The 72089-nt window shown below is 33.5% G+C and overlaps 1 protein-coding gene across 1 annotated transcript; it reads right to left on the reverse strand.

The window, feature by feature from the left end:
• Positions 1-5935: 5935 nt before the first annotated feature.
• Positions 5936-27133, reverse strand: LOC125347860 (guanine nucleotide-binding protein G(I)/G(S)/G(O) subunit gamma-10-like). Its single transcript, XM_048340804.1, has 3 exons — positions 26914-27133; positions 20818-20822; positions 5936-5944 (listed from the first exon to the last, which is right to left on the reverse strand). Exons 1-3 carry the CDS (start codon positions 27104-27106, stop codon positions 5936-5938), a joined length of 207 nt encoding a protein of 68 aa, XP_048196761.1. The 5' UTR covers positions 27107-27133.
• Positions 27134-72089: the final 44956 nt, after the last annotated feature.

Genomic DNA, 72089 nt, shown 5'->3' on the forward strand with positions numbered 1-72089 from the left:
TATACTTTTCTCCAATTAATGACAACAACAACAACAAAAAAAAGCTGGACTTGTTATTTGGTGCCAGAAATGTTGAGCCTCAAGTGGTAGATTGGTCATCTTGAGTCATAAGCAAAAACTCCAGGCTCTGTTTTCCAGCCTCAGGACACACACACACACACACACACACACACACACACACACACACACACACACACACACTTTCCATACCTCTGTGCCATATGCAAAAATATGCCAATTATCTCCTTCACCTCCACATACATAAGAATTTTTAAGTTGGATATTTCCCAAAGTTATGTGACTACTAAAATAAAAGCAAATAAGTACCAACTTATTTTGATTTCTATTCCAGTGACCTGTTACCTGTGCTATAAGGAAATACAGCTGATGAAAAATTCATTTCTTTACAACAGCTCAGCAGTAGAGAAGAAAGAAGCTTAAGTGCACCTGGAATTTGAATGTTAAGGGGCACTATCATAGTGGAAGGAAAACTACTTCCCAGGTATTCATTCTAGTGAGTATTGCTCTTGATTTCAGCTACTATATAATCATGTCTTTTCAAGGAAATGTGCAAAAGAAAAGCATTAAGACTCAAAAAACCAAACAATGAGGCTGAGGGAGTCTGTGGTTCACATAAAACAGTTCATGTAGAGGATGAGATTTTGGTACCCAGAGGCAAGGTCACATCTAGTGTAGTTCACTTAGCTGAAGAAGTTCCCAGCTTGCAGCTTGTGCATCATGACTGTCTCTCTGTCGGATCCTCATTGGACCCCAACATTCCTGCTGATAGACTTGTCTGGGAGATGACCTCTGGTCATTATGGTATGTTGTTTTCAGAGCAGATAACAGTGTGTGCTCATTTTAGGTTTTCAGTTATAGGGATGCATTAGATGAAAATGCTCATGGACTAGCTCCTAATCAAAGCTCACAAACACTCTCATGTGGCCTGCTGTTTGGTACAATGTACAGATTTTAGAATACCTAGGGCAGTTGAATAAAGAATCATGGCAATATGAAAGGCATCCAGAGCCATTTTCTTCTCATTTTTTATGTGCTAAGTTTAAAATACGAGGAGAAAATGTAGGACATACATATACATGTATAAATAAAACACCAAGCAAGGGCTGGTTTGCAGATATATGTTGCTTATGTTGAAAAGGACTTGTAACTATGTTTTACCAATTTTATGAACGTTGTAAAAACATATGCATATTGTCGGGACCTGGACGATCCCTTTCTCCCCGATCTCTCGGAGAAAATGCTTGAACCCCAAAATCTATGAAAGAGCACTCGGCCTTGCCTTCCGCCAGCAGAAGGCCAAGGCGTACTCTCGTGGACTTACACTAAGTTGAGGAAAGGTTGCTGAAGCCTCCCCTCCCCCCAGTCCCCTCACATTTTACCAGGGGGGGGGGTGAAGAGACTCCAGGGAAATGCCGCGATGGTGGGATGCATCTCAGCCCCCAGAGGGCGGGCCAGAGAAATTTATTATGATGACAAAGGCGGAAGGGGAAGGACTTGGGGTGACTGACTGATTGGCTGACTGTGCTGCCACTCAAGTGATATCCTGGAACTTCCTTTGTGGGCTGGACAACCCTATCAGGGTGGCATGCATGTGTTCGCCTCCCGAGGGTCGGGGGGCTTCTTTTCCAGTTGAGGCCGAAAGGTGGGAGGGGCTCCCTCCCACACTGTCCCAGGGCTGTGGGAAGGGCAGTGTCTCGCTCTTGGCGCCCTTCCTCTACCAAGGCTAAAACAGTCCCCAACACATATAACAAAATATAACAAAATACAGCACATATAACAAAATTTAATATAAAATCATTAATTTAAACAAACTAACTTTAGTTTATTTTGATAATTGGGTTATGTACAGATTTTTTTGTGAAATAATACTATATAAATCAATTCAGATTTATGCAACAGACAGACAGTGAGATAAGTAGTTAGGGTTATAGATATAGATATGAATACCTGTATCTATCCCAATATGCTTATAAACACACACACACACACACACACACACACACACACAAACACACACATATAGGCAGTACTTGGACCTGACCTGATCTAAGGGCTTTCATTTGTTTAACAGACACTCTACCACTGGAGTCATGCTTGCAGACCGCCCCACCCCCCTTTTTTTTTTTTTTTTTAAATCATTTAAGATAAAGTTTCATGTTTGTGCCTAGGAAGGCATAGACCATGACCTTTTTATATATGCTTCTGTATATCTAGAATGACAGGTACAGATGAGATGTTTAAAAAAAAATTGCCCTCTTTGTTTCAAATTTTGACATTTCCATCTCCGCATCTTTAGCAGCTGGGACTATAGGCATAGAGCACTACTCATAGCCACATTTAAATACTCTCAACAAACTCAATTTAATCTAAGACTTAAGACTTAAGTAAACTTTTAAAAAAATTGTAATCACATTGTCAACATGTATTTGTATAAAGGTATTACCATTCAACAAATCAGTTTATAAATGCAATGCATTTTGACCAATGTCACCCATTTTTACCAGAGAATTTTTTTATTATATCTATATGTTTAAGGAAAAATACAACATCTAAAATATCATCAAAATGTGAATTTCATTCACATTACAGGGTACTTTTCAAGCATAACACTAAGATCAAATTTATGTATTTTGTAATTTTGTTCAAACCAAGATATAAATGTTACAAAATATGAGTCATTTTCAAAATGTACCAATATATAATATCAAATAGAGGACAATTTCAGATTACTTTGAAAGAAGAGAGTTAGGCTTATTAACTTAATGAGATCTATTATACTAAGGAAGTGATCTTACTAATATTTATGAAGCTTCGAATACAGAGCATGAAATTTAATGAGATACAGTTCTGACTTCTTTGCTTCTGAGGTATCAAAGGATGAGAGTGGTAACATTTTGGATTGTGATTTCATTTTCTTTAATATTAAATATAAATATTACCATTCTGAGTCTTAATTATTTCTAGCTTAGTTATTATATTCAACTTGCATTTAATGCATCAGTTAAGCCATGTGAAGAGCAGCTTCGGGTTAATAGAGCACAATTTCTGATAATGACTTTTCCTCTCTATATTATACCTATTGCCTGTTATATTTTTTAATTTAACTTTTATTGTAATGGTGATGTACAAAGGAATTGCAGTTATATAAGTAAGGTAATGAGTACATTTCTTTTTGAACAGTTAGGCCCTCCCTTATTTTCTCCCACTCCCCCCCCCCCCCATCCTCCCAACCAACTTGTAAACTTTACTTCCAGTGTAGTATCTAATGAGTTTTACTGCTGAATTGGTTCACCCTTTGTCCCACCATTTCTGTGATTCCCTCTCTCTTCCCCAAATCAGATAAGCTTATATACTAGGCAAAGTGTAGAGGAATCAAAAAGTGACAACAGGGAATAAAAAAACTGCAAAGATTAAGATAAAAATAGGATCACAATGGCTCAATATCTATGCGCCTATGAGAATATAAAATGATACTTATCAAAATACTGCCTGTTCTTATAGTGCAGATAGATTTTGGTAAGCTTTTGTCAGACTATGGATACAAATGTGCTTTGGATGAACTATGAAAATGCAGATGGAAAGGTATCAAGAGAAAATATTTTAGCAATATTCATCAGAATTTCTAATTATTTATCCATATATCAATTCATTTTTTTTTTGTGAGGGCTGTGCCCAGGGCCTTATGCTGATGCTTGCTAAGTTTGAACCCTACCACTAAACAACATCCCAAGCAGAATATTTTATTGTTTTACATTTTTTGAACATGAAAGTATTCAGTCAGCTTTACTTTCCTGGTGACCTTTGCATGATGATATGGAAAACTAATATTTATGGACTCTCAGAGAAGAGGAAAGAAGAAGAAATATCATGGACTTAGATTCATGAAACCTGACTTCCACTTATATTTTCTCAAATTCTTGAGCATATCATTTCTAATCTATCATCAGTTTCATGCTGCTGTCCCATCAAATCTGGCAAAGGAGCTTCTCTTGGACAGACACAATAACTGATGTTTTATAGTTGCAGACTAGGGTGATGTACCCAGAATTTGTTTCACACCTGTAACAATATCACTTATGTTAGAGGCATAAACAGGATGATGGTAGAATGAAGCTAACTTCAGGCCAAAATAGGAGCTTTTCTATGGTAAACAAAGGAAAAAAAGGATCTGGGGTATGACTTACATGTAACTTCACGAAAAAGAAAGTTAAATGTAAAATTGAGCTGAGATTCAAGTGGTAAAATGTTAGCCTTGAGGGCTGGGGATATAGCCTAGTGGCAAGAGTGCCTGCCTCGGATACACGAGGACCTAGGTTCGATTCCCCAGCACCACATATACAGAAAACGGCCAGAAGCGGCGCTGTGGCTCAAGTGGCAGAGTGCTAGCCTTGAGCGGGAAGAAGCCAGGGACAGTGCTCAGGCCCTGAGTTCAAGGCCCAGGACTGGCCAAAAAAAAAAAAAAAACAAAAAAAAAACAACAAAATGTTAGCCTTGAATAAAATTGTTCAGAGACAGTTGCCAGGCCCTAAGTGCAAACTTTGGCACCAGCTAACTAAACAAACAAAGAAAGATATGAATAAATAAGAAATAAATGTTGTATACTAAAATATTTTATATAATTTTATGTTACGTTAAATGTTTATATACTATTATGCAAGTAAATGAGGAATTAAATCATAAATTCATAGTTCATATGTCTAGTATTTCTATAATAGCCTCAAATAAGAAAATGAATATTTTATTTTTTTAAGTTTTTATTATCAAACTGAATTACAGAGAGGTTACAGTTTCATACATTAGGCATTGGATACATTTCTTGTACTGTTTGTTACTTCATCCCTCATTCCCCTTCCCCCTGCCCCTCCCCCTTTCCCTTCCCCCGCATGAGTTGTTCAGTTCATTTACACCAAACAGTTTTGCAAGTATTACTAGAAAATGAATATGTTAATTCTATCTATTGATTCCTTTGTGTTAATGCATTAGTAGCCTTAGAACTTGAGTTCAAGATTTCCCAAAAAGACAGTTCTTTCATGCTTTATTGATTTTCTTTTATTTTCATGTACTTATACCTGAATTTGAAAAGACAAGCCATTACATTTTTTTTTTTCTGGTAGTACCCTAAACCAAGAAATAAATACAGAAAACTAAACAGTTCATGGGAAAGACAATCTCACAATGAGAACTATTTAAGTTTTTTTTTTTTTTTTATGCTCTTTTCTGCCTTTGTAAAGTCAGGATTTTTAAAACAATGTCCAAAAAACTTGCCATTATTTTAGTACTATTTACAAATTAGCTTTACAGTTCCATTGGATATTCATTCTCGAGGGAGCATGGGCAGAGGAATATTGTAGTGTACAACTCCAAAATAATCAGCAAAATGTAGGTCTGGTAATATGCTCAGTAGTAGAGCAGCAACTCAGTAAGCAGGTAGAGCAAGGGTGAGGCCCGAGTTAAAACCCCATCATCATCATCATCATCATCATCATCATGAAATAATAAATGTCTTAAAGAATGGACTATACTTGGGTTCATTTCTACATTAACGGAATTATCATTATGTGTTCAAACTGGAATTTCTTTGTTAATTTACATAATATCTTTGTCTGAAGTTTGGTTAATAAATTATGAATATAAATATTTTCTTCCAAATCTTTGCAAAATAACTTGATTAGTAACAGCTAGCCATTCTATGATTATTCATGTATAATTGGTAGAAATTAGTGGATGAACTTGAACTAGGAAGACAGAAAAAATATAGCATTTCACAGAAATTTTCAAGATGAGGGGAGGCTTTATTTAAATTTCACTCAAACTATGAGAGCCCAAGGCTTAACAACTGATGGATTTATTTGATTTTGCTGACATCATTGTTTGAGTTTTAAACATTGTTATCATTTAAGACTTCTTTATTTCTTTAAAATAGCTATAAAGGACGTTTTCAAAGTAGATATGAATAACTAAATGTCCATATTTGAATATGTGAATTATGGAGTTTCAATGATTTCTCAAATTTTGCCCTAGTTATAGTAATGCCAGCTGACAGAAGAAAAAATGCATTATGTATTTCCATCATTTAGAGTTTTTAGAAGAATATAAATATTCAAAATTTGATTTGTCTTTTCACCATAGTATTTGTCCTTTTACCAGCCAGACCCATTTTCATACATACAATTTTATATTTGCCAGAGGCCTACAGATGTATCCTGTCCATGGAATAAAGACTATTACTCATCATAGGAAACCATTCATTCTACAAAGAAACTTCCAAATCAAGATGTCCCACATTTTATTATTTTTTGAAGTCCACATAAAAGGGGAGTACAATTTATAAATGATACCATATTCTGGTTTATAATGCTGTCATTATTGAGTACTCACCCAAGTAAATTGTCAAATTCCCATGCAGCAATTTACATTGAGCAGAGAGCAATTAGCTGATTTCAAGACTGGAGCCATGTCTCCAAGGCAGTCGGCTAGCCAATCCAAGGGCCTTTTCACACCATTAATACAAATGTTACTTCATTAACACCCTAAAAAGGTGATTGAGGTATTTTTCCCATAGGACTTTCTAATCTTGATGAAAATACAAACCATCATTTTGCTATTCAATCCTCTTGACAAAGTAAGGTGAGAAAAAGCCAATGAACATTAATCTCTTAGACACTTCTCCCTGGGAAATGACAACAAAAAGTCTTACATTAAAATACATGCTGACTTTCACATCCTTAGGGATTTTATTTGATGTAAATAATTTCTTTTTTCTTATTTACTGTCAAAGTGATGTACAGAGAGGTTACAGTTTCATACCTTAGGCCTTGGGTACATTTCTTGAACTATTTGTTACCTTCTCCCCCCCTCCCCCTCCCCCTTTCCCTCAGTTGTTCAGTTGGTTTACACCAAACAGTTTTGCAAGTATTGCTTTTGTAGTCGTTCGTTTTTTTATCCTTTGTCTCTCGATTTTGGTATTCCCTTTCAGTTCCCTAGTTCTAATACCAGTATATACAGTATTCTAGGTACTCAGATGAGATACAGAGATAGTGCAGGTAGAACCACAGGAAGGGGATACACGAGGATCAACAACAATAGAAGCTAAGGTTTCACATGGCATGTTGAAAGTAATCACAACAGTGATGTAACAGTCATTTCCATAACATGGAGTTCATTTCACTTATCATCATCTTATACATTCATAGGGGCATAGATAGCTATTAGGTTCTTGTGATCCTCTGCTATGACTAGCAGAAACTTAAAGCACTACTTAACAACCACAAATTATTTGTGGATGCATAGAAATGAAAATAAAACAGTGTTTATGCAATAAAGCAATACAGAAATAATAAGATTATTATGAGAAGTCAAAAATGGATGGTTTGGAGAGAAAGGTACTGTGTTTTCTATCCAAAATTAAACTACCTTGGCCAAAGAAACCAGTTAAGAAACTTAGAAAAAAATCAATCAGATTTTGGTGCTTTTCATAAATGGTCAATATGACATGCAGCCATAGCAGAGGGTATAATTTTCAATATTCAAAGCAGTGTTTTGTACTTCACTCAGTGTTTTAAATGGACAATTTTGCTTAAAATCATACTTATTATAGAGATTAATAAAACCTAAAATACTTCAAAATTTTCACCTTATGAATCACTTATGCAACAAAATACTTTATTTAACAATTCTTTTCCTTAACTCTTTCATCTAACTAAAAATTTCCTGTTGTGTATATTTATATTGCAAATAAATGTTGAAAACATATAGCTAGGATTAAAACTTTTTTTTTTTTTTTGGCCAGTCCTGGGGCTTGGACTCAGGGCCTGAGCACTGTCCCTGGCTTCTTTTTGCTCAAGGCTAGCACTCTGCCACTTGAGCCACAGTGCGACTTTTGGCCATTTTCTGTATATGTGGTGCTGGGGAATCAAACCCAGGGCCTCATGTATATGAGGCAGGCACTCTTGCCACTAGGCCATATCCCCAGCCCAGGATTAAAACATTTTTATCATTTGATAAAGAAAAAAATCTCTTGACAAGAACCTAATATAATTGAGAAATGGTACTAGTTATCAAAATTGATGAATTTGTACTAAATGTGATACTCTTGTTTATCTTGGAAAAAAAATGAGACTTTTTCTTTTTTTAATTTTTTTTTTTTTAACTCAAGGCTAGCAGTCTGCCACTTGAGCCACAGTGCCACTTCTGGCTGCTTTTTATATGTTTAGTGCTGGGGAATCAAACCCAGGGCTCCATGTATAGGAAGCAAACACTCTTGCCACTAGGCTATATTCCCAGCCCTTAGCCATGATAAATTAAACAGGACTCTAAGCATTCACACAGTAAGATCTAAGGAGGATATTCTTCAGAAAAGATCATTATGACTAAATAGCTATGTGCATGTAATCATGTAAAATGATACTTATTGAAATGAATTCCCAGAAATGAAAACAAGAGGTTTCTTATTTTACTTTCTGTGTTTCTTTCCCCTTTTTTGATTCCCTCTCTTTTTTTTTTTTTTTTTTTTTTTTTTTTGCAATATTTGATTTGCTGTGCCTTTTGTTTTGTATGTAAGTTTATCTGATGTAGGGAAGGGAAGATGAAGCAGGTAAATGGTGGACAAAGTGTGAACCAATTTAACAGTGATAATCACTAGACACTATATTGAAATGAACATTACAAATTGAGGGGGGCAGGATTGGGAGAAAACAAGGGAATGGGTGGCACAGTTCAAAAAGAAATATACTGAATACCTGAGGTTTATAAGTACAACCCTTCTGTATATCACCATTACATAATTTCAAATATGCTTTTCTTTAAAAAATTGACATATTTTACAACTATGAGAAAGGATTAATCAATCTTGTTAATTTTCTAGTTAATATAACACTCCTCTTTCCAAGTGCAAAAATCTACCATTTTCCTTCTGAATTCCTTCCAAGATTGCAAAAATCAATTCTTTACTAAAAGCCTCTAAAACATTCATTACTTAGGTCTCTCCGAATAGAGTGAGACAAACTACAGGTAATGAATAAAAAGAAAATATAGAGTACTTCTTAATGCACTAGAAGGAAAGACTCCTTTATTCCATTTTGTCTATCAGCTTGACTTACTTCTACCTTTTCCTTCAGCTCATTGAGCTAAATTTACTCATAAAACATTTTTTTTTAAAGAAGCCAACAAATGGTCCCCTAGTTTCAAGAAAAGAAGAGCACTACCTTTAGTTTGCTGAAATGGAAAATAATTCCTGTATGTGTCAGGGAATTATAGATTCACCTATCTTTCCTGACAGTGGGAAGCTCATTATAGTCCTCTCTTAACTCCAAAAGCAAGGAAGTTTAGAACACTGAAGAACCATTTCTTAGGCATTGCTTCTCATTTGTTTTAGTGCAGATTAGAGAGAGGCAAATTATAGCACAAAAGCAAGAAATTGGAAAACCATACATTTTAGCCTGAGAGAAAAGAGAGAGAAACAATACAGGAAAAAAATTGAAATGCCCAATAATGTTCAAAAAATAGAGAAAGAAAAGTGCTATTAGGCTTTCTCAGGGAAGGAGATAGGAAATAAATTTAGTAAATTGGCTTTTCAAGGAATAAAGTATGATACTAATCCTGCTAAAAGTCTGGGAGTCATTGAGTATAAAGCTGTTGAGTTACTTAGGATGGATTCCTTAGTGGGCCATTATCATTTTGACCTGAAAAATGCTTAAAACTTACCTTTCGAAATGGACATACATTCACTTTCTCTTGCCATTAGTTCAGAAGACTCTTCAGTATCATAATGTGGTTTACTCTTGCTTACCACAAAGTACAATGTCAAAATAACAGAGGGTCACATAGAAATTACTGAACACCATTAGATCACAATTTTTTGCTTCCTCCATTACTGGGGATGGTACCCAGGACCTCATATATGGAAGGAAAGTGCTCCTCCACTGAACTACAACCTTAGCTGGATATAATTATGACTGAGTACAGTTTGAGAAGACTTGGTCTGTTTCTTTCTTTTTTTTTTTAATGGAGAAAAACATATAAAAATGACAGATTCATCCAGCTCTAGTAGAAACAAAAATATTTGTGTAATGGAGATAGATTGTTAATTAGACAGCTACACTTTACCCTGTTACTTCTAGTAATTAACATTTCACCTTTACAAACACCCTTGTCATTGGAAGAGACTGAAAGTATACTTAAAAGAGCTAAGTAAAAGGGCCACAGTAATTAGAAATGAATAAATATTTTGCTTTGTTTCTTTTAAAACGTTGCAAAATTTGTTAGGACATTTTGATCTAGAAGAATACAAATTCTAAGGCCTCAAATATTTTCCATTTATAATTGGAACAAAAAAATGCACCCAGTTTAGCTAATTGAAAAGTGAAGGGCTGGAGATATGGCCTAGTGGCAAGAGTGCTTGCCTCATATACATGAGGCCCTGGGTTCAATTCCCCAGCACCATATATACAGAAAATGGCCAGAAGTGGCGCTGTAGCTCAAGTGGCAGAGTGCTAGCCTTGAGCAGAAGGAAGCCAGGGACAGTGCTCAGGCCCTGAGTCCAAGCCCCAGGACTGGCCAAAAAAAAAAAAAAAAAGAAAAGTGAAAAGATTTGATATTTGTGAAACAAATGCTTAGCATAGAACTTGACTTGCAGAGATCAACACACAAGTGAATAATGTTAATTCTTTTAGCTTTCCACATAAGAAGTTAATATGTGGCTAAACAAGGGACTGGAAGTATAAATAAGGATCAAATTAGTATCTTTTTCTTAAGCTTGATGAGTGGATCTAGACAATAAATTGCTCTAAATTAGGATCTATACATAACCACACAGCATATTGTTATTTTATACTAAATGAAAATATAATTTATTTTTTCAGAATATATAATGTCTAAAAGTTTTCAGTCTCTGCATAATGGTATGTAAAGCTGTATTTGCTTTGCTCTTTGAAACACAAGTGAATAGCGTGAAACATAGAAAAGGAATGAGAAATGCCAGCCTAAAAACTTATCTAAGTTTTTAAGTTCAAAAGTCAATTTGTGGATTGACCCTTCTGAAATTGTAGTAATGAGGCTTTTGTAATTTAAATTTGGTTTTCTAGTCAGAAAGAAAGGTGTCAGCAAATACTTCTGGTAAAGTTAATGAGTTTTCTGCCTTGTGGATGTAATCGGTCCTTATAAGGTATTTGACATTTACCTATAACTCATGAAGGGGAACAGAAATTGAGGGGAAAGCTTTACCATGTTTTCAGTGATACAGTGGAACTCGATGGACTGCATTTATTTAAGTACATGTGCTACTACATGAATTTTGCTACTAGATGAATTTTGCATGGAGAAGCATTCTCAGCAAAGGTTGGAAAGCGCAATGCATTAACCTTTGTGAAAAGATGAAAATACAACATATGTGCATTTTTTGGGGAAACTGATTTACATCTACCACTGAGTATGAGCAATATTTCTCATCAATCAGAGATTCATAAAACCAGAAAATATTAAATATACTGATCAACAACATACCAATAGTGAAGGTTTTTATTTTTCAGATCGTTCTATCATCATAGACCCCTTATTATCTTATAATAGGTTTAATAAGGAAGAAGCATTTACTTTGAAATTTCTACACATAAAATATACTCTGATCAAACCCTTTCGTTCATTTTCTTTCTCTTTTTTCTCCTTCTTAAAACAATTTCAAAAATTTCTTTTTTCGTATACTCATGGAAAGTACTAAGATTATATTTACCTTCCTTTATGCATAAAAGTCACCATTCCTCTTGTTCCTTTCTTTCCACACAGGCTATTCTACATTCCCAAGATTCATTCTTTTAAGTGTGTATTATTTGTACAAAAGGATTTTACCATGGTAACACACACACATACACATACATATACACACAAATACACTTCAATTAGACATGATTTCTTAGGCACAGATACTATAATTTAGTCATATGTGCCTCACATATTGCTCTCTTTCCTGCTCTCCTTATCCTAATTATTCAACAGCCTTCAATGCATTTCCTTCAGCCATCTTCAGTGGAGAAGAGAAGGACATGGGAGATATAATAGGAATGATGAAGAATCATGAATATGAAACAGACTTTTTAAAAAAGATGCTATTTTCCTACTTGATGCTCTTTGTTGCTTATTGTAGTATATGGAGAATTTACATGTTTTAATATATTTTATTTTTCAGAACTAATATTTGAGCTCAGAGCCAGGTGCTTGCTCTCAGTCTGGTACTTTACCATAATGCTGGTGTTCTACCATCAGAGTTGGGCCTCTGAGATGTCAAATTTAGATTTTTCCAAACCCAATATATACCCTAAGAAGATAACAGACTAGTAATATGGAATCGTGACTATTTTACATATGTTGTACATTTAATGTTCATCTATATGCTTTGAAGTGAACACCATTAATTGAGGTTATAGTCCATGGAAATGTATTTTCTAAGATTTAAAAAAAGCCTTTTCTTTTCAATAATTCCTATGGAGGAAGAACATGAACTTTAATTTGCCTTATGCCATAACCTTATTTGTCTTGTCTGATTCTCACAGCGGAATAAACAGTTCTCTTAACCAAAAAGCCAAAAGGCATGTCATCAGCTTCACAACAGGCATCTTAGTAAGCCCACAAATAGCTGATTACAGGAGGTGTCACTGCCATTTCTCAAGCCCCACTGAGCCCAGTAATATGTATTGACCAAAGATAAATGTGTTTCCTCTCTGTGGGCCACACTTTCAGCAGAATTTTTTTATTACTCCAGCCTCAAAAACAAGAAAATAGATTTTGACTGGACACAGGTAGCTGCCAGAGGTCTCTAATCTGTATGTAAGTGGCATTAATGCTAATTATTCTCTAAGTGACCTGGAATGATCACTTAACCATTTTTTCTTCAGCATTTTGACATAGAGACCTCTCCCATTGAGTCTGAGTATAGCCTATCAAACTAACATATCAGTAAAACCAAAGCAAAAGAGTACTAGGAATGCAGGAACCATGCTACATTTCATTATGGAATCAAATGGAAAATTCCAGGGTTTCTCTTGTAAAAACAGAGAAAGAGAGAGAGAGAGAGAGAGAGAGAGAGAGAGAGAGAGAGAGAGAGAGAGAGAGAGAGATTTTGGATTCCTGTGTTTATTTAAAATATATAAAATTATTGCATATTTTACCCTCCAATAGTTTGTAGCTTTTACTACCAGTACATCTGCATGAGTTTATATTCCTGGACTTCAACTTATTTGATATTGTCCACTACATATTTTAACAACCTATATAGTTTTGTAGAGAAAAGAATAATATCTGGGTCCCATATATAAATACTTCATTGATGCCTGTACTAGGTTTGCATTGTTCCCCAAAGTACTTATGGTGTTTCCTGGTTCTTTATATTTCAATGAATGTGTCCATTAATGGAAATCTTTGATTTTTGGTCTTGTTACAATACCCTATTTAGATACGTTGGCAAGATTTAAATTTAAATTTATCTACACCTCTCTCCTAATCTTATCCACAATCCTCATCTGTCACACTCTGGAGTCAAGTATGTCATTGTACCTCTAAAGTCATACAGGAGCAATACACATGAACTTGCTACTTTGTATGTATTAATGCCAACATTATTTCTTACATTATGCTTGTCAGTGAGTATTGTATATCATAGTGTGAACTTCTGGAAAAATGAGGGTTTTTTTTTTTTAATTTCTCTATCTACCGCCTTATCTAAATTGTACTCCAGGACTATAAAGTAATATATACTTAGTAAATATCTAACTCAGTTGAATGAGTGAATGAACAAATTGCACGAGAAGGTTTATACTTTTATCCCAAAGAATCTTTTATATAGATTGTATTTGAAATCCTTTACTCACTTATGAATTTACCAACACATATTTGTTAACACAGATGTTTAATACCTTGCAACATGTCAGGCAAATACATACTGTTATATTTATAAAATAAATGTAGGGACTGGGGATATAGCCTAGTGGCAAGAGTGCCTGCCTCGGATACACGAGGCCCTAGGTTCGATTCCCCAGCACCAAATATACAGAAAACGGCCAGAAGCGGCGCTGTGGCTCAAGTGGCAGAGTGCTAGCCTTGAGCCGAAGCCAGGGACAGTGCTCAGGCCCTGAGTCCAAGGCCCAGGACTGGCAAAAAATAAAAATAAAAATAAATAAATAAATGTAAACTGTTTTTGACCTCTTCTTTGTAATTTCTTTGATTAATATAGTTACATCACCCTCTCCAGATACATTTGACAATTACCTAAGAAAAACAGCATTATAAAATGACAGCTAAAAAAGGGTTAATTAACTCATTACTATTTTCTTGTTTGAACCTGAAGTTTCTTCCTCTAAATTGTGCATTTAAAACAATTTTCTTATCAATATCTCTTACATTAGCAATCTCTTTAAATCAACTTGTAAAATACATGCGTGTTTTCAAAAGTGGAAACTATTACTTGACTAGTTCTCCCATCTGCTAAAATAAAATGTGTGTTTCTATATTTATTTAATTTGTGGAGTTTTCATTTCCATGAAACTTGCAGATGCTTCTAGGTAATCTTTCCTTTTTCCTTTCTTCTCTTCTTCCTTCCATCCTTCCTTCCTTCCTTCCTTCCTTCCTTCCTTCCTTCCTCCTTTCCTTTCTTCTTTCCTTCCTTCCTTCCTTTTATTTTTATTATATAGGGGATGTTCAGAGGGATTATAGTTCCATAAGTCTGGGAATGAGTACATTTCTTTTTTCAACATTAACTCTTTTTTTCCCCAAATTTTATTATCAAACGGATGTACAGAGAGGTTACAGTTTCATATGTTAGGCATTGGATACATTTCTTGTACTGTTTGTTACCTTGTCCCACATAACCCCCTCCCTCCTCACACTTTCCCTTCCCCCCCCCCGAAGTTTTCAGTTCACTTACACCAAACAGTTTTGCAAGTATTGCTTTTGTAGTTGTTTGTCTTTTTTTAACCCGTGTCTCTCAATTTTGGTATTCCCTTTCAATCTCCTACTTCTAATACCAGTATACACGGTTTCCAATATACTCAGATAAGATTACAGAGGTAGTGTAGGTACAAGCACAGGAAGGTGATACAAGAACATCATCAATAATAGAAGCTACAGATACAGATGGGACGTTGAAAGTGGTTACAACTGTGATATAAAAATCGTTTCCATATCATGGAGTTCATTTCACTTAGCATCATCTTATGTGATCATGAGGGTATAGCTATTGGGTTCTTGTGATGCTCTGCTATGACTTGCCTAAACCTGTACTAATTATTCCCAATAAGGGAGACCATAGAGTCCATGTTTCTTTGGCTCTGGCTCACTTCAGTTAGTATAATTTTTTCCAAGTCCTTCCATTTCCTTACAAATGGGGCAATGTCATTCTTTCTGATAGAGGCATAAAATTCCATTGTGTATATGTACCATATTTTCCTGATCCATTCGTCTACTGAGGGGCATCTGGGTTGGTTCCAGATTCTCGCTATGACAAATTGTACTGCAATGAACATTGTTGTGCTGGTGGCATTACTATGATTTTGTTTGTGGTCTTTTGGATAGATACCCAAAAGTGGGGCTGCTGGGTCATAGGGAAGTTCTATATTTAGCCTTCTGAGGAATCTCCATACTGCTTGGCTCAACACATGCAACAAACTAAAACTAGATCCTTATATATCACCCTGCACCAAAATCAATTCCAAATGGATTAAAGACCTCGAAATCAAAACAGACACCCTGAAAACACTAAAGGAAGGAGTAGGAGAAACACTTGGGATCCTTGGCGCAGGATGGAACTTCCTTAACAGTTACCCAGAAAGGCTACAAATCAAAGAAAGGTTGGACAAATGGGACTGCATCAAACTGCAGAGCTTCTGCACGGCAAAGGTCATAGCTTGCAAGATCAACATTAACTCCTTTCTCCTGATTCCCCACTTCGACAAGGTACTTAGAAGAAGTTCCCAAGGGCTCAATAGCAATGCTATCATAATCATATAAAATAACACTTATTGAATTGAACTCCAATAAAGGGAAACAAGAGGTTGCTTTTATTTATTTATTTATTTATTTATTTATTTATTATTTTGAGCTTTTTTCCTCCTCTGTCCCTGTTTTTTTAATTCACGTGCCTTTTGTCTCATATGCAAGTGTATGTATATTGTGATTTGTAAGAAAGAATACAGAAAAAGTGGGACAAAGTGTGAATGAATGTTTATGTTTTTAAAGTATTTAAGCAGGCTTGGATATAATCAAGAAAACATTACATATATATATATATATATATATATATATATATATATATATATATATATATATATATATATCAAAAGGTTTCAATTTCGGAAGAAACCAACCCTCTTCTTTGGGTATTTCTAAATCATTTGGAAATATTACCACTGTATAGGTATATTAAGCAACCCTCATAAAAGAATTCTTCATTTTTATTTGTTGGTATAATTTAACAGATATTCTAATTAAGAATGAAATATTACTATGTCCTTAAGTATATGTACACATATAAATATGACTTCTGTTTTATAAATAGTTTTTTTGTGTGTGAGTCATGGGGTTTGAATTCAGTTCCTCTATACTGTCCCTGAACTCTTTTGCTCAAGGCTAGTGCTCTATCATTTTTGAGCCATAGTGCCACTTCTATTTTTCTGAAGGTTAATTGGAGATAAGAGTCTTGAAGACATTCCTGCCCTGCTTGGCTTTGAACAGTGATCATCTCAAATCTCAGTCTCCTGAGATCGCCTAATTATGCAGGTGTGAGCCACTGGTGCATGGTTTAATAACTTGAAATATGTAATACAGACTTTGTTAAGAAATACCATCTTTCAAAGTGTGGTGGCACATTCCCATAATTACAGAGCTCAAGAACCAGAGGGAAGTGCACCCTGAGTTTGAGGCTTGCCTGGGTGACATAGCAACATGATATATCAAAGCAAAAGGAAAAACAAACAACAAAAGATAAATATGAAAAAAACTGAACAAAGTACATTTTCTCAATATCTGGATGCTTAGAGTGACCCAGCGTGTTTTAAGAATATACAGCTTCCAGGATGCTAATTAATAAATTCTTATTTAGTAGACTGTATATTTTCTTCTTTAAGTATTATAAATAAATATGCAGATTTTTTGGACTCAAGACACATTTTCACGTTTGGACACAGTGTTCTTCCTATATATAATACTTGGGTAAATACTGAATAAGTTACTAAAGTTTAAAAGCAGAGAAGAGATTTCCTAGTCACAAGTCATGCACGAATATAGACTGATTAAAAGTAAGAGCTATGTCCTTTGCCCTGCAGAAGCTCTGCAGTTTGATGCAGTCCCATTGGTCCAGCCGTTCTTTGATTTGTAGCATTTCTGGGCCTTTATTAAGGAAGTTTCCTCCTGTGCCAAGTAGCCCAAGTGTTGTTTCTCCTACTCCTTCTTGTAGTGTTTTCAGGGTATCTGTTTTAACAGAAAGCCCACAGATTGGCAAAAGATCTTTACTGGCCATACAATGGCCAAAGGCCTCATATCTAAAATATATGCACAACTAAAAAAAAATAAATTCCTCCAAAACAAAACTCCAAAGAACCAACAGCCCCTCAACAAGTAGGCTAAAGGTTTAAAAAGAGACTTCTCTGATGAGGAAATGATAATGGCCAAGGGACATATGAAAACGTGTTCTATGTCACTGGCTATAAAAGTAATGCAAAATGGAGGGGATGTGGCCAAAAGGGAACCCTACTTCATTGTTGGTGGGAATGTAAACTGGTTCAGCCACTCTGGAAAGCTGTATGGAGATTCCTCCGAAACACACACACACACACACACACACACACACACACACACACAATTTTATTCACTGAGTAAATACTGACACTTAAATAACGAATATAGGTGTAATACATGTAATGGTAGCAATCGCAATAAAATGGTAGAAAATGAAAAATGAAATCCTTCAGAGGATATTATAAAAAGTCATGTCAATATCGGAGAGCAACAAGAAGTGGTCAGTAATAACTCGCAGATTTTTGAACTGAGACTACACTTTCCTGGTAGTGTGCAAGCAACAAGTAAGCCAAATGTGATTGCCAGACTTTACCTTTTCTGACCACTGTATTATTATTATTATTATTATTTTTTGTAGGCAATGTTGGCAGAAAAACTCCTTGAGGAAAGTAAACCATATCCTGGATTTTTTTTCCCTAGTGTGAAGTCTTGTTACAACAGATTGTGTTGCTACTCTCTCTGTTTTTGTAACCCGAAGTTCTACTGCTCACCCTTGTTATGTGAGTCACTGCCCAAAGGATCTCAGATGTTTATTTTCCACCATATATTTGGTTCCCAAGTGACTCAATCAGTAGTGTAACATATTTTCAAATGAATACTAAATTAGGTTAATTTCTTCCTCTTTTGTTAGCTCAAGCACTTCAATGACTTGCATTCAGTGATTTCTCTTTTCTCATAGAAAAGTTCTTCACATATTCTGAAGAGCAGTCCATTTTTTCCAGTATTAGAATTATAAATGTATTTTATCAGTCTGTGAATTGCTGATTCACAATGTTAGTGTTTCATGAATGATTTTTAAATTGTAATATGTGATTCTTTTCATCTAGTTTCCATTGTAAGAAAAAAATTCTCTCTTTTTTTGGAGAACAATTTTATAAAACTACTTTATATCTCTATTCTAATACATTTCCATATAAATTTACATATTCCCACAATGAAAGAGCACATTTTAATAAGTATAGGGAGAAATATGACCATTGCATTACAGGACAAGAATCATTAGTGGACATTTTAACATCTGCTCATTAAATATATATATTTACACACATATATTCATATACACAAACATAAACGTATGTAATAAATACATTGTAAGGAAACATTATTTTATAATATGAAATCATTACATATAGTTATTTATGTATTTATATGCATATTTGCATATATTATGTGAATTTTTTCAGATAAAAACATACATGGTATTGTAAATAAGACTAATGTTAAATAATATTACCATAATAAAGCACTACTATTCAAATCATCTTTTAAATTTAGTTTTATTTGATTGTAAATGTGATGTATAGGGGGTTTACAATTATAGAAATAAGGTATAGAGTAAATTTTTTCTTGAATATTATTACCCCTCCCTGGTATTTCTCCTATATGCCCTGCCTCCTCAACTCCCCTTCCCACAAATTGTGAAGTTCATTTCAAACACAATTTTTAAAATTAATTTTATTGATAGAGTGATGTACAGAGCGGGTATGGTTACATAATAAGGTAGTGAGTACATTTCTTGTCATATTTGTAACATACTCCCTCATTTTTATTTCCCTTCCCTAGTTCACGTAAGCATATATACAATATCCAGTGTGACAAAAATCATACACAGTAACCATGTGGGATATGCCAAAGGAAATTCAACTAGTACATTAAATGTAACAACAACAAAAAAGTCCTCCTGTGTCCTTCTCTTGGAGTTCATTTTGCTTAGCATCATCTTACATATTCATATGTACATAGCTGTCGAGCTATTGTGATTCTCTGATAGGTATATCCTAGACCTTTTTATGTTTGTTGAGTAGTTGTTTGGAATTAGGTACATAATGTAAAGTCGCTGACCCAAACATGTGGAACTACCATTTGGACAAGGTAACAAACAGTACAAGAAATGTATCCAATGCCAAACGTATGAAACTATAACCTCTCTGTACATCAGTTTGATAATAAAATTTGTTTTAAAAAGAAAAGAAGTTTTTTATTTTGCAGACCTGATCTCTACTGTTCTCCCGCCCCCCAACAATCATATTTAAAGAAGACCATGCACCTTTGTTCTCTGTGTTCCAAGCTTGTCATGCTCAACACTATTTATTCAAGAACGGACCATTTCCATGTGAAGACCATAATTTTATCATTTCTAAACACTGTGTAGTATTCCATTGTGTACAGGTACCACATTTTTTGGATCCATTCATTGCTAGTGGGGCATCTGGGTTGTTTCCATATTTTGGTTTTTGTGAATTCTCAAACATAATGTTTTGTGTGTATTGCTGTTGCATTGGTTCACCCTTTGTCCTCTCTGTCATCATTTTGTTATTCCCCTTCCTATCCCCAAATCAGATAAAAGTTATATACAAGACACTATATATATGTGTATATATATGTATATATGTACAGAACACACACACCAACGGGTTTAACCACAGTGGGGGAAGGGAAAAATGAAATAACTTCAAATAGTATATCAAAATCAATCAAACCAACAAAAACTCTTTTTCCTATATCTTGAAATTCGTTTCAATAAGAATAGTTTTATATGGTCATGTGTACATAAGTATTGAGCTATTGTGATCCTCTGTTAGGACCATCCTAGACATATACTAATTGTTACAAGTGAGGGAAGCCATGGGGCGTATGTTTCTTTGAGTCTGGCTTACTTCACTTAAAATGATTTTTTTTCAAATATTTTCTTTGTTATGAGCAATGTTATTCTTTCTGATGGCAGCATAGAATTCCATTGTGCATATACACCATATTTTCTTGATCAGGTCTTCTATTGAGGGGCATCTGGGTTTGTTCCATATCATAGATATAGTGAATAATGATTCAGGAATGGTTGTGCTTGTAGCTTTAGTGTGCCCTTGTTTGTGATTATTAAGACAAATGCCCAGAAGTGGGGTTGTTGGGTCATAAGGGAGCTCTATGTATTGAGGAAACTCCATACTGCTTTCCAGAGTGGTGGAATAAGTTTATAATCCCACCAACAATGTAGTAGGGTTCACTTTTGTTCACATCCACCACAGCACCTGTTTTTATCGGATTTCTTAAGAATGGCAATCTGAACTGGAGTGAGGTACATAATCTCAATGTTGTTTTGGTTTGCATTTCTTTTATTGACAGAGATGTTGAGAATTTCTTCTTGTGTCGATTGGCCATTCTTATTTCCTCTTCTGAAAAGTCTGTCTTTATGTCTTTAGCCTACTTTCTAGTGGGGTGGTTGTTTCTTTAAGGATATGCATTTGAAAGATGTATGTATGTATGTATGTATGTATGTATGTATGTATGCATGTATGTATTTATGATCTTTCTATATTATAGATATCAGGCCCATGCCTGTTGTATGGCAATGTTGTACAGCCCTATCTGTGGTCTTTATCTTTATCTTGCTAGCTATTTCCTTTGCCACTCAGAAGCTCTGAAATGTAAGGCAATCTCATTTAACCAGCCTTTCTATTATTTGTTATGTGTCTGCATGTTTATGTAGAATTTTTGTCTTTTTTTGTTTTGTTTTGTTTTGGCCAGTCCTGGGACTTGGACTCAGGGCCTAAGCACCATCCCTGGCTTCTTTTTGCTCAAGGCTAGCACTCTGCCACTTGAGCCACAGCGCCACTTCTGGCCGTATTCTGTATATGTGGTGCTGGGGAATTGAACCCAGAGCCTCATGTATACGAGTCGAGCACTCTTGCCACTAGGCCATATCCCCTGTAGGAATTTTTGACCTGTGCCAGGGAAGTCCTAGTGTGTTCTCTATCACTTCCTGTAATATTGTCAGGGCATCTGCTTTTACCTCAAGGTCTCTGACATATTTGTAGTTGATTCTTTTTTTTTTATTCAAATTTTTATTATCAAACGGATGTACAGAGAGGTCACAGTTTCATACGTTAGGCATTGGATACATTTCTTGTACTGTTTGTTACCTCGTTCCTCATTCCCCCCTCCCTCCTCCCCCTTTCCCTTTCCCCCCATGAGTTTTCAGTTCACTTACACCAAACAGTTTTGCAAGTATTGCTTTTGTAGTTGTCTTTTTTTTTTTAACCCCGTGTTTCTCAATTTTGGTATTCCCTTTCAATTTCCTAGTTCTAATACCAGTATACACGGTTTCCAATATACTCAGATAAGATTAAGAGATAGTGTATATACAATCACAGGAAAGTGATAAAAGAACATCATCAATAATAGAAGCTGCAGATACACATGGGACATTTTTTGCAACATGATATATAAGAATTTAACTTCAGTTTTCTTATTATTAGAACACTTTAACAAGTAATTATGAAACTTTCATTTTATAAATTAGAAAATTAATGTAAATAAGAGTATAGTTATTGATTCATGATAATAAGTAAAACCCAGCAACTATATTTACTGAGTTTTTCTTCTTTGAATTCTCTAAACCAATAGATTTAGAGATAGGTCTAAACCAATCAAATCAACAAATAAATGTATCTGATGATACACCAAATGTAAAACCATACCCCCATTAAATCTTACAAGCTGTGGAGGAATATTATGCATAGTTTATACGTAGTATAAATATATTTTATATGTATTCATATATTTGCGAGTATACATACATAGTATATACACACTTATATGTACATATATACATAGATTCATTGTGAAACCATAAGTTCTATATTCACTTAATTACAGAAGCAAACAGCTATCAAAATTTGTCAGGATTTGAAACAGATTAGTCAACAGATTGAGAGAAAATGAACATGACATTTCCTGTTCCCAATATTTTGTCACTAACACAATAGGCCTGATTCCATAATTGCATTTATTTACAATATACTTTAATATGCCTCTCCCAAATTTAATATGAACCAAACATATTCTAGTCTAGGAGGTGATTTCAATTTACTAAAACTAATCCTCAAATACACTTCAGGATTCTCTTTGTTAGCTCACCATATCTTTCCTCAAATGCCCCTTTTAATCTTATTTTCTTAGCACTTCTTTCCATTTCCCATTACAATGAAAGAACTCTATAAACCTCTAATTACCTACACTTTTATGTTAACTTCCTTAACTTCAAGGATCAAAACATTTGCTGTCCCATCATCTCTTCCATTCTCATCATTTCCTGTGTATATAGCAGTTTTGGATCATACCATGAGTCATACTTCTGTTATTAATAATAATAATAAGTTGTTTGAGTTCATGTCTGAGAAATGTCCATCAAGAAAATGTGATTGCAACTTACTTTTCTTTGGGTCTGTTTTACTTCACTTAATACATACATATTTTTTCAAGACTTTCTTTTACCTTATGGATGGAGACAATACCAGTCTTTCTGATGGAATCATAGAATCCCATTGTGTGTGTGGGGGAGGTGGGTGTTGTTTGCCCTTACATTATGGTTTTTGTATAATCTTTGTAAACATACAAATCTGTCTGTCTTTCTATCAATCCATCTGTCTTTCTGTCTGTCTGTATGTCTATCTATCTATTTATCTGTCTTCCTGTCTATCTATATCACATCTTCTTGATCAGTTCATCTACTGAGGGGCACCTGAGTTGGTTCCATATTTTAGCTATGGTAAATAATGCTGCAATCAATGTGGGTGTGGTGGTAGCTTTAGTAAGGCCTTGTTTGTGGTCATTTGGGTAAATATCCAGGAGTAGGGCTGCTGGAGGTCTATGTTTAGTCATTTGAGAAACCTCCTTCTGTTTTCCAGAATGATTGGACAAGTTTATGCTTCCACCAACAGTCCAGTAGTGTTCCTCTTTGGCCACATCCCTGCCAGCATCTGTTTTTTTTTTTTTTTTTTTCTTGATAATGTCTATGATATCCTTCATTTCTAAGAATTATATGATAGTCTTAAGAAAGGATCTCAATAACCCAATGACTTGGTGCATAGGACCTTATATAATGAAGATAATCAATATGAACTCCAACATATGGAAACAAGAGTTTCCTTCTTCTTTCTCTTAGTTTCCCTTGTACCTTGTTTCTTGTATACAAAAGTATTCAGTATGTGAAAGGGAAAGGGAATCACTGAATCAGCAGGGTAAAGGATTAAGCAACACAACACTGATACTCCACACTGTGGGATAATAACCTTACAATTTGGATGGGCATAGGGAGGGGTTGGTGGGAGATAATGAGGGATGAGATAATGATTAAAAAACAAATGTATTTATTGCCTAAGTTATGTAACTGTTAGCACCCTGCTCATCACCTTTTCATAAAAATAAAATTAAAAATAATAAAACAAGACACAAGAAAAATGTGCTTGGTGATCAGTAGATTTTTTTAATGCAGTATCATTTAAAAATTAATGGTAGTATTTCAATTTCTAGAAAATATATTGCATTTTATGAATGGTTTATATTTCTTTCACAAGAACTTTCTCAAAGATGTGTCTTTGATTTTGTTTCGTATATATCTTCCATTGTTTTAGCTTTTTGTCATTACTCCTGCAATAATCACTGTCTGTCTCTATTGTAGATATCCCATTAAAGCACTGATGTCACCTAGAAACACTTATTTCAATCAATATTTAAGTAAATCCCTCCACTGTCTGTCTGTCTGTCTCTGTCTCTGTCTCTGTCTCTCTCTCTTTCTTGCTCTGTAATTAAAAAATGACAGTGAAAGTATTTGCCACTTTTAAATCTGTCTTAACTCCAGGGTGGCAGACTTTAGCTTAAAAGGGCATGCTTCTCCTCAAGTTGATATATGGTCCCTCCCTTAGAAGTGCAATTAAGCTGTGCTAGTGGAGAGGTCATGTAAGAAATCATGAAAATTAAACTTTTATAACTTTGGATCAAAAATGGTTTGTGCATTATACCTAGGATCCTCCATTTATACAATTACACAGCCCTTAGATTGCTTGGGTCTCAAAACATAGAAACCATTACTAGAACAAAAACAAGTATGAAATGAACATTAGATGCAGTTTCTAATAAAAAATGTATTAGTCCATGCTAATGCAAGCAAATAGAAGTTAAAAAGATCAGGGTAAGCACAATCAGCAGCAGGAGAGCACAATAATTCTTGATGTTCCAAGCACAGAGAAATCAATGCTTCGAAAGGCCTGGATATTTTAGCAAAGTGTGAAGACTACAAAAATTAAAATCTATCCATTTCAATGGCATCTTTTTCTGTTTGCAACAATATATTTTAAGAGCATGTAAATATATATATACCTCGAGTAAATCAATTTATTTAAATGCCTAATACTTGTAATATTAGGTATAGGTAATAAACCAAGATTAAAATACTTTTACCTATTTTTAATGAGCAATTTCTATTTTAAAGAAGAGACCGTGACCACATATCATGAAAAATTTTCTCATTAGATAAAATATTTATATATATAAAATATATAATATATTATATATAAAATAATTATATATAGGAGGTACATATATGTGTATATACACACACATATATATATATAAATATATGTATGTACATATATGTCCAAATTCTTTCAGAAATAGGAAGGAGTTAAATCTGACAGATTGAAGCATGAAGAAAAAAATAATATATTAGGGTAAAATAGTTGACTTTATTTTGTGGGGAGGACTACCCTTATATCTCCATGTACCCTCTTTTTGATGGCTACTCTAAAATTTAGGGGTCTGGTTATTATTATTTTTTTTTTTTGTCCAGTCCTGGGCCTTGGACTCAGGGCCTGAGCACCATCCCTGGCTTCTTCCCACTCAAGACTAGCACTTTGCCACCTGAGCCACAGCGCCCCTTCTGGCCATTTTCCATATTTGTGGTGCTGGGGAATCGAACCCAGAGCTTCATGTGTAGGAGGCAAGCACTCTTGCTACTAGGCCATATTCCCAGCCCCAGGGGTCTGGATTTTATAGTGAAACATTATTGACATTCTAATTCTTGAGAATGTGAGTACATTATTGAAATTAAGGTGCTTAAAAGGCACAGGCAGACAATCCTTAGCTCTATGATCTCTAAGATTAGAAGAGCTGCCAATTTTATTTTTTATTTTATTTTTTTTTTATGAATTAGACAAATTTTATTTCCAAGCTCTTCAAAGATTATTACAGAAAGTCTTCTTCTAAAAGTATCCCCAAAATAAATGAAAGGCACATCTTCCAAGTAAAACCCTTGTGACATGAAGAATTCCTTTGGTTGTATTATTTTCACATTACTTTGTTTTTAACCATTTGAAAAGTTCTGTTTGTAGGTAACAATTTAAGCATTTTTAAAGACAAAATAAGTAGTTTTTTAAGGTACAACCACAACTGTAAAGTATAAGAACTTAAGAAAAAGGACAAATCTGCTTCATATACAAGGTGGGGAAACTAATACACATCATTAACATTAATAATTTCAAGTTTACTGAGATACATTTCCAAAGTTTAGTGTTTAAAACAAATTACATTCTCATTTAAAAATGAAAATCTTGGGCTAGGAATATGGCCTAGTGGCAAGAGTGCTTGCCTCGTATACATGAAGCCCTAGGTTCAATTCCCCAGCACCACATATACAGAAAACAGCCAAGAGTGGCGCTGTGGCTCAAGTGGTAGAGTGCTAGCCTTGGGCAAAGAGAAGCCAGGGACAGTGCTCAGGCCCTGAGTCCAAGGCCGAGGACTGGCCAAAAAAAAAGAAAAGCTTTTCATGTAAAGGAAAAAAGACATCTTTTGGTTAGTAAAGCCTATTTATTCCTCTTAATTTTATACTTTATCTAGTAACTGTATCTAGTATAAAAGTCTTAGGAACACGTTACAAATACTCAATTGTTTTAATAAACAAAAATGTTTTCCTTCCTAAATGTAAACATCCAGTAAATAAAACATACATAATAGTCCAGATATAGCAAAACCAGAAATTCTTATGAAAGAGGTGTATTTTGGTATACTTGGTGGCTAGGGTGGCTGTCTTAATACAAAATCACTTCAGCAAAAGAACTAGGTCATTATTATTTAGAACTGTACTCCTTCACTCAGTTACCTTAGTTGAGTAGAAAATCGTTAATTTCTGTGTAAATCTGCCTATAAAACCAGGCCACAGAAAAGATGTGAAATAGATCTAATAGTCATTTGGCTAGAGAAAAGTGTTTTCTTGAGACTTGGAGGCATTCGTCACTTTGTACTTGAAGGCATTCCTCAGCGAACTTCTTTTCTATTTAAAATAACAGGACCTGGGTTCCCGGAAGGGGTTGCTTCCTGCGGGAACGCCCACCAGCAGGGCATCCTTGCAGGCATTCTGTATGCAGTACTGCTGAAGTTGTGCGGCTGCCTGGGAGACCTTGATCCGCTCCACGCCGGCCTCCAGCTTGAGTTGCTCCACCAGGCGCTGCAGGGCGCTGACGCTGGCCCCGGAGGACATGGCGGTGGCTGTGGGGTACCCGAGGGCGGTGGGGTCTCTTTCTTCCAATTTATATAAATATTTGTTTTACATTTTATCCAGACCTATAGTTATGCTTATGCACCATGTATGCATGTTTGTGGATGCATAATAGATATTAAATTGTTTCCTTCTCCATTTTGATATATATGCAACTTTTTTTCTGGAATAATACTTTTATCTTACTAATTTTGGACAACCCCTAAAGGATCTGGCAGTGAACATGCCTGCATTATCAGACATATTAATGCATCTTTTGTACTTTTAGGCTTTATTGTATTCTATCACTTCATTATGTGCTTCATTTAGAAGGATATACTAGATGCATCAGTCAATTTAAGCTATGATAGCAAATACATTTTGTACTGAGTGTCTTAAAGAGCAGATATTTTCTACTACATTTCTGGAGGTAGGAGAATGAAAAATGAAGGCTGATTTGATACCAATGAGGACATTCTCCTTGGTTTCTAGACAATTTGTGCTGTACCATCACATAGCCATATGACAGCAAGACAGCTCTCTTGAGGTTTCTTTAAGTAAAGGCATTCATGGTATTTATTAGCAATTAAAAAAATCCACCTCCATGACCTAATTATCCCCAAAGGCCACACTCAAATACTATTACTTTCCATGTATAGGTTTTTGGAAGACATATTCAGCACATTATACCAGGTTATAATATATAGTTGCTAAAAATGTGAAGATAGGGTAAATGTTTTGATTGTTTTAAAGTCATGAGCATTATCAATTCATATGTACCTTTTAAGCTAAAGAGCTCAAATTACCCAGAGTTACACCCGGTATCCTTACTACTCTGGAGGTTGAGATATGAAGATGATAATTTGAAGCTTGCCTAGAAGAAAGTGTCAGGGGCCTTCTTGCTGGGCTAGGCTTTCTCCAACTAACCAACCAAAGCTCAAAGTGGAGCTGCAGCTCAAGTGCTATAGAACGGAATCAGCCTTGAGAATACAAGTTTAAAGACTGAAGCCTGGCCAGAGTGGGCAAATCCCAGGAGTAGTAAGTTAAATAGGAAGGAAGGAAAGAAGGAAGGAAGGGAGGGAGGGAAGGGAGGGAGGGAGGGAAGGGAGGGAGGGAAGGAGGGATGGAGGAAGGGAGGGAGGGAGGGAGGAAGGGAGGGAGGGAGGGAGGGAGGGAAGAAGGAAGGGAGGGAGAAAGGAAGGGAGGAAGGAAGGGAGGAAGGAAGGGAGGAAGGAAGGGAGGGAGAAAGGAAGGAGGGAACGAAGGAGGGAAGAAAGGAAGGACGATGATCTATAGGTGACTCAAAACTTCAAAAATACCCAACTTTACCTTCCCTAGTTGCGGGATTCCTAAGACCCTATCAAGATAATAATCTCTTTTAGGACTGTAACAAAAAAAGTCATCGGCTTTATAATTTATTTAGCAATATTTTCCGAGAGAGGAGAGAGAGAGAGAGTGAGAGAAAGAAAGAGAGAGAGAGAAAGAGAGAGAAAGAGAGAGAGGGGGGAGGGGAACTAAATTAGTAATAGTTCTACCAGCTCCAAATCACCGCCAACTGGCTTACTTAAAGCGAGTAACCCCCCTCCCAATATTCCGTATATATCTCTCAAAATAATTAAGGATAAAAATGAAAAGTATAATGCAAATCTAAGTAATTCTTACCAAATCTTTTAACCATTTGAATCTCTGATTTTGTTTTCATATTTAAATGTATCGCTATCTATATCTTTAAGTACAGACATCCACAAATATAAGCATATATCATAATAATGGAATTGAATCAAAGAAACAAAAGGTCACAGTACAATGTATAATTCTAAGCCAGTTTAAGCATCAAGCAAGGCCAGAGAAACACTCTTAGCTTTTAATGTTGCCCAATATTCAATTACTTAGACCCTCCATGAAGTTCTATAAGAATGTGATATGAGAAAGAAAAAAAAAATCAATCAGCTGAGAGTCCTGAAATTTCCTATACTTCTACTTTCCAGTGAAGCAGATGGTAGGGTCAAGGAGTTATTCTAGGGAGTGATACACCAGTCTAAAGCATACTAATAACAGAAGCTACTCATAAAGCTTGTAATTCTCTGAGAGGAAAGGAAAACCAGTGTACTAAGCATTTTTTTTGTGTGTGTGTGTGTGTGTGTGTGTGCAAGTGCCTACTGGGAGGATAACTGGAGAGTGAAGAAAAAATTATCATAATCACCCAGAGTTAATTATCTCCTTCAGTAAACAGGAATTTAGCAGAAAGGAAGTTAAATGAGAAAATAGATAAGGCAAAATACTCACAGAGACTATGCAGGCCAGAGAAATGGAGTACTCCAGGAACTCAATTGAAATCAGCTCTCCAGCTGGATGTAAAAAAAATACTTTGACCCCCAAACCATGAGGCTCATGTTCCTCTTAAAGTCTATTGGTAGAATGAAAATTCATGAGATGGATTTTGAGAGGTGTAACAGGAAGACAGGGAGTGAAAAACTGTATGAAAAAAATTTACTATGGTCAAGTAAATTTTTAGGATATCCTCCATAAAGAATGTTTGGAAACCCAGCTCCATGGTCTACACAAATGTGAGTAGTTTTCTTAAGTCAGTCAATAGATAAGAGTAATCACCCTGTAAAGTAGACACCACTAAGTACCCATGTCAATTGGATAGAAGTTTAAGAAAATTAATATAGCAGTATGGTCCCTTCTTCCAGATGAGTCAGAAACTGTTCAGTCATAAATTGTTATCATTGGAAAAGTGCTCAGACTTTGAAAGTGAATGTGGAGTGGCAGACTGGGGATTGAAAAGATTACAGGCAGTAAGTGAAGGCAATTAATAATCAATTAATAATTAACTAGTAATAATTAATTAAATTATTAATAATAATGATTTTTATTAACCAAGTCTCATGAAATTTTAAAGACACATCACTTGAATTTTGTCTTTTGCTGACTCTTTGAATTTTCAGGATGCATTTAAATTCACTATCTATTGTGTTTGTTGTATTTTTTTTACAGATATAATTGAATTCCTAAAATAAATAATGCCATTTTTTAAAGGGAGTTAACAATTCTTATCACTTGGGAAACAAACAGTAAAATTAAACGATTTATTAGATTATCATTTAGGAAGAGTTTCTAGATAATAACTGGAAAATAAGTAAATTTTTTGTCACCCTGAAGCTGAAGATTGCAAAAGTCTTCTTAATATCTTAAGTCACAAATAAGAATATACTTAGACCCAATATACTCTTGACATCTCAAGAACACATGAGCATCTTTGCAAGTCATAGAACCTGATTCTCTACAATGTAGAATTTATTCAAATTAGCACACTACTTCCAAAAGCTTCAATTTCTTTAAAACCCTTAGCTTTTTCTTAAATTCATTTTTATAAATTAATACAAATTACTCACAGACATGAAAAAACACCAAAAAAAGAACACACAGATGTTTGACTTGAAGTACACATCTGTTGGCAAGTGAAGAAATTTTATGTGTGCTAGATCACATCTGCCCCTTATTTTTGTTTTTATGGTAAACATTATAACTAAAATGATATTTTACCACTTAAAATAATAATAACTAGAAAGTGAATTCTATTTTAAGCCAAATGTTTCCTATTTGTAATGTTTAATCAATTGAATGCTATTAACATTATTAGAAGAATTGTGTTGCAATACAATATGTCATCAACTGACTAAATTTATTGTTATTAGGAGGCTAGATTGTAATTAGAATCACTTTCTAATTACATATCTGCATATCTTTCTATTGATATAAATAGCTACATTATTTTCTTGACACTGCATAGAAAAAAATCATAATTTAATGCTAACTATGGCAACCTGTGAAAAGTCAGTTAAATCAAACTAAATTAGTATGTACCAAAAAACAAAAAAGAAGCTCACAATTGAAGGGGTATTGCAATTCAGAGAATCATGTTAAGTGCCACAGATATACCTACTTAACTGATATTTATTAACTTTGTGTATTTTTTCTTGAACTATCCAAGAATATGTTTAAGAAGATCATATTTTTGCAATATCTTCTTCAAATTTTTATTTTCTGTAGTCTAAATACGTAAGACTTTAAGTGATAATACACTTGGAGTTAAGATTATCTAGAATAAAAGTCCAAAATCTCATTTTAGAAAATTGATGATTTTTATGAATAGCGTTTTTCACATGACAAATGGAATTAAATGAAAATTTAAAAATAGTCCACACAACAAAGGAAATAATAGATTAAAGGAAACAAATTCATAATATATATGTGTATTTTTTTTTGGCCAATCCTGGGCCTTGGACTCAAGGCCTGAGCACTGTCCCTGGTTTCTTTTTGCTCAAGGCAGCATAGCACTCTGCTACTTGAGCCACACTGCCACTTCTGGCCGTTTTCCATATATGTGGTGCTGGGGAATTGAACCAGGGCTTTATGTATGCGAGGCAAGCACTCTTGCCACTAAGCCATATTCCCAGCCCATAAACTATATTTTTATAAATACATTTGTAACAAAATATGTAGTTAAAATTATGTAATAATTTATGTACAATAGGCTCTGTACACGTTTGCTTTGAGATCAAATTTTGAATTGGATAAACTAGTAGGATAAACAATGTTTGCTTGGCTATATATTTCCCTTCAAAAGTGTATTCTATTATTAACTTAGAATTGTAGTGCTAGTTTTCTTTTACTTAAATCTAAAGATTTATTCCATGTAACCAAAGAGACAGTTTTTGAAAGCACCCTTACCAATTAAAATTTTTCTCCTTTTATGAGAAAATAAGATTCTTCTTGTAGAATTTATGTATGTTTGTGCATGTGAATGCATTGGTGTCCATTTGTGCATAGGTGTATTTGGGTATGTATATGGATTTGTTTTGAGTAAGGATTATCATTTGCATGCATTCTCTTAGATAGTTCTTTTTTTTTTTTTTTTTTTTTGGCCAGTCCTGGGCCTTGGACTCAGGGCCTGAGCACTGGGTCCCTGGCTTCTTCCCGCTCAAGGCTAGCACTCTGCCACTTGAGCCACAGCGCCGCTTCTGGCCGTTTTCTGTATATGTGGTTCTGGGGAATCGAACCTAGGGCCTCGTGTATCCGAGGCAGGCACTCTTGCCACTAGGCTATATCCCCAGACTTCTTAGATAGTTCTTAACATGAACATGTACCCATGAAAATCTTTATTCATACCATTTAGAACTGTATAATTAATGTCAATATTAAATATAAATATATATATATGAATACATGTGCATATATATTTGTATAGTTCTTAAACTATTTCCTTTGTGTTTCCTTTTTCATTTTCAAGGCATTTATATACTTTGAATTTCATTTATATAGGGTGAGAAATGAATATCAACTTTCATTGTTCATCTGGTATTCAATCAACACTTATTCAAGAGACTATCCTAAACAAAATAAACATTTCTGACATTTTTAATGAGAATCTGGTGTATTCCTCTGGTCTTGTCCTAGGAAGTTTCTCTAAAGTGTAACTCCCAAGTCTGTGTATCTGCAAAGAAGAAGTCTTGACACAATGCCAGAATCTAGCATAAATTTGAACAGTCAATAAGTCTCCTTGAGCACAGCTCCATTGTCTTCTGAGCATCTGGGCAGCTGAGATTGGAGAAATCAATGCTAGAAATGAGATTCATAAGTGGGCATGTATGAGGAGGACATGTCTATATGATCCCATTCACCTTTTTTATTCCAGTTCAGTTTACTTTTATAACCCTGAAGCCTTACATAGGTAGGTTGTGTCTGAGTTGGGACATATCCACAAAGAAGTCTCAATGCAAGGCATTTTATTCCGTTAATACTTCTAATCTCCTTAGCAGTCATACCCTCTTTGTTGACAACTTTATATGCACTATTTTTATGACTTATCAGTGCAGTACTTCAAGTCTTCTATTTTGCTTCATGTTTCGATCCTCATCATAAACTCATTAATGGACACTGTGACGTTATTTCATTTTTTCCTTCGGTCCCTCCCCACCCTTCAGTGTATCCCCTGTTGTCATTGATCTTTTCTTTTGGCATCCTGTGTCTTGTACACATGTGTATCTGAATTGAGGATGGGAAAGGGAACAACAAAATGGTGAGACAAATGACAAAGTGTTAATCAATGCAACAGCTATACTCATACTCACAAGACACTATTGTGGAAATGAATTTTACAACTTGGGTGATGAGGGGAGCCAAGGATGAGGGAAAATGGGAGGCATCAAGCAAGGGAGTAGCAATGTTCTACAAGAAATATACTCATTAACTTATGTAACTGAAATACCTCTGTATATCACTTTTACAATAAAATTAAATTTTTAAAAGGGTGGGCTCATGTGGTTTTGAACTAATTAACATTGGGAAAGTAAAACAACAACAACAAAACTCACAGCCAGTATTATCCATGACATATTCTGAATGTCATTTCCTTTATGTCTCACACCAAATTAATGTGTCTATTACTTATAATGTCAGCCTCAAAATCTCACAATAGAGAAAAATATAGAGAAATTACATGCCACGGTATCACATGAAGGGACTCTAAAATCCCCAATATCATTTTCATTCCTTCCTGAAAGTGTATGAGCTGTTTTTATTGTCTGTATCTCTACAAGCATCCTGTTCTGTGCTTCTTCATGCTTTCTCAAAATCTTCTCACATCAGTTTTGGGATTCTCTATGGAGCTCAGATTTTTAAGCATTTCTGTGTCAACTAAGTTACCAAAAGAACATATGTGCAAGTATCATTTTAGTATGAACCCTAGTACTGTTGAGTCAACTTTACATATAAATTTGTTTTATGTTCACTATAATCAAATACCGAAAACATGAAACTTAAGAGAGGAAGGTTTCAGCAGGACACACTTTCAGAGATTTTGATTCTTAATGACAACTCTCTATTCATGGACTTACAATGCAGTAGTTGTGGTAGAAGCACACACCAAAGTTAGTAGTAGCTTGTTTAGAAACTAGAAAACAGAGAGAGGGAATATAGCATAGATATTATTGCCAAAGATATGCTATCAATGACCTTTTGCAGTTAACCTGGCTCAAACTTCCACAGTCTCATCACTTCCCACTAATAACTTCACATTTGAAACCATCAATGGACAAAACCATTTGTTAGGTAAGAGCCCTCAAGACCCAGTCATTTCTGAAAAGGAGCTCAAAAATAAAACCAGAGTTGTACTTTAGTTATCTCACAGATACTTCTGAGTCTAATGAACTTGACAATCAAGATTACCCAAAGGAAAGGTAAAAAAAAAATGTTCAAAAAGCATGTTTCTTTAAATTTATATATTTTCAAATTATTATATAATATAAATAAAATATATATTAAAATATAAATGGTAATATATTCTGTGTAGATATAATATTTGACATATAATATGTTTGGATATTAAAGCATTGTTTTGTTTTTCTTATTAGAATCTCTATATTATGATAACCTTAAAGTAGTAATACTCTAAAATAAAATTTTATGCTCATAGTCCCAGTATAAGAAATAAAATCTTGGGAGTCTCAGCTACTGGGAAAGTAAAGATCAGGAAGACCAATGTTCAATACTGCCTTAGACCAAATAACAAGCCAAGCATGGTGGTGATTGCTTGTGAATCCACCTACCAGGGAGAATATACCTAAGGTGGCCGCTAGGCAAGTGAAACATTTCCTACTCTGAAAGGTGTGGGGCTTGAACTTGGGGCGTGAGTACTGTTCCTGAGGCTCATTGTTCCAAGAGGCTCATGCTCTACCATGTGAGCCATGGTGCTGCCTCTGGTTTTTGAGTGGCTAGTTGGAGACAAGAGTCTCACAGTGACTTTTCGGCCCTGGCTGGTTTCTAATCCAAATCCTCAGATCTCAGCCTCCTGAGTGAGCCACCAGTGCCTACCTGAAAGTTCTTCTTTTACATACAATTTAGTAAATCATATTAAAAATCAAGTTAATATCAATATCACCCAATGTATTACTTTTCCCTAGATAATAATACATACCGATATATCATTTTCAATTATTTTTTTATAAATGACAAGTTAAAATGACATGCCTGAATATGATTATTAAATTTTATTTGAAAATACAGTGTTTAACTGAATGCCTTAAAGAGCACCAACAAATTTTTCTTGTAAGTTAGAGAAAAACATTTGATTATAATATATTCACTTTATAGTTATGTTATAATAAAATTTATTATAAAGAGTGATACTAATAGTGGCTACCAAAAACCTTTCTTCAATTCTTTAATTGTGACAAGTCATCTGTGTCATATCAATTGTTACAAAAGCTAAATTGATTTTCTTAAGTTTATGTCATCCCCCAAAAGAAAGCCATAATCTAGAATGATGGATTTTGTTACATTAATTTAATGGAATGGCATTAAAGTTAAATAAGAAGCCAGTACTAAGAAAGATAAATTCTAATTGTTTCCTATTAACTTCAAGTCTGTCGTTTCTCTCTGTGAATGTTCAATCTGATACTGATGACACTGAAAAGATCCTTTTTTATCAGCAGACAATATAGCATATAATTGTAATATCAAAATATAAAAGCTAGAACTGGGTGTTTCATAGACAAAGTAGAGACAAACAGGAGGGTTTTAAAGTTTAATTTTAGGTGCTATGAATGAACCATATGTTCTCACCACCAGCATCTGTTAGCAACGGTGATCAGGTTAAGTACTTTTTTTTACAACATATGAAAATATTTTGAATTGCTGCTTTTTTTTACGTAGGTGGAGGCTATGCAATAAACAAAATAGAATGTGTTTGTTTTATTTTGAAGATCTTGGTTGGGCATTCCTGAAATTCGCTTGGAACATAAAATCCATTTTTTAAATTAGTAGTATATATGAATGTTATGTTTCCTAAAATGTTCTTAACATTCTAAGGAAATTTTGAAGCTAGATTGTGAGACATAAAAAAGACAAGTACCATATGTTCTTTCTCCTATGTGAGATCTAAAAATGTTGACCACATAGACATTGAGAATAATATCATCATGGTTACCAGAACAAGAGGGAATAGGAAAAGATAGGTGAATCCATACTGAGTAACAATTAGAAAAGGAAAAGATTCATGGGTGTGTTTTTGGAAGTCAGTGTGAGTGTCGATAAGAATAATATAATTTAAAATTCGAAAAGATAGAATAAATTCTTGTTTAAGGAAATAAATATGCTTAAGTTGAGTTGACATGAAACAAAGCAGTACATTACTGAATGACACACAAATCCTCATGCAAAAAGTAACCTATACAATATTTGCTATTTTGGTACTTTGCTATGATTAGTAAAAGATGAACAAACCTTAAATGAATGACTATGTAGGATAATATATGCAGATGAAAAGATTAACACTTAGATGTTCAACCATCCAGACTTTGCAAACTAAAACTCCAGTATGATGTCATGATCTATGAGATGCCTAAAATATAAAGTTATGATAACATCATGTAATAGTGATGACACCAATCAATCAGACCATACTTTTTCTTCTGGTAAGTATATTAAATAGTGCATCCATTTAAAATTGCAGCTTCTTATAATACTGGAGTTGCAGCTGAAAACAACCAGGCAATTGCAATTAACACAGTATTCCCAGAGAAATAAAGACCAAAACTCACCAAACTACCTATACACAAATATTCATAGAAGCCTTGCATGTACAACCAAAAAATAAAATGAATACCAATACTCATCCATGGGTGCTACCTCTTTGAATGCCCCACAATCAATATCATTATTGCAGGAGAGCATGTCTTAGAAAATAAACAATTTGACTTCCTCTTTACTTTAACCATGGAATGACACACCACGCTGGCAATTTCCAAATACAGGTTTTGGTATGGTTCTAAAACAATAAATCTCTACTTGTTAGAAATATAAATAGATAAAAATGAAATAATTACTTGTGTTTTAAATGTTCAGAGTTCCATATAATAGATCTTTTCTTACACAACACAGTGTGATTTAGATTTATGGCAATTTGAGATTTCACACAGGCCATTTAAATGCTAAAAATCAGAGACTACTTAAACTTCCCATTGTTTGCACTTTTAAAGTACATTCTGGCAAATATGTAGATTTCTTATCTCATGAGCTAGCTATATAGTGGAGAAGACTTGAATGCTTGAGGGGTGATCTTTGTAGGACTAGTACTTATGATTAACTGTTGTAAATTGCTTATGTGAAATAGTTATTCTCTAATATTGATGCTATAAAACTGAATGAATTTTGGATGGATAGTTGTTGGAATTCCTGTTTAATAAAATTGTACTTACAAACACTGTATGGATTATAAAAAATAATTACAAAACAAACTACATTAAAAATGAAAATAAATAAGTGACTATTGTTTGCAGATTATTTTATAAGTATATTGTTTATAATTATGATTATATATTAGTAGTATAATATAGAATACAGACATAGAGTCATAGTATTGTATTATTATTATTTATTTATTTACTTATTTTTTGCCAGTCCTGGGCCTTGGACTCAGGGCCTGAGCACTGTCCCTGGCTTTGTGCTCAAGGCTAGCACTCTGCCACTTGAGCCACAGCACCACTTCTGGCTGTTTTCTATATATGTGGTGCTGAAGAATAGAACCCAGAGCTTCATGTATAGGAGGTGAGCACTCTTGCCACTAGGCCACATTCTCAGCCCTATTAGAATTATTTTAATAAACCCATGAAAGAGAGAGAGAGAGACAGAGAGAGGAGAGAAAAATAATATATAAGCTTTTCCAAAATTTTTGGTGAACTTGAAAAATAACCCATTTTTCATATTTTCTTTTTGCATCTTATTTACAACTAGCTGACCTCAAATAGCAAAAATCATAGCCATGAGTTGTGTTCTCAATTTTTCACCTAATTCAAACACTTCTGTACTATAGCTTCTCAAATCTACTTAAGCAGATTAATTTCATTTAACAGTCTTTATTCTATCTTTTAGAATTTTAAATTATGTTATTCTTATTGATAGCCACACTGACTTCCAAAAACACACACACAAGAGTCTTTTCCTTGAGTTACAAAAGATTTGCTCTATTAATATCATCTTGTGTTAAATTACAGCCCTGTGAATTGTCATTGTTATGTGGTGAAATATCAACCCCCCAAAAGAAAAGAAAGAAAGAAGGAAGCAAGGAAATGAAAGAAAGAAAGATTGAGAGAGAGACACAGAGAAGGAAAGCAAAGAAGGAAGGAAGGAAGGAAGGAAGGAAGGAAGGAAGGAAGGAAGGAAGGAAGGAAGGAAGGAAGGAAGGAAGGAAGCTGAAGCTTAGAGGTAGGGTTTTCTGCTTAGTTTCTTTACAAATCTCCAATGTAAGTGTCATCCAAGGTTATTATTCCAACTGGGGTTGAAGGTCATCGTCTAGGGTTTTCTGCCATTGGTAGTCAGTAGAATTGCTTGGATGGATGATCTTAGCTCCTGAATTCTCTTTGCCATTTCCATTCTCTCCACAGTAAGGGTATTTTCTCTTGCTTTTTCTTCCAAGCTCAAGAAGAGTATAAACACTTCTTCTATTTCACTTCTGTTCCTTTTGTTGGACACACTTGCTTAGTCTAGACCAATTTAGGATGATCTCTGTGTTGATTAACTTAAAGTCAGCTGATGAAAGACTTCAATTGTATCACCATAATATATTTATCCTTGCTACATAATGAAGCATAATCATAGTTATAATATGCGTGTGTGTGTGTGTGTGTGTGTGTGTGTGTGTGTGTAATCTACACATCGATGGCAGAAAGGAAGGAAGGTTTGTATAAAGCATTAATAATGGGGAACATAGTTGTTTTTCTTTTGCAAACCTTGCCGTCCAGTATGCTTCTCATAGGACTTTAAATGATATCTCTATAAACAAAATTACAATTATGATAATTGTTTCAATTGAAAGTGCTTCATTTATGACTGATTATACTACATACTGCTGAAGTCTAGAGGCCAGATGGACATTTCAAGTTCTACTTATAAGCATGTCATGTTGCTGTCCAAGTAAATGTCAAGTTTGGGATTTTGGATGAAAACTAAGCACAATTAGTCAAGTGTTCTCACATATTTCAATCTAGTGACAAATGTGAGAGAATTTACACAGCATATCAGAAGATAGAAGTTCTCTTTCAATTCAGTTAGAAGTAAATGCAGCTAGAAGTTTTTTAATGCTACTAGGTTTTTAAAAATTGAGAGGTAAGGCAGAGTTGGAAGCATCATGAGTTAATTATTTGGTTCCAGGAAGCCTGGTTTCTAGAGTCATCTCTTATAAGCAACACATAGTTAACAGTATCCATTCTGTTTTTTAGCTTTTGTTCAGGCACTGAATATTGGTAATTAATTCAACATTTTATTGCTTAATTGTACTTAGGTCAATTTGATGATGGTTTAGAATTTGGATATGCCACTATTATGTACATATGTATGTATATATGTACATATATACACACACGTGTATATATTTATTATATGTATATGGATCTTTATATATGTACATGTGCATAAAGTTAATGAAAAAGCAAGGAAAACATTCTTAAGCTTTATAAAGATTAATAAAAATTAACTGCCACCACTGTTTGTTTTTTTTAAAAATAGCATGAGAGATGGAATATATAAAAAGTAATTTATGATATGGAACTGACCTCTAATAATACTCACTTTATTGTAAGGTTCATCAGGCTAAACAGTTTTTCATTCCATAAACGAAGCATGCTATAATGATGTGTTCCTTAATGTTACATTTATTCAATATTCTTTTCAATTAGCTAGATGGAAATTTGTTTTTCAATATTTAACATGCCTTGAGTGCATACTGCCAACTTAAATCCTTTAGTTTTGCTTTAAATGATTAACATTGCACTCAGATTCATCTGAGTATTTGATTTAAACTTCCTGGATGGGCTGTGATGCATGCTGTCAATGAAAAAATAAAACTAAAATACAAAAACAAGCCTCAGCTTTGAGATGATTTTGCTATGGTCTCCACACCAGAACTGATCCATCTGCTCCCAATTTCTTTCACTTTACAGTTCACTAGTATATATAATGTGTGTGTGTGTGTGTGTGTGTGTGTGTGTGTGTGTGTGCTTGATCCAGTCACATTTTGCCTTCTACAACAAGCTTTGTTTACCTTTCAAAGGCAATAAGAAAGTCAGTCTGTTTTATTCATGTTTCTTCACAAAGAAGATCAAGGAAAAGATAGAAAAATGTTACTGTAGATTTCTTTAAAATTTCTATTCTATTCTTTTATATTTAATAAAGAAAAAAATAAATACACGTTAGCTCCTAATATTGTCTTATTTGGAGTTTAAGGAGTATATTTAATTCTACTTTAGATTTAATTTTGATTGGTTTAACATTGCAATACAGGCCAAATATCTGCATGGTATCTTATTTATTCTATACCATTTGCTCTTTTGAATTCTATACATTATTGTCTATCTACTGCCAAAACATTTGATGAGAAATTCAAGCAGGAATAATCCTAATGTCACTTCTTATTCAGTCTGACATCTCTGAAAATTTTTCTGTAATACTTGTAGTGTGATACAAACTACAGATCAGTGTAATGGGCCCCGATCTTTTTATTCCTTTTCTTAAGAATTATAAATAAATATGAACACACGATAAGTAGAATGGTGTTCTCTAGCACCATCTAGCTTATTTTTTGAGCAATTCACAGCAATAAATTTATGTCTTTATGGCCACTAAGGAGTAATAATTTTAGATAAGATAGCTCCTAAAGTCTATAAAGATAGGTCAAGTTGACTAAGTGTTTTAATGTCATTTTTAGAAATTACTATATGAACACTTGCTTTCTGGTAGAATTAACCTTTGCATTTTCAGTCTTGTCACCATGTCTTAAGACATAATTTTCTTGGTGCTAATTGCCAGAAACACTTTATTTCACACAGGAACATTATTCTGTTTTCTTGTCTTTCACTTACTGTTAATTACCAAAATTGTATATGGATCTTCATTAAAGACAGAGAGTAGTCTTTAAAAGTACTCACAGACATTCTTCAAATTGTGCCATGGAACATATATTATTGACATAGTCCTGATAGAAAGCTTTAACTTATCTAGGCATAGTTAGTATGATAATGTACACTTAGGTGTTCATTACAAGGAAACAAGTTTTACTGCTTAACAAAGATTTCCCTAAAGATAATATTTCAACGAGTTGATATTTTCTAGTGGTTTACAATTCTGTCAATCTACATAAGTGAATTTGTTTCTTTGTGGCTATCATTCTTTGTTTTATTTTATAATATCTCTATAGTGGTGTTTATTTCTGCTCCTTCCTTGTACAGCATTTAGTGGAAAGAAGAAAACCCTAAGGCAAGTTACACACTAGGGTAATAAGTTAGATAAGAACACATGATAAATGATCATGGAACAAAAAATAAGACAGAGATTCCAAAACCAACTAAAGTTTTACAAACTAATATTAAAGCTATGTAAATAAACATCATAGGTATATATGAATAAATATTAATATTACATATAAACAGACTGTGTTAAGTAAATATTATTATACACTTCACCTTCCGTAGCTGTGCTTCTAGATTTTGAGATGCAGTGATATATATATATATATATATAATATCTACAAAAACTATTTTCTCTGTTATAATTGAGCAGAATTTTTATGACATTATTTTCCAAATGTTTTAGTGTGATAAATTCCAAAATCCTCCATGAAAAAAATTATATTCCCCTAAATGAAGGATGAAAATCCCCAGATACTTGTTTCTATGTGGATCATGGATCTGGGATCAATTCTCTATAGACCTGAAGAGAAAACTATGCGGCATTTATAATGATAGAGTACATTTATTCACTTCAGGTGGATGCAGTGACAGAATTCATTATCGTTAAGAGTTGTATGATCTGATCTACTCAGGTGTCCGAGGACCATGGTTCAAAGTCAGTGCAGACAGGAAATTGTGAGAATCTTATATCCAATAAAGTACCAAAACTGCTGGAAATGAAGCTTTGGCTCAAGTAGTATATCACTATCTTAGAACAAAATCAGCTTAGGGACAATACTGAGAACCGGAGTTTAAACCTCCAGACCAGTAGGGTTTTTGTTGTTGTTGTTGTTGTTTGTTTGTTTTGTTGGGTATTTTTGTTTTTGTTTGTTTTGTTTTGTTTAAAAGAGTGCCTTGGGTTCAGCAATCTAACGTTGCCCTTCCCTTCCCTAATTCAGATAAACATATACAATACAATGCAATGCAATACTAACATGACAACATGCTGGAAATTTACTGTACAATTTAGGTGTGGGGGGAATGAGAGGAGGGAAGGTGAGAAAAAAATGAGGGAAGGGTAACATGTTTCACAAGAATTGTACTCATTACTTACATAAAACTGTAAATAACTAAAAATGTGTAACTTTTTGCTGTAACTACTATTTTTCCATTTTTTGAAATAAAATATAGTCTAGATAGGCTTGTGTAGTAGAAGTTTAAAATAACATGCAAGGGGATTATTCTGTTTAGTTAAACTCTAAAACTGTTCTTATACATGTAAGGAATTAATTTGTAATGTTATGTGTCCATGTACTAAGCAAATGTTTATTGAATGAATATAATTTGTTTATCAGTGGCCAGGATTTGTTGATACACAGTAGAATGTTCAGAACCTTATGATATGAAACATCTTGTTAACTTCATTTGGATTTGTAGAATATGTAGCCTAGATGTGTGTGTGTGTGTGTGTGTGTGTGTGTGTGTGTGAATGTGTGTACATGCATGTCTAATGTGAATAGAACTAAGTGCTATTTAGGGAATATTATTGGCATAATAGTGACATTTGCTTTTGTTTGCATTGATAAGTAGTAAGATAACATTTAAAGAGAAAACTAAGGTATACTTAATTACCTACAGATAATTATATATTATATTCTAGGAAATCAGACATATATTTTGAAGATTAGTGAAGTGTTTTCATATTTGAAATGCTAAAACTATTTTGTTGTTTCGGCATAAAGAGTTAGGAGGCCTGATGATCTAAGGTTCATTCACAATCACTTGAGACATTTATATAGAGAACTCCCTTTCCTCTCCTTTCTTTTTTGTCTCCATCATTCTGGATAATTTTCATTCTCCCTTCTTTTGCTTTACTTTCATATCAGTATTCCAGGTGAGAGATAGTGGTAGCTTATATGTGGGAAGCATAAGGCATATTTGACCTATGACATAAGACATATAGATATGTGCAGGTTCTAAATAAATTAATAGGTTAAATGAATGCTCTGAAAACATACATTTGAGATGATCTAGATAGTTTATCTAGGTTGATAAGTGATAGATAGTGCCTCATTGAATATTTAAGTGTAAGTCTTGGCTTTTACAAAATGGAGAATTAGATGAAGGTGCAAAGAGGTAAACTTTATTTTTGGCTCTTTCAGTTTTGACATATTTATTTTCTGAGGTATGAAGTAAATAGTTATTGATATAGATATCAATAGAAGTCAATATAGGAAATACAGCTGGTTAAACCACTTGTCTAACAATGAAAATTGCTCCATAAAAAGAAACCTCAATAAAAATAATATTCTTATACAGTATGCATTTTTAAGAAGAGGAGAAAATACAGATCATATTTAATATTTAGCATTTAAATGGTACATTGATGTGGGGTACCTGCTCTTATCATAGCTATTTGGGAAACTGAGATTGGGAGGATCACAGTTCAAAGTCAGCCCAGTCAGAAGAGTTGATGTAACCCCTTTTAACCTATAGTTGATAGTAGCAGTATATGCATATCATCTTAAGTGACAAGTAAGTCTGAAAATGAGAAGATTATAGTTTCAGGCTGGAGTGGGTAGAAATATTCATGAGGGAAGCTGGATGAGGTATTGTGTACTGTGATCATAGCTTGTATGATAAAACTGAGTGAGAAGATTGTGGCTCAGGAGTGGAGGTGGGTAGGAAGTGCGACCCTATCCTAAAATTAACTAGTGAAAAAGAAGCCTGGAAGTAAGTCTCAGTGGTGCAGCTCTAGCCTAACAATGATAAGGTATTGAGTTAAAAATCTAGTACCACCTGAAACAAAATCAAGGTTTCCTTTAGAAACTTAATACAAATAAATAAAAGCAATAGCTTTAACATGAATAGACACACTAATTTATCTTTTAGTGGACAGTTTATTTAGTGATTAACTATAGATGCAGAAAATAAGAGAAATGAAATATTCAATATATAATATCTTTGAAATTCTGATACCAGGAATTTTTTATTTTTCTTGCTTAAGTTATTTCCCCTTTATATTAATTGTATAAAAGCACCTTTCTCCAGTCATCTATTAAAAAATTTCTCTCCTGTATAGCCCTTGCCTTCACAAGAATTAGATTCAAGAACCCATTGATATATAAGTAGGAGTACATACGGCCATAGTGGATAATGGTTAGCTAGAAGCAATGTATAAGCAAAGCAGCCTACAATGCAAAATACCTAATTTGCCACCCTCATCTAAATGCGTAGAATTTTCTGTTCTAGCTTTCTTTGCAGGATTCAGCTACATTTCTGTACTTAATGTAATTTAAAAAAAATATTGCTGATAGCCAGACTTGTCATCTCAGCATCTGCATTATTTGTTCTTTCATTCATTCCCTATAAGATTAAAAAACAATAACAAGAAAAGCAACTATCAATTCTTTATCCTGAAGAAAAGCCTCAGTTTTACCCTAGGTTCTGCCAACAAGCAAACAGATCCAGAGTCTTTGCTCATATTTATTCAAGATGCCAAGATCTGTTCCTTTAATTGTCTCAGCTTGGGAGCCAAGAGTGCATAAAACAGCTGATGACCAGTGAGTGTATGGCAAATAGGTAGCAGAGATTTTCCTTCTGTAAAATGCAATGCTATATGAAGTGTCTTTTCAGTTAGAGACTCGTCTCTCTGGAGGAAACCAACACAATTGGTACTGTTAAAACTCATTTACTATACAAAACCACCTTCCAGATGGGAGCTTCTGACATCAAAAAGTGCCTGAGGCACAGTTGTGACTGTAAAGAGGTACATGTGAATGTGATAGGGTAAGGAATATATACATGTATATATAAGATAAGGAATATATATATGTGTGTGTATATATGTGTGTGTGTGTATGTATGTATATATATATGTATATATATATATATATATTAAATAGGCAACCGAAAAAGCATTTAGAAAATAGAGTCTTTGCAAATCTTTTGAGATTCAGTAGCAATGTTGTACTTTTCAGTAAGCATAAAAAAATGCTATTTTGTTCACTTGAACATGTGCTAAAGATGTATTTAGGTCTCATTGTTTTTCTACAAATGTACCACATTGCTTTTTTTTAAGCACAAAATGCTTCAAATTTTTGCCTACTTTGTTCATAATGTAATCTTTTGTTTTGAGGAATATTATATTTCAAAAGCTATGAATTTAGATTATATTAAAGATGGATTCTAGAATTAAAGTTTGTCTGTTGTATTTGTCCTCATACATTTAAAGTATAAAACTAACTCAAACATAGGCAGTAAACTAGTTCCCAATAAGGTTACCAAGAATATATATGTATATATATATACATATATATACAATATGCATATTTTTCATACGGAGAATTTTTCTAGGATATTACAGAAAATTTATATACATAAACCTACATGCAAAATGTGGGAGGGATTTTTTATTTATAGCATATAGAATTCTGTCAACTGAAAATGAATTAAACACTAATTTTAGGACCTGCACCTGGAAACCTGCTGAAGAAAGTTTTTTTTTGTATATTGGACCTGCATAGTGATGTTTCAATTACTACACCAAATTCCTGACAAAAATGGCAAAAACTTAACAAGTGAAACTATTCAAATTAAAAACCATCTCTATGATAAATGAAACGATAAACTGAGAACATAATCTATGTGAAAAGGAAGTAATGATAAATCAAATATTTGACATTGATAGATAGATAAATATATATTTTTCTATTGAGTTCCTGTATGTGTGCATATATATACATACGTGTGTATATTAACTCTCTATATTATTTTATACTATATATAGATTAGATAGTCTATATAGGTATTACATTACCTATAACACAATATGTATACCATAAATCTCTATAATATGTACTTTATATAATTATAGATATATAATCTATACTATATTTATATCACATATATTATGTTTACATTACACATAATTTATAGCATGTAATATATATATTTATATCTATATCTATCTATGTATCTATATACATGTCTGTCTGTCTACTGGAACTCAATAGCAAAAGTGAACAAAGACAAAAGGAAATGGAAGAACAAAATGCTGAAGGAATGGAAAACAGTATGGGAGGGAAAAACTAGGTGAGAGCAATGGAAGGGGGAAGACCATCTCAAAGGAAATGCACTCTTTTGTAATTATCAACACTTGGTAAATCATCTTTATAACAATATTTTTTTGTCTGAGAAAAAAGAACTAAGTAGAATGTTTCACATAACAATGGCCAAGATGTACCTGATAAGCTGCTCAATATTGCTCATCAACAAGAAAATTCAGTCAAAACCAAAGTGAAGTATTATTTCATTCTCACAAAAATTGCTGTTATCAAGCACAAGATAGTAATTATTGGCGAGGAAGAGGATAAATGGGAACGGTGGCATACTGTTGTGAATGTAAGTTTGAAGCTTTATAGAAAACAGAATGTTAGCATTACACAGTTTAAGAAAAGTGATGTCGGGCTGGGAATATGGCCTAGTGGCAAGAGTGCTTGCCTCCTATACATGAAGCCCAGGGTTCAATTCCTTAGCACCACATATATAGAAAATGGCCAGAAGTGGCGCTGTGGCTCAAGTGGCAGAGTGCTAGCCTTGACCAAAAAAGAAGCCAGGGAGAGTGCTCAGGCCCTGAGTCCAAGACCCAGGACTGGCAAAAAGAAGAAAAAAAAAAAAAAAGAAAACAAAAGTGAAGACAGTCACCTGGTACTGTCCCAGTAAGATTGTCAATTTTTAGTTATACCTGTGCTCTGTTGTTCCTTGCAATATTATTCACCAAAGACAATATGTGGAAACAATAGGGATTTCCATGCATGTATGAATAGAAAATGAAACAGCGATAGTGTGTGTGTGTGTGTGTGTGTGTGTGTGTGTGTGTTGGGAGGGGGGATTAATGAATTGTATCCAGCCTTAAAAAAGGAAGTATTATTATTCATAATAACATAGGTGTACATGGATTATACTATGTACCGTGGATTAAGATAGGTATAAAATTAAAAAAAATACTATATGAACTCAGATACATGTAGAATTATTATGTTAATAATTATTTATTATTGTCAAAGTGATGTACAGAGAGGCTACAGTTTCATATGTTAGGCTTTGGGTACATTTCTTGTACTGTTTGTTACCTCCTCCCTCATTTCCCCCTCTGCCTCCCCCACTCCCTCTTCCCCCATGAGTTGTTCAGTTGTTTTACACCAAATGGTTTTGCAAGTATTGCTTTTGGAGTCTTTTCTCTTTTTAGCCTTTGTCTCTCAATTTTGATATTCCTTTTCACTTCCCTAATTCTAATACAAGTGCATACAGTATCCAGTGTACTCAGATGAGATACAGTGATAGCAGGGGTACAAACCACAGGAAGGGGATACAAAAAGTGAAGTGAGCCAGACCCAAAGAAACATGGACTCTATGGTTTGCCTCATAGGGAATAATTAGAACAGGTTTAGGCTAGTCACAGCAGAGGATCACAAGAGCCTAACAGCTATGCCCCTATGAACACATGAGATGATGCTAAGTAAAATGAACTCCATTTTATGGAAACAAGTGTTATATCACTGTTGTAATTACTTTCAACATGCCATGTTAAACATGTAGAATTATATATAAGAAATAAAGGAACACAGCAAGGGATTAGGACAGATTCAGACATATGTAAGATAATGAAATAGAGGGAAATGAGCACATGCAGGACTCAAGATATATGTAAAATTAATAAGATTAAAAATTTATTGTAAAGAAATATCACAACAAATTATTTTTTCACCAGAGCTTTGCTAAAAGAATATGTTCTAGGTGAATAATGAGGAGAAACTGAAACTAAAGGGATAACTTCAGAGGTAATGATATGTTCATTCTTTACTATGGTTTCAATTTCATTATGTTTGTGTGTGTGTGTGTGTGTGTGTGTGTGTAATATTTATTATAGTTTCATATATTTAATTCATCTTATGATAAAACCATATGTACATATATTCTATTGATTAAAAATTATTCAAAACTGCTGAGAATGTGGCTTAGGGATAGAGTGCTAGCCTAGCATGCATGAAGCCCTGGGTTTGATTCCTCAGCACCACATAAACTGAAAAAGCCAGAAGTGGTGCTGTGGCTCAAAAGGTAGAGTGCTAGCCTTGAGCAAGAAGAAGCCAGGGACAGCGCTCAGGCCATGAATCCTAAGTTCCCAGGACTGGCAAAAAAATAATAATAAAAAAAACATATATACATATATATATACACACAAAACTTCATAAATTTTATGTTACAGATGGAGGGATTTTAAACAAATATGTCAGTGCTCTATTGTGCATTTATAAAGGAAACAACATTAATAATCTCATTGAATGCAAACATTCTTCTGGATTTGGGCAATACTTCTTCACTGTCATTGTAAATGAAATATAAAATCCAATAAAAGAAAGTTTGAGTTTGATAATCTGAGTGCACATAATTTTATGCTTCTTTTGGTATTTTTTAAAATAAACATTGTGTTCTGGAAATGAATAGATTAACAAGAAAACAGTTAGTAGACCTGAAGAGATTACAATACCTATATTAGGAAAATTTATTGTTAAAAAATGGAACCCCGTTGAGTAATAAACATACAACATCTATTGTTTCTGGAATATCTGATTGTTAACATTAAGATTTCACAATTATTGACATAAGTAAAAAGTCAGTTTTTAGGAAAAGTTATTTGAAGAATGGCTATAAGCATAGAGTGTAATTCATAGATTTATTAAATGAAGTGCTGATTCACAAAATGTACATTCCACCTAAAGTGACATGAGGATTTATTTTAATTTTATTATTAGGTGATGTACATAGGGGTTATAGTTCATTAGTAAGATAATAAGTGCAATACTTGTTTTTTGTTTTTTGTTTTTTTCTTTCTAGTCCTGGGCCTTGGACTCAGGGCCAGAGCACTGTCCCTGGATTCTTTTTGCTCAAGGCTAGCACTCTGCTACTTGAGCCACAGCGCCACTTCTGGCCATTTTCTATATATGTGGTGCTGAAAAGCAAACCCTGAGCTTCATGTATAGGAGGCAAGCACTCTTGCCAATAGGCCATATTCCCAGCCCTGCATTACTTTTTTGAAGAGTGTTAACCCCTCCTTCATTTTCTCCTATGTTCCCACCCTACTGACCCATACCTCAAGTTGTGAAGTTAATTTTGAACATAGTGCCTAGTATAACTGTTGAATTTGTTTAACGTTTGTCTCAACGTTTCTGTAATTGTCCTTTCCTTCCCCAAATCAAATAAACTTACAAGTACAAAAGGCTACAGAAATCAAAAACAGTGACAACTCATTGGTTTACCAAAGGTCAACTTTACACAGTACAACAAAAACAAGAACAATAATTACTTCATTTCATATAATTTTTTTCCAATTCTATCCATTTTTAAATAATGGCACGATATGATTCTTTCTGATAGAAACATAGAATTTCAATATGTATATTTACTACATTTTTTTTTGCCAGTCCTGGGGTTTGAACTCAGGGCCAGAGCACTGTCCCTGGCTGCTTTTTTCTCAAGGCTAGCATTCTACCTACCACTTGAGCCACAGAGACATTTCTGGCGGGTTTTCTTTTTCTTTTCTTTTTTTTTTATGTGGTGCTGAGGAATCGAACCCAAGGCTTCATGTATGCAAGGGGAGCACTTTACCAATAGGCCATATTCCCAGCCCCTTACCACATGGTCTTTACACCCATTCTTCTGCTGTGGGAAATCAGGGTTGATTCCATATATTAGTTATTGTGAATAATGTTGCAATGAATATATCTGTTCTGGTAGCTTTAGTGATGGTTGGTTTGTGGTCATTTGAGTAAAGGCCAGGATTGGGACTGCTGGATCACAGGAAAGTGCTATGCTTAGCCTTTTAAAAAAAAATTTATTGTCAAACTGATGTACAGAGAGGTTCCAGTTTCATATGTTAGGCATTAGATACATTTCTTGTACTGTTTGTTACCTCCTCCCTCATACCCCCATCCCCCATCTCCTTTTCCCTCTCCCCACATGAGTTGTTCAGTTGATTTACACCAATCAGTTTTTCAAGTATTGCTTTGGTAGTCGTTTGTCTTTTTATCCTGTGTCTCTCGATTTTGGTATTCCCTTTCACTTTCCTCATTCTAATACCAGTATACACAGTTTCCAATGTACTCAGATAAGATACAGTGATAGTGCAGGTACAACCACAGGAAGGGGATACAAGAGAATCATCAATAGTAGAAGCTACGGTTTCACATGGCATGTTGAAAGTAATTACAACAATGATATAACAGTCGTTTCCATAACATGGAGTTCATTTCACTTAGCATCATCTTATGTGTTCATAAGGGTATAGCTATTGGACTTTTGTGATCCTCTGCTGTGACTAGCCTAAACCTGTGCTAATTATTCCCTATGAGGGAGACCCTAGAGTCCACGTTTCTTTGGGTCTGACTCATTTCACTTAGTGTAATTGTTTCCAAGTCCTTCCATTTCCTTACGAATGGGGCAATGCCATTCTTTCTGATAGAGGCACAACATTCCATTGTGTATATGTACCACATTTTCCTGATCCATTCATTTATTGAGGGGCATCTGGGTGGGTTCCATATTTTAACTATGACTAATTGTGCTGTGATGAACATTGTTGTGCTGGTGGCTTTAGTGTGTTCTTGTTTGTGGTCTTTTGGGTAGATGCCCAAAAGTGGGGCTGCTGGGTCATAGGGTAGCTCTATGTTTAGCCTTCTGAGCAATCTCCATACTGCTTTCCAGAGTGGCTGAACCAGTTTACATTCCCACCAACAATGCAGTAGGGTTCCCTTTTGGCCACATCCCCTCCAACATTTCTTATTGTTAGTTTTCTTGATATAGGGCATTCTTGCTGGGGTGAGATGGAATCTCAATGTTGTTTTGATTTGCATTTCTTTTATGGCCAGTGATGTAGATCACTTTTCATAAGTCTCTTGGCCATTCTTATTTCCTCAACAGAGAGGTCTCTTTTTAAGTCATTAGCCCACTTGTTGAGGGGGTTATTGGTTCTTTGCGGTTTTGTTTTGGAGGAATTTAATGTTTTTAGTTCTGCATATATTTTAGATATGAGGCCTTTGTCCATTGTATGGCTGGTAAAGATCTTTTCCCAATCTATGGGCTTTCTGTTTATCTTGGGAGCTATGCTTAGTCTTTTAAGGAACCTATGTTTGGTCTGTTAAGTAGCTGACATACTGCTTTCCAGTGTGGTTGTACCAGTTTATATTCCCACCAACAATGTAGTATCTTTCCCTTTGGCCACATCCTGCCAGCATCTGTTCCTACTATTTTTTATAATGACCATTGCAAATGGGGTGAGGTGGAAACTCAATGCTGTTTTGATTTACTTTTTTTTTTTTATGGTCAGAAATGTTGGCTATTTACTATGAGCCATTCTTACTTATTCTTCTGATGCATTGGACATTTTGTTTGCCATTTCATTTTGTTAATAAAGGGGGATGACTTTTCTGAAATATTTTTTTCTACCTGCTTGTATCCTCCTACTTACCTATCTCTTGTCAAATTTGCAGCTAGTGAAGATTTTCTCACTTTGTAGGCTTTCTTTTCGGTCTAGAGATTACATTTTTTTCTGTGTTGATGTTAGTGTTATACAGTCCTTTGTCAATTCCTGCTCTTATTTGCTTAATTGTTTGTGTTCTATTCAGGAAGATAGTGAAAATGGATACAATTTTAAAATAAAATAAAGAAAGCAACTACTTTACCTGACTTATGACTAATGAGTAGAATAAGGAAACAAGTACAAAAGAACTCTATCATCTATCTATCTATCTATCTATCTATCTATCTATCTATCTATCTATCTATCTATCTATCTAATATTGTACAACAAAAATCAATACAACCGATATTTCCAGTTCTCAGTGGAAAGTTTAAATTTGTTTTAAATTTTCATGAAAAATTCACTTTTATCAATTGGCTTTCATTCAGATGTTCTTCTGAGAAGAATTTTCATACAGTGTTATTCTGTATATTAATTTTCAGAAATATATGTGAGAAATGTAATTCTTAGACATAATTATTAAAGAATTATCAAAGAATACCTTTGAGATGTTAAAGATATCTATATCTATTTGTCTATCAATCTATCTATCTATCTATCTATCTATCCAAATCAAATATTGAAAATTTTCTTCAAGTATATTTTATTTTCCTACTTAATAATATTTTTTTCAAAATCTCCCATTATTTTGTCAGTGAAGATTTCTATAGTTCTCGTGTGATATCAGCCATTTTATCTTCTACACTTTGGGGAAAATAATAAAAAAAATAAAATTAAAATAACAATTTAATTTTATCACAATGTCTAACTGAAAGGACCTTAACTAGACTTTTATTCCCTTCTACTTTTAGAAGAATAAGTGCATTTTGAATAACTTATGCATTTGTAGCCCACAAAGTGTTTTTCATGATGGCTAACAAAGATTGCCTTTTTTTTCAGTAGTTATTAAGAGTATGTGTGTTTATAATAATGTAGGTACTCTCTCACTTTGAGAAGTCATAGATTGGGTTAAAGTTATGAAAAACATACAAAAATGCTTATAAAAGTATATTAGAGGGCTGGGGATATAGCCTAGTGGCAAGAGTGCCTGCCTCGGATACACGAGGCCCTAGGTTCGATTCCCCAGCACCACATATACAGAAAACGGCCAGAAGCGGCGCTGTGGCTCAAGAGGCAGAGTGCTATCCTTGAGAGGGAAGAAGCCAGGGACAGTGCTCAGGCCCTGAGTCCAAGGCCCAGGACTGGCCAAAAAAAAAAAAAAAAAAGTACATTAGATTCTATAACTAATAAAGATTAATTTTTAAATGAATGTTAAAAGATTGAAGTAATTTAAGATTAAATTACATATTTAATTTTACATTAGCATTGTCTTGTTTGTTTTTGAGAAAAAACAAACCTCTACCATAAATAAAAAATAAAAACAAATCTATGCCACTTTTTTCTTTTTCCCTTTTATTTTTAAAACATATAGACAGAGTGATTTAACTCAGCATTTACAAAATTAAACAGAAGACTGATATTAGAACTACTGATATATAAATAATAGTTGTGAAAATGAAAACTTTCAAATACCATGTGAACTTAGAAAATAATGCTTGTTGACTTTAAAAATTATTTGAATTTACTTGTCTTTTGTCTTAATTTTTTGGAAACCTTCTCTTTAATAGACTTTGATGAATTAATAAGACTTAAGACTGGTACATTACCACTGTTTAAAGTTGAAAATAAAACTAATATGTATAATTCCCTCTGGACATTCTACATTTTAACAAATTAGTTCCCACATTGAAATACCAACAAATCACAAAACATTTCTCCTGAATAATTTATAGTGGATATATTAATTTGTATCCAACATCATTGTACTACATTAGATAATTCATATATGTAAGTCAATAATTCAAATCCCCTGAGCAGTGATATACAGAGGCACAATCATCACAAGGTGCATTCATCAAGGATTTTCTTTTAAATAGACATGGTAAGATTATCTTATTACAAAACTGTATTTGAAATATATTAACATTCATTGAATGTACAATTGAATGTACAAAAATAGGTGAAAGTAATATGGTGAGATGTTATACTCATATAATCTTGTGAAGTTAAAAGAGAAAGATTAAGTGTCCCCAATCATCCAGGCCTGCACAATGAGAATCTAAATATAACCCTAAAACCAAAAAAACAAACAAACAATGAAACGGAAAAATATCCTATTACTGTAATTGATAAGATTGGAAGACACACAAGTTATGTTATAATTTTATAAATCAAAGAAATGGTAGGCTATGTTTGATGAAAACCAGAAATAGGAAACTAGCACAGTTTATCTGCATTCACTGGGGCCCACCCTAAGTAAACCTCAAAGAAGTAAAGTGAAAAATTTGTACCACAGTCTCAAACAGGTCACTTCCTCTGAGCTTCTACTTGCTTTCAGGTATTCCTCACTGGCTTAAGCCAAGTAAATACCGAGTTTCTATGATGCTAAATGATCTTTACTAAACAGGTCAATAATCGAAGCAATTGAGTAATGTGTATGCTATAAACAGAGTTCAAGTGTCCTATTTGCATTCCTGATGGGTAATAGTGCATATTTTATCATTCCCTGCTATCCACATTAAAAAAATGTGGCTTTTCCAAATAAAGTCAAACATCTTCAAAGTCTCCTGCTGACTTAGGGAGTGTAGCAAATACTTTAGAGTAGATTAGTAGGCACTTAGAATTTATTTGTTATCAATGATGATTAAATCAGCAAATACTTATTAAAATGATAAACTTATATTCTAATATGAGAATTGCATGATACTGCAAAAGTGTGGCATTATGAGTATTTCAGTTTCTCAAATTTGTACAGAGAAATTAGTTGCAAAGTAAATTTTGGTAATTAGAAAAAGGTAGCATAATACCCCCAAAAAATCATTGTGTTCAAACTATTCATTTTCTGCATATTCATTTGTCAAAATTATTCATTAGAACAATTTTTTTCTAAGTTTACTCTATTGCAAAATATGGACTCTATTTTTTGATAAACTAAAATTTTCAATTAACTAACTCTTATTATTGTTCTTAGATATTTTGATATATAATAATTTCTTAGGAAATAGTTTTTAAATGGCTCTTTGGGTTTTTATTATTAATAAATGTTGCCATAGTGCTTGATAAACTGAATTAGGGAAAACATAAGTCTTACGGGGCATAATGATATTATTCTCCTCAATGTTTCCTGTGTTGTGAATTGTGTTCTTTGTAATCACATTTGATATTAAGTAAGGATGGGATAGGGATGCAAATATTTTCTGTTGTTGTTGAAGAGTGAATGGAAGAGTCCTTCCATTTCCTTACGAATGGGGCAATGTCATTATTTCTGATAGATGCACAGAATTCCATTAGGTATATGTACAACATTTTTCTGATCCACTCGTCTACTGAGGGGAATTTGGGTTGGTTCCATATTTTAGCAATTACAAATTTTACTGTGATGAGCATTGTTATGCTGGTTGCTTTCGCAAGTTCTTTCTTGTAATCTTTTGGGTAGATGCCCCAAAGTGGGGCTGCTTCCCCAACAATTTCTTACTGAAAACTATTTATCCACATTTGAAGAATTTCTGGGAATACAGTGATTTACAAGACCAAAACAAAAACAACAACTAAACAGAGATAATGCTTATGTGTAATGGAAAAAATAAGAAACCTAGAGTTAGTAATGGCAGGATATGGATGTGACCCCTAAATTTAGAAGGTGAAGAAGAAGTGTCTCCATTTAAGGCCAGACAGAATTACATAATGACAATCTATACTAAGAAGGAAAGCGTCTCCATCTTGAGATCCCAACCTTGGGTGCAGTCCTGGTGCACCAGTGCTTTCTTGCTCACTAAAATTATTTTTCACCACCCAAAAAATAAAAACAAGAAAAGAAAGAGAGGGCGATAGAAAAGTGAAATTAAAAGAATGAAAAGAAAAGAAGAATGAGGAAGGAAGGCAAGCATGAAGGGAGGGAGGGAGGAAGGAAGGAAGGAAGGAAGGAAGGAAGGAAGGAAGGAAGGAAGGAAGGAAGGAAGGAAGGAAGGAAGGGAAGGAAGGAAGGAAGGAAGTACCAAAGAGAAAGGCAGCATGCAAATCCTAAAGTTCTAGATAGATAAATACATTAATGATGATAGTTGATAGAAAGATAGAGAGTAAATAATCTTTAGGCATATTCTTTGATTCATATAAAACTAAAAATGCATAAAACAGAATGTCTATTTGAAATTTTAATAGTAGATTAGCTTTTCTTACAAACAGAAAGGTCTTTGGAGTTAGCTGATATGTTTTGAATTGTCTATATCCCCAGAAAGTTCACTTGGTAAATGTTTCTATGTCAGGTGGATTGGGCTGTTTGAGAGACTGGATTATCAGAGCTTTGAATTAACTCTAAAATGGATGCAATATTTGAGGGAATCCTTTGAAGGGGTTATAATTAAGTGGTACATCCTCATTTAAGAGATGTTTGTATGAGTGTCTTTGAGGAGCATGTCTTGTTCATAATCGCTGCCTAAAATCTCTCAATGTATGACCAAAATTATTATTTTGTCTTTTAGTTATTGTCCTCAAGTGCTCATCCCAGTGATTAAAGTGCTAATAAGGCAGCAACCCAGTGCAAAACAGAGGAAAAGCAATCTAGAATGAGCACAGTATTTGCTTCGGGGATAATGAACACTATGGAATAGAAAGCATGAACAAAGATAATTAATATATTATGTGAAGTTTTCTTAATTCCTGTGAAAACATTTAATTGTTTATATTATAGAAAGATTAGAATACTCTGATTATTAAAAATTAATTTCCATATTTTATGGACAAAAATTTAGAGATGAGTGTAGAAGCTTAGAGAGGAACAAGAAAGGTGTGGTAGAAATTGTAGATGATGTGATATGGAATATTGATTATGCTCGAATAAGGTCAGTGCTATGGCTGAAGTTGAGTGAATACAATATTTATCTTTGTGTTATATACCTATGAAACAGTGGCTACAGGAAGAGTTATGGAGGGAAGAAGGGAACATATAAAATTATGTCAAACATTATGTCTGGCTTTTAAGAATTGTTAACTGAACTAAAATGAACTTGGAATGGAGAGACACGGGGATACTAAATTGCACTACTAAACTGGACAGTTCTGAGTATGAAGTGGACATGGGAAAGTGGGAGGAAGAGAGATGAGTCTTTCCTCAAAAGCAGAGACCTATGACTACAATGGCCCAAAAAGGAATTGAGTGTGAGGGACAGAATTGTTTTGATAAAACATAATTTTGAGAGATGTTATCATATAGTTTTAGATGTATGATTATAACAAATTTACATGAGGATAAATGGCTTCAGAAGAAAAAGCTCAAAAGCTATGTATGTACGTTCATATAAGTCTACTGTCGACATATTGTCTAATATCAGCATTACATTTAAAGCCCTAGGCGAATTTTCTTGGGCTTGGCCACGTGGCTACTGTATATGTTCTTGATAAATTGTATATTGTATATATGTCTACCTGACCTAGAGAAGGGTAAGAAAAACAGGGTGTAAGATATCATAAGAAAGGTACACACTGCCCTACTATGTAACTGTACCCTTTTTGCACAACACCTTGTCAAAAAAAATTGTGTTCAATTAATAAATAATTTTTTTTAAAAAAGAAAATGTTTAAAACTCTTCAGAAAGCCCCCATATTGAATCATAAGTATGACTAGAAAAAGATTTGATAAAAGAATTAAAAGGGACATATTTGATGAAGGTTAAAGTGAGACTGTTTTGAAAGAAATAGTTGATGCTGTTGATGCTGTTATGAGGTTGAACTAACTTGCTGAGTATGCTAAGAAATTATTTCACTGTTAAGTTTAATAATTCCTTTATTATATTTCATGGAAAGACATATAATTTCCCTGCATGTATCATGCTTAAAATTAAAACTAAAGAATCTTTGAAATATTCATGAGTATCATTACATCAATAGATTTTCAAACAAAACCATTAGAGAAAATAAAATTGCATCTGTTCTCTTATAGAAGAAATTGATCTATAACATTAATTAAACTTAAGAGTTGTTTGTTGATTCAGTCTTTACAAAGTATACAATATTGCATGAACTTATAGTACAAAACAAATACATGTTTTTTTCAATGCTATTGAATATTTATGGAACTCAAATCTGGTTTTAATGGCTATGTTTATAGATAATTCATTTAAAAATATTAAAAGGTTTATATCAGATAGAGTCCTGAAATATTTCAATGTATGAAACTAGAGTCATTAAACATAAAATTTTGAATGACACTGAGAAAAAGAAATATTCTTTTAAAAACTACCATTTTTTTTGTTTTGAATCAAATGTATCTCCATTTAAGAGCAATTACTTGAATCAAAGCAAAATTAATCCTCATTTCATCTGTGCTTAAAAAACACCTCAGCAGCTTTTACAAATTCAAAGATAGAGTTGTATAGGATTCTGCTTCCTACATACTCCATTATTGCAGGATTCCCTAGAAAAGCTCTAGACTTACAAAAGCAGCTGCTTGTATTTAGTGATAATCCTCTGTACTATTAGTTTTGTCTTTTGGGATAGGAAATTGATTACCTGACCTTAACATAGTGAAGACTTTGTGTGTGCCTTGCTTTCTGCCTCAGAAAAATCAGTTGTGTAAACAGTGAAAAATAATTAAGAATACAGTGATGTGTTTGTGTGATTAAAGAAACTGATAGAAAATGCAAATGAAAATCTTTTATTTATTTTCTCTTAGCAAGTTTCAAATTTAGTTGTTGGTGCATTAAATGATGCATTTCATGGGGGAGTTTTGGATGGTTTGTGAACACATTTATTAACGGCTCAACAAGGAGAAATGATGGAACATAGTGCAATATTGAGTAGATGTACATATCACAATTCACATATTTTTGTTCACTGCAATAAAAGCATTTCTGCTTCAAAAGTCACAGGTTGTGACACTTGCCATTCATAAAATGAATGAGGTAGACCAGTTACAGAAGACTTCCAATTCTCTTCATCATACTTAATTTAAAATATTCACTTGTTATAAAAACATTTTTACATCAGTCTGAAAAGTAATATTTCATGTCTATAATTTTGTTCTAAATACTTATAAAAGAAAATTACTATTGCCCTCAAAATATTGTCAAAGAGCCAACAATAGATAACACTTTTGTTTCTTATTTCTTTAATAATTGTGTTGTGCCTAATGAATTCTTACGGCATTATATAACATAGATTCTATTGGGAAAATTAATCCATTAGAAATCATATATATTTCTTTCACTAAATTACTAGTCAGAGCGGCCCTAGTTATGGCTTTGTTTCCAGTATCTAAAATAAATGAAATTTGACTATGAATTGCTAAGAAATACCAGTATTTGATTTATCCCTTGAATCTAACATATTTCAGTTATTGCATTAGTATTCACTTTCATGCCACCCAGACTATGTATAATTTTAGAAGCTAAATCTCGATTCCTCACATAAGCAAAACCATGAACCTTTGTCTGTTTGAACCAGACTTACTTCACCTGACATTTCTTTTTTCCACTATTTTCATTTCTTTACAAATGGTACAATCTACTTCCTAATGGATAAGTAAAATTCCATTGTGTATATATGCCACATTTCCTTGACACACTCATCTGTTGATGGACATCTGGGCTAATTCATGTCTTGTTTATAATGAACATGGTTGGGTGAGGTGGGGGGCAAGGGGAAAGGGGTAGATGAACTAGAGAAGAGAAGGAGAACAGTAAAATATTCAATGTGTATTCTACAAAATTAAGAAGAGTGAAAAAAGGGGTGTTTAGGAGAGTGAGGAATAAGAATATTGAAGGCAGAGATACCACTTAAGGTATTATTTATAAGCAGCTTTGGCAGGTTGATCTCAACTCCTAATCATAGTAATAAAATTAATTAAGTCCTAAAATTAGATAACCTCATGAAAGCGTGATTCTCTGTTGTTAGGATAGAAAATCTGTCCACAGAATATTTTCTGAAACTGATAGACCCACACGCCACATATACATATACAATGCAAACATATTTCAAGGTCTTTCATTGAAAATATGAAAAATAATATAACTTCAACATGCTGGATTTTTGTTTTGTTTCTAAAGTTTCTTTCTTCACCTGACCTGAGTCAATAGCTCAATCCTTATCCTTGTATTTTGTAAATAGAAGCAGATATTTTTTTTTCACATGGAGAAATGTGAGAGACTCAACTGTGTCCTAATAATATATGTTTGTTTATTTCTATATCAGCTTTGCTTCTGATTAATTCTTTTATTTGTAAGTACTTTGGTTCCTTCTAGAAGAAAACATCTAAGCAACAGAAACTGGGACCAATTTTATTCCATTTTTCTCAGAGAGTAATTTATTCTCTATTCATTAATATCACCATTCATGTTTAAATTCATGTGGGAGAAATTATCTAACAAAAAGAGAAAAGATAAACACATAACCTGAAAAACTTTCAGACAGTGAGCCATCATTGTGAGACCTACAATGTAGCCACAAGTTAGATAGAATCAGTCATCCATGAGGAGCACATTGGACATCATATGTGTTATGAGATTCCTTACCAAGAGTAAATTACTCAAACCTGGAAAAAGCTAGAAGTCCAATCTGCACTGGTGATATTTGTATCAAATATTTTCCATTGAAACATGGACATAGGTAACAAAGAAAAGTCATAGGCCACAAAATGATACTTTGGTTTGTGATGGATCACTTACATGGCAGTCATTTTATAAGATTATAATGAAGAAAAAATATCCCACCAGCTACTGACAAAATAATCATTCCAATTGTTTCACAACAGCTGTCTTATGTGTTTATGTTTATGGTAGGAATGGAGAGTTTGTTTTGATGTCAGATGGTTCATACCTGTAATCCTAGCTAATCTGGAGGTTGAGATGTGAGAGTCATGACTGCAAACCAGACACAGAAAGAAATTGCCTGTGACTCTTATATCCAATTACCTAAAAAAAAGTGGGTGTAGAATTGTGCCTCAAGCAGTAGAGCCCTAGCATTGAAGAAAAACAAAACAAAACAAAAAAAAAAAAAAAAAGAGGACAGAACCAAAGCCCTGAGTTAAGCCCCAGGACTGTACAGATAAACAACACCTCTGTAAAAATGCAAAATATACTGCTTTTGTTTTGAAGAACACCTTTTCCCAACACATAAACACACACACATTTATAGTTGTTATAAATGTGTAGTAATTGTTAACTTTTAATGAAACTATACATCTCACTTTTAAATTATAGTTGGCAGGTATTATTTTTCTCATTGAAGTATGTTTTTCCTAACTTTTATTTTGGATTTATAAGAGTATATCAAATTTCATCTATATTGATTTTTGTTCACGTTTAAACTCCACTGACATGGTTTAGACAATTTAAATTGGTTTATCACTTTACAGATTCTGTTGTGTGTTTATTTTTCTATTTGTAGTTTATCTGGGGAGAGACAGATAACATTTATGATCTTTACTTGCTCATAGGAGAATTGCTGCTGTTAAAATACCCTGAAAACAACATTTCAAATTAAGCCAGAAATGATTTGCCCCATGCTGTTGTCATCTTGTGTGAGACTTAAACAAGAAACAACTGTGAAATAAAAGCCACTCATAATGCCCAGGAAGCTGAAGCGAGACATAAGGAAACTCAACCATGACTTGAGAGGACATTTTCTTTCTCCTTATTTCTACTAAATGAAAAGAATATGATAATGTGTGACATAAAAATCCTGTAGATGACAAAGCAGACTGATCTTAATTCTAAATATAGCAGGGATTTATAAAACAGTTCATTTCTCCAGTAGTTCAGTTTTTATATAATTAAGCAGTGAAGTATGAAAGGTATACTAAGACATGATCCATTGAATGTGATATTTCATATTATTTAAAACAAAAATGAATGAATGATTTGAATAACCATCAATATTAGAAGCATTATTTTATTTTGTCTATTTTTATATTGCAAGAAAATTACACGATTATGAAGATGAAGGATGTCATGTGGTATTGTGTTTTTTCATTGTCTTTGCTATCGGCAACATTCTATTGACAAGGTTTGCTCTATTAACCATGTTAAAAAATTTTAGCCCTTGGTATGATGTTAAAGCAGCACCTGAGGGAATTACAAATACATCACTTCAATTCAGATTTCTCCCACTTTCTTTCTTTTTTTTTTTTTCTGTTGGTTGGGGGGCTTGAACTCAGGAACTGGTAGCTGTCCCTGAGCTTTTTTGCTACAGTCTACTGATTTACTACTTTGAGCCACAACTCCCCTTGCAATTTTCTGTTAAAGTTATCAAATGTAGATCAACTGATATCATAGCACACTACAGATTGTTTCTTCTCCTCTCAATCTTTCTAATCTTGAAAATAAACTTACACTCTTACATGTTTACAGAGAGTACTATGGCATGAGAGTACTATGGCTAATTGGAGATAAGAGCTTCATGGATTTTAATGCCTGGGCTGGCTTTAAAACATGGTCCTTAGAACTCAACCTCCTGTGTATTAAGGATTACAGGTAAGACATTGGTGCCTAGCTCAGATTTCTCTTAAGTAATATTGTAAACACTATGAAGATCACCCATTCATGTAACACAGTTGGATTCATTTAAAGTTTCTAAGATTAGAATTGTGCTACTGATAATAGTGTTTCTTTTCTTTTTTTCTTTTGGAAGACTTACGATGATCCATCAAAAGAGTAAAGATGTACATTTGATATCTCAGGTGACCACTTATGTGGGCACAGGGTAATATAACTGCATTTCAGTCCATATTCTAAAGCATATTTTTAGTTAGGCTTATATACACTAAAAGTATTTCACTGTAACTTTCCTAAAATTATTTTATAGGTAAAATTACAATTAATAGCATTCATATTATTTTCTCTGGTGAGATTTATTCTTTATTCTCTTTACTGCCAGTGAGTATGTTTTAAAGTACAACACTTTATTTTTTTACTTAATTTATTGTATTTTATGTACTTCAATTGGGTAATATGTAAAATATTTAATAGAAAGGACTCTTACACAAATAAAGAGAAAAAATGAACAATGTTTTGAAAAATATCTACAAATTTAAAAATAACATAATATTTCTTGTATTTGTCAGGTTATCTTAGAACCTCCATATATATGTCTATTTTCATTTTTATTTTAATACTATACCCTGTAGAAATCATTAGATCTTTGTTTCTAGGTAGATGTATCAATAGGCAGAAAAAATCAAATTAGCAAGTTCAACATTTGCATATGAGAAAGCTTATGAAATGCCATAGTACTCTCTGTAAACATGTAAGAGTGTAAGTTTTTCAAGATTAGAAGGATTGAGAGGAGAAGAAATAATTCATCTGTATTTTTTTATATCAGTTGATCTAAATTTGATAACTTTAACAGGCAGGCACTGTACAGGATGAACTCAAGAAAGTATGGGGGTAGGACAAGGGAAATAAATGAAAGACATTGATAATCAATCAAAGTACTCTTTCTCACTAAGCCTGGACAAGACCTCAAAATCTTTCTCAACATGTGCTTTGGGAAGCTACTGCCAATTGATCAGAGTTGGCATATAAGTTGAAAACCTATTTACCATCCCTGCCCTCAATTCCTTTCTTTTTTTTCAACACTGCTGCCAGTCTTGCCTTTCTGACATTGAGTTTCACTACTAGAATCCTTCATTGAGTTGACAGTGCCTTCAGGATGAAGTATAAACTCTTGAATATATCATAGAATGCCAATAGATTTTCTGCACATCTTGTCACCTTATTTCAATCCTATTCCCCCAACACACACACACATACACACACACGCACATTTCCTCAAATAGACACAAGCACACACATGCAAACACACATTAAAATTATATTCATGCATTTGCATTTAAGTAAAAACAATTATTATTTTAATTATTAAAATCTCTATTCTCAGCAATTGAACATATCACTGTCATCTATTTTCATATTACATTCTCACTTTAAAATTCTGCAGCTTTTATGTAGTTTTTTCCATAATTAATTGGGGGAAAAATGAGATTGCAGAGGGTCTTCCTTCATGTTATCTTTTGATTTGTTAGCATTTTGCACTGTCTGTGAAGACACGTGTTTTCCAAATGACACAATTATGTATCTCTATATAGTCTACTTTTAAAACAAAGCATATGTGCACTATATTGTATCTTTTTGTCAAATTATTTGTTTTATTAAATAGAATGTATTTATTTCCCTTTTATTTTGTACTAACGTGCATTCAAAACATCGTGTGCTAGTTTCAATCGTTTTCTTCATGTAGTGACTTGGTCAACAATCTTGACTTAGTGAATAGGTCATAACTTCACACATGAGACATCTTGGTTATTTTAGTCATTTTTTTAAAGAAAATTCTAGGAAAAGTATTAACAGAATAATCTATGTAGAAATTTCCCCCTAAGAGAATCCTGTAGTGAATGGAAAACTCAGTAGGGAACAGAGGAAGCAGAATAGCAAAGGTTAAGGTTGTAATGTTTATCTTAATATGACATGTTGCAGTGTTAGTTGTCAGCTACAACCTGTTTCTACTTGTTAGAAAAAGAACTCTAGTTAACAAAGGACAGTGTTCAGAAATTTTTGAAGTTTGAAGCAAACAATGTAATTTGGAATAGAGTAAACAACAATATTTAAAAGAATCTAGATTCAAATGGTTCTAGTTTTCACTTCAAAGAATTTGGTTACCTTGTTTTTTAATTTTTTTTTTCTGGGAATTGATAGGAGGTGAAATAGATTCCTATCTTGATTCCAATGCTATGCTTCTTTATACTGTATTGGTATTTCTTACTTATATCAATTCAGAATTGTAGCCTTTCCTCAAAGGCTCAGAACAATTGATTACACTTCTAGCTAAGTTATAATGCAACAATAAAAATAGTTTGGGGGATCTGATTTTTTTCTTTGATTTTTAAATTTTGTAAGAAAATGAATGAACTATTGAAAAAAATGTTGTGGCTTACTATCTGACAATTATAGGTAATTTCCTGATATGATCATTCTTAGTCTATATTCCTCTAAGAAGCAATTTCAATGAATCTGATGTAAATCTAGAAATTTATTTTAAGGAATTGGCTTTTCCAATTATGTTGGATGGCAAGTCCCACATCTGCAACATAAGAGAATAGCCTGGAGATCCAGAAAGCTGATATGGCATTTTAAGCTTGGAGGCCATCTGCTACATGGAGGGCCAATCCTTTTTCAGAGGTCAGTTTGCTTTCCTGCCCTTGTATCTGAATAATTTATTGAGGCCTATGAAATTAGGGAGGACAATATTCATTGTTGCTTGATTTTAATTGGTGTGCAGAAGACCTGAACATTAATGTTTTAACAAAGGTATGTGCATCCTATCCCAGCAGCATTGTAATCTAAGAATATGCGCCACATACTCTTTTGTCACTACCTGGAGAAACCTGCTAATATTTCAAAGTGAGGTTTCTCTCATTTATTTTTATTTTCACTATTCTTTTTTATTAACAATAACATCATTGTTCACATGAGCCAATAATTAAGTGAAATATCATCCTTAAAATAATCTAGAGGAGTAGTATTTCCTATAATTGTTAGAATTTATGTTAGAAAATGAAAAAATATGATTAAATTAAAAATAGTGTTACTGTGAATAAAAAACACTTTTAGAAAATTTGGGACTGGGGATATGCCCTAGTAGCAAGAGTGCCTGCCTCATATACATGAGGCCCTGGGTTCGATTCCCCAGCACCACATATACAGAAAATGGCCAGAAGTGACACTGTGGCTCAAGTGGCAGAGTGCTAGCCTTGAGCAAAAAGAAGCCAGGGACAGTGCTCAGGCCCTGAGTCTAAGCCCCAGGACTGGCCAAAAAAAAAAAAAAAAAAAAAGAAAAAAAGAAAATTAAGAATGTTGTCTGATTGAATATTACATATTAAAATACTGTTTAATTACTATACTGTCCCCAAACTCTTAAAATTGTGGAATGAAATTTTGATTTCAGTATGATAAATCATTTTTGGCTTATGCATTTGTTTTTAGTGACTCACACTATTAAGAAAGAAACTGCATACATATCTTTCAGAATTCATTGCCTGCTATTTTACTCAGGAAAGACAATGAAGAAATATTTTGTTAATAATCAACAAAGAAAGGCTACATAATACACATTTACTGATTTATTCCTTATAATCGTTATCAGTAGCCTAAGAACAATCAAATTATTTGCAAACGGTACCAAGAATCCTAATGACAATAAAACCTCCCATAAAATCAAGAACAGATCATAAAGAATAAAATGATCAATTACTAACATTGTAACTTCAGATAGAATTCAGGTGGGTAAAATTCAAACAACTAAACATTTGAAAACCTGACAGAGACATATAATATTACATCTACTATTATTGCTTTTATGTCACAGATCTTATGAGACAGGATTATTTCCAATCATAACTAGTTAAATTTGGTTCATGTACAAATTTTAATTACTACATAGAAAAAAGTCTATTCAGGACTATTATTTTCATGTTGGCCAAATAAAATTTGCTAAAATCACTTTTTCTATGATTAATGAAGAGAGAATTACTGAAAATGTTTTAAGAATTATGTTTGTTTTAGCTTTAAATGCACATTTGTTTTTTTCCTGAATCAAACCAGATTTTAGTGTATGTAATACCCTGATGCTACTCATGTTAAAAATAGTATAAGAGGTAGTTGTATGTGTTCTTTATGAAATCACATAACTTGAAGATGTTCAAGAATGAAATGCAAGTCCTGGGATGAAGTCTTCATTTGCACAAGGCTTTCATTTCCTCTTTCAAAGAATTCCAAACAACCTATAATTAAGCAGCATCTCACAACATTCTAAGAAACATTCAAATTCCTATATACCATTGTCATTACTGTTTTGTCTAGTCAGAATCCAAAGAAATATTTATTTCCACTCTTCCACAGATTAATATGCATGCATATTTTCATATGTTTTCATTATTTTCCATCTCTCTAAGAATAACAGCCCACAGTAAAAAGTTATCTACAGGCCTAAATGTTTCACGAAACATTTCTAATGAATTTTACTTTATGAAAGAAAAACTCACTCTCTACTGATATCTCCCATGATTCAATTTCAGTTTTCTCAGTTGCTCTAACATTAGCCACACACCTAGTCTCTATCTAATAAGCCTACTTATTTCTCTTCTTCCTTTGTCACTTCAAGGTCATTCTTTTCACTTCCATCTTAAACTCTCCAAAGTCTGAATGTTGTGTTAATTACTAATAATCTCAGATATTTATAAATTGAATGATCAACTCTGTCTTCTACCACTGCTGCTTTTCTGATTGCTCATTGCTGAGGCAAACATTCATTCTATTACCATTTAACTATTGTTTTTCCTCTAGAATATTATCTTCCTTTCCTCCTTAGGTCAAATTTCATAGCCAATAATTAACTCCCTTCCCTTCCTTCACTTTCAATACCTTTATTCTCTTCTGCCATCTTAAACTCTTCTTTCTCAAAAGCACAATTTGGGTAATTGTTATTCCCTAAGCTTCCTAAAACACTTACCTTCTGTCTTACTTTTCTTGATTAACATGCCTTACTTTTATCTTTCCTCTAAAAACAGAAGTAATCAGAAGTGAATTTCCACAATATGTCTCTCCCAGAGACATATTTTCACAGAGTCTCAGTGAACACACATTGTCTATTATCACATGCACATGTAAGTGCTCAACTAAACACCAGTGTCCAACTGTACTGGATGCAATACCTTCTTATGGTCAGGCTACTGCTTCAGCAAATATCTCTTTTGTTACTTTAGTGCTACATTAGGTTTCCTATCTTTACTATGTCATTCATATGTGTCTTCATATATGCTATTATTATTTCTTTAAAACCATTTAACTGTACTTTTATGAAATTATTTTCTGCGTATCTTGTAGAAACCCTTAGCCAAGTATGATGAAATATGACCATAATTACAGATATTAAATAGATGGAATCAAGAAGATAGGAGATCAAAGCCAGTAAAGGTAGAGATAGCAAGTCATTGTTTTTAAAAGGCAAAATAAAATCAAAAGGGATTGGAGTAGAAGTTAAGTGGTAGAACATTGCATAGCATGTATGAGGCATTAATCGAATCACTAATATTACACAAAAATATAAAGTAATCCAAATGACTATTATTTTGTTGGTTGAACAACTGCATAATCATTAGCATATGAATATAAAGAAAATACATATATATTAATATATTTTAATCTACCAAATAGCATGATGAACAGCCCTGTACACAGTAAAGTCCTGGTGGTTTATCTTCAATATCAAATGGCTAAAAAAATCTCACCATTGCTATTATCCTTGCTTATGAAAATATCAAAGTTCAAAATTGGAATAAACTCTATCATCATCACAGAAGTTAGAAACTATAGCTTGTATTGTACTTAGGGACCAACAGTGGGTGGACATGCATATTCATACAATATATATTAATTACTGTATCATATAAGTATATACATAGTATTAGGCACAATGTATATATTATGTAACAGATACAGAAACATCCAGAGACATACATCTCCATCTATATAACAATCTAGTACATTGTTACTAAACAATACAATTAAGTTTGAACCTTTGCTTTTCTAAAATCTCTCCCAGATAACATTCAGCATATTTATGGATGGCAAGTTTGCAATTCAGTATGGAATTAACTAACAAAATGCCATTACTCTTTGCATGTGAAGGATACTGAATATGTTGATTTCTGATGTTATAGTGAAGTAAATGCAGTACAGTTAAGGAAAACCATGATTTTGTGGAACTATGAAATGCGATTTGGTAGTATTTCCTTTGAGAAGCCTGGATGGAGGCTAAGTAAAACATACCCTTGCTGCAGGTAATTATTATATATTGTGCAGCTAGTTTGTTCAAAAATTCACATCTGAGAACAAAGCACATCTACTATCTAGATGTTTTTATAAGTAAGATTTGAGGAAATGGTGAATGTTTAAGAAGATTGCAATCCATGTATTGCCTGGAACGGCACTTGTCGGCTCTTGGGGCGGAAGAGCTGCTCACACGTACAGTTACAGCTTTTTCCTGCTGTTGGCTAATGAAAAGAGTTTCTAACATGTGCTATTGATACATATGATATAAACCATTGAATCTTTGCTTACCTCAAATAAAATATCTGAGAAAGAAAAAAGACCCATGAGAGGATCCTTACATGAACAAAATATAATTCAAAATAATTCAACTATCAGAAGTAAAATAACATCATTTCTAGGAAAAATTGCTCCCTAGAAGTTGAATGATAATGAACAGCCCCACGTTCAACTCTAACCCAGAAATATTAAAGGGGAACTTTTATATTGGCTCATCCTAGAGCCTGCCTCCCACATGTTTAACATTTAGTGTTGAACCAATCAACCCAGTACATCTACCTTGTAAAATGTACCTCTAAAGTACTTACAAAGTCTTATCCCATTATAATCTCAACTCACAGTCCAAAGTCTCACTATTTGAATCAAGGCTGGGTATAAATAATGCAATCTACATAGAGTTCCTTATGTTTAACATCCTCAATGCAACTTCTGCTCTCTGAATTTGTGAAAGCAGGCAAGTAAGCTATAGTGTACTTCATACTCCTTACAGGCACTCAGCATATGGATGTATGTATATATATATATATATATATATGTATAAAAATATGCATACATATATATGGGCTCTATGCATAATAGGCTATGATAGGTGGAGGCAAGAATGTAGCATAGGAATTCTTGCATGAAATAAATAAGCAAGATAAACAAAGGAAAATATCAATCCCTGTAAGTTTTGACTTAAAAACAAGCTCAATGTTTGAAAAGATAAAGCCAGAAAACCTTAACCTAGATTGGCTAAACAATACTTAAGACAGAATTAATGAAAATTGGGAGTGGGAGATAATAAAATACTATTACTAATGAAATCAGAAGTAAAAGCAATTATGTAGGAATATTTCATTTTATATCAACAAGTTAAATAACAGAGTAAACTGACAAAGTTTGAGAAGTTTTAATATAATCAAATGGATGATTACCGATTTAATATACATGTCCTATTGACATTTATAAGTTAAAGCTGACCTCTTCATGTGGTGGTATTTGAAGTAGAGACTGCTGGTAGTAATAATTCTTCAGTATGCCATTGGAGAAGTATCCTCATTAAACTGAGGATCTTCAGTGCCTTGTTTGTACTTTTTCCAGTTCTGAAACAAATATGAGAAATGATTTATAATCATCAATATATCAGTCGATGGCATTTTGTTATAGTAGCCTAAATTCATGATACTTACCTCTGAGGAAATCTAAAACAAACAAATAAGATACTGAATTAGTACCCTTAAGACTTCTCACACAGAAAAACCAGGCTATTCTGAAAGATTTAATAGTGGATAGCATCATATATGTATATGTATATATATATATATATATATATATGAATATATAAAATTCAGCACTACTTGCCTCTTCTATTTTAGAGAAAAATAGAAGAGGCAAAAATGATTTCCAACTCCTTCTATCAAATCAATACTATCAAGAGACATTTCACATACAGTACGAAAACACACAAACACAAATGCACACACATGTTCCCCAATAATTACACAGCTATAACTTTAAATTAGCTATCTGAGGGGCTGGGAATATGGCCTCATGGTAGCATGCTTACCTCATATGCATGAAGCCCTGGAATCAATTCCTTAATACCACATATCTAGAAAAAGCCAGAAGTGGCATTGTGGCTCAAGTGGTAGAGTGCTAGCCTTGAGCAAAAAGAAACCAGGGACAGTGTTCAGGCCCCGAGACCAAGCCCTAGGACTGGCAAAAAATAAATAAAAAAATGAAAATAACAATAATAATAGCAAAAAGGAGCTATGTGAAAGTAATTCTAATCAAAATAAAACATTTGAAAATGAAAATCTACATAATTTACTAATTTCTGTTTACTTTTTGAATTATGAATAGGTACCCATATTTAACAGGCTAGTTTCACTTTAAGAAGAAGCATAGTTTGTAGCTTTTATAATTTAGTTCTTTAATTTTTTCATATTTTTTATCCACAATATACACATTTAGATGCAATAATATTTTTCTTACATTATAACAAGTATAAAATCTTACTGGAATGACATATTTTAGCCATTAGTATTAGTTCTCTCATTCCATCATTCAGTTTTCAGTAGAAATGAGTGGCTTTAAAAAGTTCATTGTATTATTGTACTGTATTCCTTCAGATGGCCTATTATTTAATATCTACTCTATTAAAGTATAATTCTTTGTATTCGTGGTGGCTTTCATATGAATGAGTTCATTTATCCTATAGAAAATGATGTAGTAGTTATTGCATATCAAGCATTGTGTTAGAATGAACCGGCTGCTAAAAAGACAAAGGCACTGACTTGAGGTGAAAGCCCTACAATGTTCTGAACCATGTCTTTAAACTCTCCCTTTTTTGAAAGAAGTCTAAGGGTTTTATTCTAATTTTCTATCATGGTTATAATTATGGATGGCATTTTCAAGAAGTCCCTAGAAACATCATTAATAATAAATTAGTTTTGTCTTTATTCAGTACTTATAAGGTACTAAGACATTAGGGAAACATTTCTCATGTATTGTGACAATAACATAATACTCAGAAGGGAGTAGATTGGATGTTGCTTTTGTACCACTCTTTAAAAGATACACTAATGTTAATTTAGAGTGATATAATATTCTCTAGTTAAATTTGGTAGGCAAATTAGGAGCCAGAGTTTGAGTGTGGTAGAATATCCATTCTCGAAACTTCCAAAATGTGGCTTTCCAATGGTTTTGCCTCCTGTTTCTAACATAATAGCCACCTGTTTGTGCTTTGTTATTAATGATCATAAATGTGTATGTGTGATATATATGTGCATACTAACTATACGCCACAATCAAACGTTTTATATGATTAAAGAGTCATGAATATAATTTTAATTAATTATTAAAATGTTCATTCAAGTAATGTTTCATCTCTCCTTTTCTTCTTTACTACAACATACCAATTTTCCTAGTAGATATTTCCTTACAGAAACACAATTAAACTTTATGTGTTATTCACAATAACATTACTTATTTTAAGGGGCACGATTTTCATGGCCCAAACCACTTTTCTTAAGTTGTCAACTTGAATT

Source organism: Perognathus longimembris, chromosome 3 (assembly GCF_023159225.1).
Source record: "Perognathus longimembris pacificus isolate PPM17 chromosome 3, ASM2315922v1, whole genome shotgun sequence".
Taxonomy (NCBI): domain Eukaryota; kingdom Metazoa; phylum Chordata; class Mammalia; order Rodentia; family Heteromyidae; genus Perognathus; species Perognathus longimembris.

Excerpts from the sequence above, each read along its gene's own strand:
- LOC125347860 (XM_048340804.1), bottom strand. The coding sequence starts at position 27,106 with ATGTCCTCCGGGGCCAGCGTCAGCGCCCTGCAGCGCCTGGTGGAGCAA.